Source organism: Hordeum vulgare, chromosome 4H (genome assembly GCF_904849725.1).
Source record: "Hordeum vulgare subsp. vulgare chromosome 4H, MorexV3_pseudomolecules_assembly, whole genome shotgun sequence".
Lineage (NCBI taxonomy): Eukaryota > Viridiplantae > Streptophyta > Magnoliopsida > Poales > Poaceae > Hordeum > Hordeum vulgare.
The window spans coordinates 511,565,385-511,637,473 of NC_058521.1; the positions used below are offsets into that span (position 1 = coordinate 511,565,385).

Below are 72,089 nucleotides of genomic sequence, written 5' to 3' on the forward strand. Positions count from 1 at the left end.
TGATTCCACCCAAACCTTCCCAATACGTATCCCCTCTTAATAGTATGGCGTTCCTACGACTCAAAAACCACCAAAGAGAATCATAGAAGACACCGTGCTTCTATTCCATGGAGGGTGTCGAATCGTCTTGTGCCATTGTCATGGATTATCTGAAATGCTCAATGCACATGATTAGTCCATTAAGGTACTGTCATCAATCACCAAAATTACTTAGGCATAAATATGCCCTAACAATTCCATACCGTGATGTTAGCGTTGTAGTGTAGTTTGACCGGCGGTGGTTCTCGAAGGGTGATTCCTCATTCACCACTTCCGATAACGACTTTGTCGTACAACCCATCAAGCTGGACCAGTGAGCGTGATTCCTCCCTGGCCACCTTGACGGTTACATCGTTCGGAATCCATCGAGGGTGATACCTCGGATCACTCTGATGTTACAACCACACAGTTACTTGACCGTACTACTCGGAACATTGATGAATAATGTTTGGCAGGTGGATTCCCGTGTGAATGTGACGAGGCATGGCAGGGCATCTTGGTCATTGCCACACATCCTCTAGGTTAATTTAAATGCTAATGGATTTGGGTATTTGGTGTGAGTTGGTCGGGAGTCCTTTTCGCACTAACCTTCACGTGGGAGAAGTTATGGGTACTTGACGTCATGGTATCAGCCGAATCTCTTCGGACATCAGCAATGGAGCGGCCCGCGCCCGAGTGGTCTGGATTATCACCTTCTTATATAAGAGGTGTCGGACTGACCTCGGCCACCCAGCATCGTGTAGGAGTGCAAAGGGTGATGGTCCCATGACCCCTACGTGCTTAGGATTTAGACCGGCGGGCTGGCCTCTCTTTTGAGCTTAGGTAAGGCTGCAACATGTTGATGTTCTGAGGCCGGGCATGACCCAGGAAAGTGTGTCCGGCCAGAGTTTATCAAGCGTGTTGGGTACTGTGGTGCACCCTGCAGGGAAGAAATGAACTATTTGAATAGCCGTGCCTACGGTTATAGGACGATTTGGAGTTGTCCCCCGATTTTATACAACTACAATTGTTACTTAACTGGAATGTTTGCCCCGAGATTTCTTCCTTGCAGGGAGTCAAGGGCGGTTCTCCGGGCGTGACTTTAATTAATATTGCTGCAACAATATGACAATTAATTGTGTTACCTTCCTCTACTCTCATCTATTGCTACAAGACCCCTGAATATGCTAGGCTTCAGTAGGACTAGTCCCCTCTCTCTATTCTCGCATTGATGCAGTCAGTCCACATAAAAATCCATTCCTTTGATATTAATGCATAACTTAGCATAGTTCTGATGTCATGCTTGCGAGTACTTTGGATGAGTACTCACCGTTGCTTTGCTCCCCCTTTTCCCCTAGATACGCTGTTGCGACCAGATGATGGAGCCCGGGAGATGGCGTTTCCCGCCGACGATGACTGCTACCCCTATGGTGCCTACTACTACGTGGAGGTCGCTGACGGCCAGGAGTAGTTAGGAGGTTCCCAGGCAGGAGACCTCACCTCGTTCGATCGTTGTACCTTTGTGCTAGCCTTCTCTAAGGCACCTCATGTTTTATGTCTGTACTCAGATATTTGTTGCTTCTGCTGACTCGTGTGTTTATCGAGCTTCTGTATTCTAGCCCTCGAGGCCCCTGGCTTGTAATATGAAGCTTGTACGTTTTATTGGTTTCTAGATTTGTGTTGTGATATCTTCCCGTGAGTCTTTGAGTTTGGTCGTACGCATTTGCATGTATAATTAGCATACGGTCAAATCGAGGGCGTCACAATCTTGCTCGCCTTCTCTGATATCAAATTTCGTTGTCGATCCTAGCAAATCTTTCCTACTTATAAAGTTAGAATTGGTGGTGAGTTCACATTTGAGACCACACAAATAAACAAATGTACTTATATCCACATGTGAGACTAGCAGCTTTTCAAAAGATAGAATAAACAAATGTTACTTTTATGAGACCTATTCCAAATAAACAAATAGACTACTACCCTAATATGAAAATAACACTCTTATAGAAACACAGATTATAAATGCATACGACTTCAGTTCAAAATCATGACCTTTATATTAAGGGTTTTTTATTTATGTGCCCCTGGTTCGTTAGCTCTACTCATTCATCTCCATGCTCTTAACTTTTGCTCACTTTTCCCCACTCCTTTGCTCGAAACCCTCAGAACTAGTGACAGCGAACGTTGTCGTCGGGTCAATGCTTTGATTGTTAACTCTGACGAGTGGGGCCACACTGGACTGTGTCGCCCGTTGGACCTGACAATTGGGGCCACGTCGAACGATGTCGCTATTCGCTCGTTGGGTCGTGGTTAGATTAATGGGTCGTGCGCACGCCGTAACAACATGAGCCTGCTATGCATGCACGTAGCTAGCCTGCCTCCATGCGCTGATGCCCGCCGCCACGATGCGCTGACCTCCCCTCTTTCTGCACACGAGCCGCCATGTACGCTGACAGACCTCTTTCTGCATGCTAGCCGCCACGGACACAGGGACGGTCGCTGCTGGGCCCTGCGTGCACCGTAATGACATGAGCCTGCTATGCATGCACATAGCTAGCCTGCCTCCATGCGTTGATGCCCGCCGCCACGATGTGCTGACCTCCCCTCTTTCTGCACGCGAGCCGCCACGTACGCTGACCGGACTCTTTCTGCATGCTAGCCGCCACGGACGCATGGACGGTCGTTGCTGCTGGTTCGTCTCATGTCACACGCTTGTCTCCCCGATCCACTCGCATCTATTCAATGTGGCAATTAAAGCTATGCATGCGCGACATGAACCGCCTGCTTGCCTGCCAGCATGCGTCGATGCGCCCCGCCATGGATGCAGCCTTCCTGTGAACAGCCACGGGACGCAGAATGTGTCACCTCCTCGATCGATTCACAGTTCACACCGTCTCAACCTTTGACCACCGCAGCATCAATTCAGCATGGCAATTAAACTCTAGGGCATACCGATCGACGTGTGCCGCCATGATACCGAAGCTTGATGTGCATGCCATGTGATCGAGCTAGGCTGCCTGCATGCGCGCCATCATGGACGGAGCGACAGTCGCTGCCACTGGTTCCTCTCTTCTTGCACGCGTTTCCACCTTCCAAGTGCCACAGACCAAGGCTAGGGTGCAGTGCTACATTTAGGTATTTTAGGGTTTAGGGCTTTGAAGCATCAACAAAAAGCATGAAATATATTTTTTGAAGCATCAACAAACATAGCTCAGAGAGCATAATAACAAAAGCATACATGCTGAAGCATCAACAAACATAGCTCAGAGAGCATAATAACGAAAGCATACAATATAGGGAAGCCTACGATATATATCCTATGTATTGCCTAGTGCACTATGTGTCTTCGTACTCGGAGATGGCTTGATCCGCCTGCGCTGGAGCCTGGTCCTCCTGGGCCACCACCTGTGCCTCCTCCTGCGCCGCACGTGCTGCCTGCATCTTCTGCTGACGAAGACGTCGGGCCTGCGCAGCTGCTTCCAAGCGGATGGAGTTGAGGATCACCACTTGGTCGGGCCACAGATAGTAGACCGGCGGCGCCTCCACCTCCGGCTCCTGCGGCAGCGCCTCCACCTCCGGCTCCTGCGGCACCGCCTCCTCCTCCGGCGATGCCTCCACTTCTGGATCCTCCTCCGGCGCCTCCTCCTCCGGCTCCTCGAAATCCTCTAGAGGTAGCCTCGCTTTCCTCCGGATTTGGGCCCGTCGAAGGAGGTAGAGACATTCTTCGATCGTATAGTACTGGCGGCGTGGCGGCATGGATGATGGGCTGGGAGAGGGGAGTGCTCGGGTCCCGGCGAGAAAACATTGCAGGCGAAGAGCTATGGCTGGGGGAGGGGAGTGTCCGTCCGTCTTAAATAGCCATTGTAACCTAAACCCTAAACCGCCCCGTTTTCACACCCACCGCGACATCAGGAGTGTACATGCGTGGGAAACTGTGGTTGGTTTGATGAGTGGACTGTGATCGGGGTCAAATGTGAAAGAGACAGCACGTTCACACACGATGCAAAAAAAGATGCAAAAAACGATGCGAAAAAAGGATGCAAAAAAACGATGCAAAATCGATGCAAAAAACGACGCAAAAACGATGCAAAAAACGATGCAAAAAATGATGCGGAGTCGGTGGTGGGCGAGCAGCCGAGCACAACCAACGGGATCGCCTCTCGCGAATCGCCCCACGATCCAACGATGCGGAGCCGTCCTTGTGATCCAACGGCCCAGAGCCTGCACGCAGCCTCCCCACCGAATTCCTTCTAGAAGACCACATCCGAGGGCTGTCGCTTGGCGCGAGGGTGTGATCGGACGGCTAACGTTGGGAGCTAGGGTTAGGCGAAACCCCGCGGGGTTTAGAGGGGTTTTGAGTTGGTCAACGAGGTTATGAAAGCTTTGACTGAGCATAACTAATTTTAAAAAAATTGAAAAAATATGAAACCTTCGTCGTTCATTGTTTTATAAGACACACTAACGAGGAAAAATACTAAACTTGGTCTATGGTCATTTTCATGAAAAAAAAACCTAGCTGGCACGATCGAGGTCAAATGAGCACCATTAATTTAAAAAAAATCAAAAAAATATGAAACATGCGCACAATGTTGTCTTATGTGACATTTTACCAACCAAAAATCATAAACTTGGTCTACGGTCATTTTCATGAGAAATATTTCACACATATGAGCTATCACCTACAAGATTTCATAGAGTTTAAGGAGATGAGGTAGGATTACCTTCTGTTTTTCAAAAATTTAAAAAAATCAAAAAAACACCAAAGCTTTATTTCAAATTGAATAAGAAGGATCTGAACTTAGTTTTACATTTTCATATTTTATACGTGTTTTTAATAGTTTTTATATTAAAGCATATTTTTCAAAAGAAAATGTAAAAATATGAAGATTAATTCAAAAAATAGTGAGACTTCGAATCTACACTATATAGATTGAATAGGTGTTAATAAAAAACATTTGGCTCATTTAGAGTAGGTCCAGAAAAAACTTGATTACAAATGGGGTTGTTTACCCTAGCATGGGAGCTCATTTGGAGCACATTTCTCAAATTGAAATTTCTTTGACATCCTCTAAATCACCTCAAATTTTGCACACATGATCTCCTATACAAACATAGATAATTACCCTAGATAGTTTGCCAAGGTTTTTTTTGCAGCATGTCTAATCAGTGAAGCAACACTGAAACAACATGTGTGATCATTGCAACACCTAAACTCATAGCTCACAACATCTAAACAGAAGTAACCATACACCACAAGCAAATTTAAGGACACAACATCTATGGTCATTTTCATGAGAAAACATTCTCACATATGAGCTATCACCTACAAGATTTCATAGAGTTCAAGGAGATGAGGTAGGGTTACCTTCTGTTTTTGAAAAATTTAAAAAAATCAAAAAAATCACGAAAGCTTTATTTCAAAGTGAATAAGAAAGATTTGAACTTAGTTTTACATTTTCATATTTTAAACGTGTTTTTAATAGTTTTTATATTAAAGCATATTTTTCAAAATAAAATGTAAAAACATTAAGATTAATTCAAAAAATAGTGAGACTTCGAATCTACACTATATAGATTGAATATGTGTTAATAAAAAACATTTGGCTCATTTAGAGTAGGTCCAAAAAAACTTGATTACAAATGGAGCTGTTTACCCTAGCCTGGGAGCTTATTTGGAGCACATTTCTGAAATTGAAATTTCTTTGACATCCTCTAAATCACCTCAAATTTTGCACACATGATCTCCTATACAAACATAGATAGTTTGCCAAGGTTTTAGTGCATCACATCACATCAAGTCATGTACAAATTTTGCACACATGATCTCCTGCACAAATTTAAGGACAAACAAATATAGATAGCATAATACATTACTACCATAGATTGAGTGCATCACATCATAAACAGCCACATTAAAAAGATAAAGATAAAACATGTTGCCACATTCAGTTCATCACATCATCACATCACACCGGAGTCAGTGCCTTCGCGAGGGCAGCATGCTGTCCCCTGATCATGTAGTCCTCCCCGCGAATCGCTACATCCTCTGCATGAGACACAAGGTGATCGAAGCGGCCATCCTTTGGATTTGGCTTGGTGGTGTAGTAGGGGCAGCGCCACTTCTTTATCTTGCTGTTGTAAAAGGAAGCAACTCCCTTGGCCTTGATTTTCTCCACCTCCTTCGCTGTGAAGGACGCGAAGTTGCCCTTGTACACATCTTCTCCAGAATCATACTGCACACTGATACGTCTCCGTCGTATCTACTTTTCCGAACTCTTTTGCCCTTGTTTTGGACTCTAATTTGCATGATTTGAATGGAACTAACCCGGACTGATGATGTTTTCAGCAGAATTGCCATGGTGTTGTTTTTGTGTAGAAATAAAAGTTCTCGGAATGTCCTGAAAATTTACGGAGATTTTTCTGGAATAAAAGAAAAATATCTGCGCAAAGATCCACCGAAGGGGGCGTGCCAGTGGGCCACAAGCTCACAGGCCGCGACCACCCCCCTAGGTCGTGCCGTGCAAGCTTATGGGGCCCACGTGGAACCACAGCCCCCAAACTCAGCTCTATTTATTCTGTCTCGCCTGGAAAAAAATCAAAGAGAAGGTTTCATCGCGTTTTGCGATACGGAGGCGCCGCCACATCCTGTTCTTCATCTGGAGGGCAGATTTAGAGTACGTATCGGGCTCCGGAGAGGGGAAATCGTCGCCATCATCGTCATCAACCTTTCTCCATTGACAATTCCATGATGCTCTTCACCGTTCGTGAGTAATCTCATGGTAGGCTTGCTGGACGGTGATGAGTTGGATGAGATCTATCATGTAATCGAGTTAGTTCTTGACGGGGATTAATCCCTAGCATCCACTATGTTCTAGATTGATGTTGCTACTACTTGGCTATGCTTAATGCTTGTCACTAGGGCCCGAGTACCATGATTTCAGATCTGAACCTATTATGTTGTCGCCAATATATGTGTGTTTTAGATCCTATCTTGCAAGTTCTAGTCACCTACTATGTGTTATGACCCGGCAACCCCGGAGTGGCAATAGCCGAAACCACTCCCGGAGATGACCATAGTATGAGGAGTTCACGTAATCACCGCGTGTTAATGCGTTGGTCCGGTTCTTTATTAAAAGGAGAACCTTAATATCCCGTAGTTTCCATTAGGACCCCGCTGCCACGGGAGGGATGGACAATAGATGTCATGCAAGTTCTTTTCCCTAAGCACGTATGACACATAAGGAATACATGCCTACATTAGATTGACGAACGGGAGCTAGTTACTTATCTCTTCGTGTTATAGCTGTTACATGATGAATCACATCCGTCATACTCATCCATCACCGATCCACTTCCTACGAGTATTTTACTACTGGTCCTTGCTATGTTACTTTGTCTTGGCTTGTCCCTTGCTACAAAAGGGATTGGGCCACTTTGCTGCTACTGTTGCTACTGCTGTCACTTTGCTGCTACTGCTGTTCCTTGCTACTTCGATGTTACTTGTCGCAAGACTTTCCTGGAGCCGTAGCCGGGGAAGCATTCTTCTCAAGAATAATCCCCCGTCAACGTGCTATTTACTGGCGCCATTGATACAACAGTTAGGAATAGTCTGCCTTGTCAACAGATCGTTTCTCGCACCGTTGCTATCATACTACTTTGCTACTGATACTTTGCTTGCAGAAACTAATCTTTCAGGTGTGGTTGAACCTGACGAATTCAGCTGCTAATACTTGAGAATATTCTTTCTCTTCCCTTGTGTGAACCAACAAATTCGGGTTGAATACTCTACCCTCAAAAACTGCTGCGATCCCATACGCTTGTGGGACATCAAGGCTTTTTCTGGCGTCGTTGCCCGGGAGGCACAACTATATTCTCTGAGTCACTTGGGATTGACGTCTGCTGATCACTATGAGGAATCCGAAAGATCCAAGAACTAAAATCCTGCCTTCCACTACGAGGAGAGGTAAGGAACTGCCATCTAGCTCTGCACTTGATTCACCTTCAGTTTTGAGTAAGTTTGCGACTTCGCCTCCTGCTAGAAATCTTGATATGTCACCTATGCTTGATGATGCTACTTCTGCTGCCCATGATGCTTATGATGATGCTATGCTTGATACTATCCCTGATGATGCTATGCTTGATACTATGTATGATGATGCTATGCTTGATACTATGCCTGCTATGCCTGATACTGCTTTGCCACTTGGTGCATTCCTTGATGCACAACTTGCTAGAGCTGCTGCTAGATGTGATGATACTACTGAAACTACTGATACTATTGAAGTAGAACCTGCTACTATGCCTGAATTGCCTGTTATGCCTGATACGCGCTATGTTATGGAGGGAGAGATAGCTGAGGATTTTCTTGCGTGTAAGGATAGCTATCATGTTGAGAAACTACTGTGCAAGTGGAAAGAAAAATCTCTGAACGCTAGGATGAAATACGATCCGAAGTTTGCTACTTCGCCTATCTTTGTGGCCGATAAGGATTATGAATTCTCTGTTGACCCTGAGTTAATCACTCTGGTCGATTATGATCCTTTTCACGGTTATGAGTCTGAAACGGTTGTAGCCCATCTTACCAAACTGCACGATATAGCCACCCTATTCACTAGTGAGGAAAAGATCCGCCACTACTATATGATTAAGCTATTTTCTTTCTCGCTAAAGGATGATGCTAAGACTTGGTTCACTTCTCTTGCTCCTGGATGTGTGCATAGCCCCTAGGATATGGTCTACTACTTCTCTGGAAAATATTTCCCTGTCCATAAGAAGCAAGCTGCCTTGCAGAAAATATACAACTTTGCTCAAGCTGAAGAAGAGAGTCTAGTACAAGCTTGGGGGAGGCTCATCCAGCTACTGAATGCTTTGCCTCATCACCCTCTTGAGAAGAACGAAATACTTGATATCTTCTATAATGGACTTACCGATGCTTCTAAAGACCACCTAGATAATTGTGTCGGTAGTGTTTTAGGAAACGAACCATAGAACAAGCTGATATTCTATTGAATAACATCCTGTGCAATGAGAATGCTTGGACTATTCCCGAACCACCTCCTAAGCCAACTCCAAAGAGAAGAGGTATTCTATTCCTCAGTCCTAAAGATATGCAAGAAGCCAAGAAATCTATGCGAGAGAAAGGCATTAAATCTGAAGATGTCAAAAATCTACCACCTATCGAAGAGATCCATGGTCTCGATAACCCGATACAGGTAGTGGAAGTAAATTCTCTGCGTAGGTTTGATGAGAGTGATATTCCTTTTGATAAACATGCTAGCTTATGCATGGATGAATTTGATAGCTTCGTTGCCAAACAACAAAGTTTCAATGATTATGTTAGCAGACAATTGGAACAGAATGCTCGTATGCTTAGTCATTTAAGTGCTTGTGCGGACAGAAATGTCAATGATCTTAAGCTTCTGAGTAAACATGCCTCTATGGTTACTACTCAAGTAGAACAAGTACTTAAAGCTCAGAATGACTTGCTCAATGAGTTGAATAACAATTCCGTCAGGGTCGTTACTAGAGGCGGTAGAATGACCCAGGAACCTGTGTATCCTGAGGGTCATCCGAAGAGAGTTGAACAAGATTCTCAAGGAGTTAGCACTGATGCACCTAGTCATCCTAAGAAGAAGAAAGATGATAGGAACCTGCATGCTAGCAACCCAGTTGCTGCTACACCTGAGAGTCCAAACGATGCCTCTGTCTCTGATGCTGAAACACAATCTGGTGATGAACATGAGCCTAATGATGATATCAATAGTGATATTCATGTTGATGCTCAACCTAGCAATGATAAGGATGTGGAGATTGACCCTGTTGATCTTGATAACCCAGAGCCTAAGAATAAGAGATATGATAAGAATGATTTCGCTGCTAGGAAGCACGGTAAATAAAGGGAACCATGGGTTCAGAAACCTATGCCCTTTCCTCCCAAACCATCCAAGTAAAAGGATGATGAGGATTTTGAGCGCGCTTCGTTGAAATGATCACACCTGTCTTTCTGCAGATGCGTTTGACAGATATGCTCAAAATATCTCTGTATGCTAAGTACATGAAATATATTATGACTAATAAGAGGAGGATACCTGATCTTGAGATCTCCGCCATGCTTGATAATTACACTTTCAAGGGTGGAACTCCTAAGAAACTAGATGATCCCGGTGTGCCCACTATACCTTGCTCCATTAAAGGCAACTACGTTAGAACTGCGTTGTGCGACCTTGGAGCCGGTGTTAGTGTTATGCCTTTCTCTCTCTCTATCGTAGACTTGAACTGGATAAGTTGACACCCACTAAAATCTCTCTGCAAATGGCCGACAAATCAACTGCCTTCCCTATCGGCATTTGCGAGGATGTGCCTGTTGTGGTTGCTAACACCACTATCTTAACAGACTTTGTTATCTTGGATATTCCCGAGGACGATGCCATGGCTGTCATCCTCGGAAGACCCTTTTTAAACACTGCACGGGTTGTTATAGATTGCAACAAAGGCAATGTCACTTTCCATGTCAACGGTAATGAGCATATGGTGCACTTTCCGAAGAAACAATATCGAGTACATTGCATCAATGCTATCGAAAAGACTTCATCGATTCTTATTGGTAGCTTTGAATGCCCTATTCCTCGTGTCAAGATGAAGTTTGATTTGCTTGTTGGGGAGATACACATACCCATTGAGGTGACCTAGTGACTATTCAAAAATTCTCCGTTCTCTTTTGCGATTCGAAAAGGTTTCTCAAAGAGGCTTGATCAACCTCACTAATGGATTTCATTCGATGACCATGAGATGGATGAATCGAGGAGTCACAACATCTGTTCCAAGCTTTCACCTTCCGTTGCCTAGAAGAAAAATGATAGATTTAGTTTAGTTTTCCCTGTTTTCTGTTTTAGCGTCCGGTAGAAAAGTACCCCAAAAATAAAAGTTCTCCGAACGTCCTAAAAATCAAGTATGATTTTTTCTGGAATTTTTGAAAAATACTGGGACAAAGAGTTTGTCTCGGGACCACACTAGTGGGCCACAAGCCCTAGGGGCGCGGGCACCCCCCTGGCCACGCCACCCAGGCTTGTGGGGCCCATAGGCATCCCCTCCACTCATTCTTGCTCTCATCCGCTTCTCCTACCTCCAGAAAAAATCATTTCGCAGCTCAAACCCGTGTTCTTGCTCCTCTTGCTAGGATTTTCGATCTCTTTGCTCAAATCACCGTTCTCCGAACTGTTTTGGGGAAATTACTCCTTGGTAAGTGACTCCTCCATTGGTCCAATTAGTTTTTGCTCTAGTGCCTTATACTCTGCGTATTTTTGCTGCCTTGGTGACCATGTTCTTGAGCTTTGCATGCTAATTCTAGCTGGTCCCAAGTAGTTTTGATGTGTAATATGGCCTCTAGGCACTTGTTGGAGTAGTTGCTATGAGTTTTGTTGGGCCTTATCCATTTTTCCTTAGAATCACTAAAAATTTCAGAAATTTTCAGAGATAGAAAAGGGAAAAGATGAGTAGGTTCTTAAGAGGATCTTCAAGCCATGACCCCAAGGATGATGGGAGTGAGAAGAAGCCCAAGTATCCAGTCCCTCGAGTCGCAGAAGTTCGAGCGTGCGAATGGCCAAGCGGCGTGTTATTACGTGTCGCTGGAATTTATGAGTACTTTTATCACTTGGTGGAGAACGCAGGCCTTATCGCCCTCGTTGAAGATAAGAGTCCGCAATACCTCCTCCTCACTAATATCTTCGTACAAAGCTTTAACTTCTATCCGAGGAAGAATCCTCCTATGGTTGAGTTTAAACTTTATGATATCCCCCAGCGCATGTCCCTCCAGGATTTTTGCAATGTTTGCAAATTGCCTTTTGTTGGGGATATTCATGAACCATGTCCACGGGACTTGGAAGCTTTCATTGGTACTATTGCTATAGGAGAGGAGAGAGGAGTGTCTTGCGCCAGAGCTGCTAGCATTCATTTTCCCGTGCTTCGGTACTTCTCATTATTTGTGGGAAAATGTTTGATTGGCCGTGGGAAAGCTGGGTCACTTGGTTCCCCAGATCTTGCGGTCTTGCACGAAGCCCTTTATAACGATAAAACTTATAGCTTGGGCGCTATAGTAGCTCAACGGTTGAACCTGAACCGTTCTAAAGGTGTTGTCTATGGAAGTATCTATGCTACCCGTCTTTCCAGACACTTTCACATACCTATTAGACTGGACGAGGAAGAAGAGATTCTTCTTCCCGAGAGATATCTAGATTACGATAGCATGGTTCGCCATGCCTTTCTTGATAGAGATATAAATAGAAGGATGATTTATAACCTGGTATTTAGTCAGGGTGCTCGTGAGACTATTACTTTGCCTGCTCCTTCTTTGTTCAATCTTCATGCAGGCAGGTACACTATTATGCCCTCGGACATCTACGCATATTGGGGTCTGGGCCAACCACAGGTGCCCGTGCCCGAGCCACCAGTCGAGTACCAGACGCCAGTTTATCAGTGGGAGCCAGAGGAGCTCACACAGCAGTGGCATCCTCAGTCCACTCCGGAGTACCCCGGAGCTGGTTATTTCCCTCCTTGGGTGTAGACCAAGTTAGGCCAAAAGCCTAAGCTTGGGGGAGTACGTGTTCTCATCGACTTTACATTCTTGCTTAAGCTTTCACCTTGTTAGCCGGTGTTCACACTTTGCCACTGTATCAGTTTATTTTCTTTTTCTCATTTTCTTTTCGTGTGTCTCTCTAGTTTGAGAAAACCCCAAAAGGATTTTCTTTTCTTCTTTTGCTTGTTGGGAGCTTTCCCATGTAAATAGTTTTCTTTTTCTTTGGGTCAAGGTAGAAGATATTGGTTACAATGTTTAGTGGCTCTTGCATGCATACCTGTTTAGCTTTCAAAGAGCCATATTACTTTGTCTTCTCCTTTGTGTTTGCCTGCAGATTCCAGCGTAGTCCAATGCACGAGCACGCTTATTATTGTTCACATCGTTCGGTCATGCAAGTGAAAGGCAATAATGACGATATATGATGAAGTGACTGAGCCTGGAAAAGCTGGTATGAACTCGATCTATTTTGTTTTTGTAAATATGACTAGCTCATCATGCCTGATTCAGCTTTGTTGTGAGAGAAACATGTTTGCAATGACAACTTAGAGATCATAGTTGCTTATGCCATGCTTATTTATCTAGGAGCTTATAATGGTTTGTCTTGGTTGCCAACATGAATGTTGAGATGACTATGATGTAGTATGATAGGATGGTATCCTCCTTTGAATGTTTCAAGTGGCTTGACTTGGCGCATGTTCACGCATGTAGTTGAAAAAAAATCAACATAGCCTCTATGATGTTCATGTTCATGGTGATTTATGTCCTACTCATGCTTGCACTCAATGTTAGTTAATCTCAATGCATTTTGATGATTTTTGTCGCTCTCTAGTTGGTCGCTTCCCAGTCTTTTGCTAGCCTTCACTTGTACTAAGCGGGAATACTGCTTGTGCATCCACCTCCATAAACCCAAAGTTGTGCCATATGATTCCACCATACCTACCTATGTGTGGTATCTACCTGCCGTTCCAAGTAAATTTGCATGTGCCACTCTCTAAACCTTCAAGAAATAATCTGTTTTGCATGCCCGAACCGCTCATGTGGTGACAGTGGGCTATTGGTATCTTCCATGCTAGGTGTGTTATCCTCGATATGTGTTTATTCACTATCATTCACGAAAAAGGGGCCGGTAATTGGAATTCCCAGTTCCATGCTCAAATCGAAAAGATAATTGCAAACAAAACTCCTCCAGGATTGATGTTGGTATGGACGGTACCTGAGGATTCGGCTAGCTGTGGAGTGTGATTGATTGGTTGTGGGGGAGTCAAAACTTTGCTTTTCTGTTTGGGAACCGCCTATAGCATGTGTAGCGTGGAAGATGTTGAGAACTCTTAGTCATTGCATTGACAATGAAAGCATGCCACCCAAAATTATTATCTCTGTTTTCAAAGCTTGAGCTCTGGCACCTGTGCAAATCAATGCTTCCCTCTGCGATTTATGTTCCTGTTGAGTCATCCTCCTCTTACAAAAGCACCAATTAGAGAGCACCTCTGTCATTTTTATGCTTTGCTTTTAACTGTGTTGAGTATGACTGTGACTGGATCTTCATTGCCTTGAATTACAATGTTTAGTCAGCCCTTGTTCTTTGAAGGTGCTCTGCATTTATATTTTGCGGTCTCAGAAAGAGCTAGCGAGATACCATCTATTCGTACTGCTTCATGTTGTTTTGATTGAAGTGTTGACGTTTGAGGCTTATTATTATTTGCTCGCTAGTTGATTATGCCATTGATATGAGTTTACCGTGAGACCTAGATGACATTTGCTTATGTGGTTTGATTGTGATCTTGCTGAAATTCTGGTTGTGAGTTAGACATAGTTGCAATAACAAGATCAAACAGAGTCCGTCAAAGTTTTTCTTTTGTCTCTTTCAGTTTGTCAACTGAATTGCTTGAGGACAATCAAGGCTTTAAGCTTGGGGGAGTTGATACATCTCTGTCGTATCTACTTTTCCGAACTCTTTTGCCCTTGTTTTGGACTCTAATTTGCATGATTTGAATGGAACTAACCCGGACTGACGTTGTTTTTAGCAGAATTGCCATGGTGTTGTTTTTATGCAGAAATAAAAGTTCTCTGAATGTCCTAAAAATTTACGAAGATTTTTTCTGGAATAAAAGAAAAATACATGCGCAAAGATCCACCGGAGGGGTCGTGCCAGTGGGCCACAAGCCCACAGGTCGTGGCCACCCCCCTAGGTCGCGTCGTGCAGGCTTGTGGGGCCCACATGGCACCACCGCCCCCAAACTCAGCTCTATTTATTCCGTCTCGCTTGGAAAAAATCAGAGAGAAGGTTTCATCGCGTTTTGCGATACGAAGGCGCCGGCACATCCTGTTCTTCATCTGGAGGGCAGCTCTGGAGTCCGTTTCGGGCTCCGGAGAGGGGAAATCGTCGCCATCGTCATCATCAACCTTTCTCCGTCGACAATTCCATGATGCTCTTCACCGTTCGTGAGTAATCTCATCGTAGGCTTGTTGGACGGTGATGAGTTGGATGAGATCTATCATGTAATCGAGTTAGTTCTTGACGGGGATTGATCCCTAGTATCCACTATGTTCTAGATTGATGTTGCTGCTACTTGGCTATGCTTAATGCTTGTCACTACGGCCCGAGTGCCATGATTTCAGATCTAAACCTAAGATGTTGTCGCCAATATATGTGTGTTTTAGATCCTATCTTGCAAGTTGTAGTCACCTACTATGTGTTATGACCCGGCAACCCCGGAGTGACAATAGCCGGAACCACTCCCGGAGATGACCATAGTATGAGGAGTTCATGTATTCACCACGTGTTAATGCGTTGGTCCAGTTCTTTATTAAAAGGAGAACCTTAATATCCCGTAGTTTCCATTAGGACCCCGCTGCCACGGGAGGGATGGACAATAGATGTCATGCAAGTTCTTTTCCCTAAGCACGTATGACTACATACGGAATACATGCCTACATTAGATTGATGAACGGGAGCTAGTTACTTATCTCTCTGTGTTATAGCTGTTACATGATGAATCACATCCGTCATACTCATCCATCACCGATCCACTACCTATGAGTCTTTTATTACTGGTCCTTGCTACGTTACTTTGTCTTGGCTTGTCCCTTGCTACAAAAGGGATTGGGCCACTTTGGTGCTACTGTTGTCACTTTGCTGCTACTGTTGTTCCTTGCTACTTCGTTGTTGCTTGTCGCAAGACTTTTCTGGAGCTGTAGCCGGGGAAGCATTCTTCTCAAGAATAATCCCCGTCAACGTGCTATTTACTGGCGCCATTGATAGAAAAGTTAGAAATAGTCTGCCTTGTCAACAAATCGTTTCTGGCACAGTTGCTATCATACTACTTTGCTACTGATACTTTGCTTGCAGACACTAATCTTTCAGGTGTGGTTGAACCTCACGAATTCAGCTGCTAATATTCGAGAATATTCTTTCACTTCCCTTGTGTGAACCAACAAATTTGGGTTGAATATTGTACCCTCGAAAACTGTTGCGATCCCATACGCTTGTGGGACATCACACACATGAATGAATTCCATTAATACATTATAGATTCATATACACCATGTCGAATGAATTAAATGAACAATCTAAATTTCAAGTAGGCTTACCTCATATTCTTCGTCGTCGCTATACTCTGGATCGTACGGGTCGAACCCAGTTAAGGCCAGCTTCCTCTTTTTCCCCCATCCATCATCCTCCTGAATATACAATTACATCCATCACTAGTAAATACAGAAGCCAATTGAAAATTTAGAGATGCACACATGACACATTGATCATAGGGCTAATATACTATCATCATATTTGCATTTTTCATTGTCATGAACACACATTGAACAACAGAGCTAATATAACTACATATTGTGTACAAATTTATATACTAATGAATCAAATAACTTCTTAATCAATGGATTCCATTTGGGCATATGACATTCAAAACCCCAATATGCGTAGCATTCAAAAACAAATCTAACAGGGACCCAATCTAATAAGCACACATGTCTGTAGCATTAAAAAACCCAATTTGTGTAGCATTAAAAACAAATCTAATAAGCATACATATGTGTAGCATTGAAGCACACAGATCCCTATCTCTCATACAGATCTATCTAGCATTTTTGCAATGAAAAAACCCCATCCCCCCATATAGAAAACCCTGGCCCATCCGTCAAACCAACTACTCTAACCATTTGTACTACCGTCTAAATCACAATCTAACCAATGCAACTAACTCTACAAGCTAATATCCTAAATATTGCAACTAACAAGCAAGTGCAAATACCTCCTGCTCCTTGCCAGGTTGCGCATCGGGGGTATCGGGATGGACTGGGCCGCTCGACACCATCACCTTCTGCTCCGGCAGCACTGAGGCGGAGACCGCCACCTCCTTCTCCACATCCACAGCGGTTGCGAGTTTCCCCGCACCGCCGTGGACGCCACCAACATCCTTCACTTCATCCGCGGTCACCGCGCCCTGCAACTCCAGTACATCTCCGACCACTGCGCTGGCGTCGCCATGGGCTTCCGCCATCGGATAGATGGAGGTGAGGAACAGGATGCGGTGGGGGACAGCGAGACGGTGCGGTGGAGGCAGTGGAGGAGAGAGAGATGATGTCGGTTGGGGATAGGAAGACAATGCGGCAGGGAGGGGATTTGGGGGAAATGGTAGGGGAGATGCGCTGGGAGGTGGTTCCCCCTCTTTATACGATGGGACGTTTCAGGCATGTCCCATCGACACGTGCTACCCCACGACCGCGGTCAGTTGCATGCGCGCACGTATATGAATACCACTGTACGGTCAACATACGAAACCACTATACGGGTAAACGGTCAAAGGTGGACTCGGCCCTACGCGGCCCCACTCGTCAGTGTTAACAGTCAAAGCACTGACCCAATGGCAATGTCCGTTGTAACCTCTTCTGAGGGTTTCGAGCAAGGGAATGGGGAAAAGTGAGCAAAAGTTAAGAGCGTGGGGATGAATGAGTAGAACTAACGAATGAGGGGTACAGAAATAAAAATCCCTTATATTAATTTCTCTGCGCAACCAATTCTCCCAGATTTATAGCACAACACAAGAGAGTGAACTCATTTTTTTAGCTTGAGGAGGAGAGAGTGAACACATTGAAATTTCAACTTGGTTGTAGACGTTGTCGTCTTACCAAATCCACGATCTTGTGCATTCAAATTAATACCGACCATTCACCTATGTTTTAAAACTTAAAATGTTATCTCACTGTAAATCTTGCAATGGACATACGCTTAAAAATCATCAATGACATGACCTTTAATTATATTTACGCTCTCTTTTTAAATATAAACCATCCAATGGTCGTACAACATCATCATCTTTTGATATCTCTTAAGGCAGGAGTATCTCATCATCTTTTTTATGGTTCCATAGCAACACACGTGCATTGTGCTAGTAGAGACAACGATTGCAGCGAAAAATGTTGTCATCGTCACCGACGGTTGTAGCTCACCGTTGCAGGTCACCGCATTTTGCGTCTAAATGAATGGATGCAGCAAAAATTGTTGCCCGACTTATTAAAGTTCTACTACTGTTGCAGCAAAAACGTCATTGTCATCGTTGCGGGGTCGCACCTTAGTCTTGAACGTACGTAACAAAAACTAAAAGGGTTGTAGCAAAAAGTGATATCGGTTGTATCAAAAATGGGACCTCGATTGTGCATTGGTGTAAAACATGATGCTAGTGAAAGCTGTATGCGATGTCATTTGTAGCAAATTCCGACGCTGGTTGAAGCATGTAGCAAAAACTGCGACGTCAATTTTTGCTTAGAGAAGTGTTGCCCGATCCTCGCCGTACTGCACTCACCATGCTCGTTGTCTCATGGCCGGTCGCAGCCTCCCCCTGACACCGGTTGCAGTCATTCATGAACCATGCATCACTATGAACCGTGTCTTATTTTAGAAAGAAAGAGAGATGTATTTAGAGGAAGTAGATATGTGTAAGGGAGGACGACTGAAAGCAGATAAGGTAGGCTGCAAGGGACGTGGGGCCATCAAAATGCGTGGTTTCTAAGCGAGGGACGCGCGACGTGAGATATACGATGTTGATGATTGAACGATGCGCGCTAGACCGGCTGAGCGTTCCGCCTGTCGTAGGAAAATGTTTCCCATTATTATTTTTTCCGTTGCACCGCACACACATGTTTCCTAGTAACAATAAAGCATGGATTATTTCTGGTCGTCTGTCAATAAAATTATTTCTAAAGTTACAAAATATTACCCACTAATAAAAAAACTTTCACAGAAAGAAATCCCTGACTGGTCCGGCCCATTAAGACCCTTCTATACAGCCCTATGCACGCTAGGAGATTACCCAATGTCCCCGTTAGGACCGGCCCATGTACTAGCGATCCGTTTTTAAATTTCGATTTAAATTTCTGTTTTTTTTCTTCAAATTATCACACTTAAATTTTGAAATTAATAAAATTTAGAAAATAAATAAATGATAATTTAATATGTATTTTTTAATAATTTGCAAATCATTCTAGATTTAACAAATGTGTATGATCTTTAAAAAATATTCCTAAATTTTAAAACAAATATTTGGGAAATAAAAAATATCCATGGTTATTTGAAAAAGTTAGTGTATTAAAAATGTAATTTGAAAAACTTATTTTATTCAAAAAATGTTCATGAATTAAAGCGATATCCTAAAATTTCAAAATGCTCATCAATTTCAAAATTTTCATAGAATATCAGCGATTCAAAAAAGATCATACATTTTTCAAATTCTCATCATTTTCTAATTTTTTACACCAATTTCTAAAATGTTCATCAATTCTAGAAATATTTTCCGAATCAAAAGAAATATTACCAACAATGTTCACATTTTGAAAATATATTTGTAAATAGTATTGAATGGTCATGAATTAAAAAATATTCATGATTTTATAAAATGTTCGTGAATAGATATCAGGATTTCTAATATGTTAATGAGTTTTAAAAAAATCCATGATTTTGAAAAATTGTTCATGATTTTACGAACATGAGAGTGATCGTGTATATCGATGATGCAGTAAAATATGGTCATTGTCATTAAGGATTATGATTTTTTTAATTTCATTGCAATGCATGAGTTGTTTTGCTAGTATATCAAACATGAGGACGGACGGGCAGAAGAAATAGCTATTTGATTAGTAGGTATAAATATAAATTTAATGTACATTTAGAAAAGTTCATTGTATATTAACAGAATTTTCTTGATCAATTAATACTATTCACTATGTATTTTAAAAAATAAAAACCTAACAAACAAAAATATACCAGAAAAGCCCTAAAGAATCGAAAAGAAAAAACAAATAAAAGGTAATCAAAAACTAACAACAGAAAAAACTGAAGCCGATGAAGGAATAGATGATCGAAAAAAACAAATAAAAGGTAATCAAAAACTAACAACAGAAAAAACTGAAGCCGATGAAGGAATAGATGATCGCTTTCCAAACTAGGCCAACCCACCTGCGGGCTACTCACGAAGACGAACATCAACACAGTTTTCGAAATCACAAGAGTACACATTTCAATGATTACACTCACCTTCACAAGTTGCGACAAGTGGTGCACTGCATGCATGCTACTTGTCGCAACCTAAAAGTTTTTTCATAGATCCGTATTTTCAAAATGTATTATCTTTTAAATCGTGCGTATAAATCTTAAACCGTTTTCACCGTTATCTTTCTTGTATCGAGATCTTCAAAACTAGATCCCGTTTTTATAGGTTTTGATAAACTTTTTTTTATAAAAAAACATGAACGAAAAACCCGTGCCTCACGCGATAGAAAAAAGCAAAAAATGTGTGTTTTCCTTTCCGAGAGGCATAAGTCATGCCTCTCGCGGAAGCAAAATCGTGTCTCTCGTGAAAAAAAAAATACAGAAAACGCGTTTTTCCCTTTAAGGAGTGTGCCTCTCACGAAGGCAAAAATGTGCCTTTCCCGGAAGCAAAAGCGTGCCTCTTGCGGGAAAAAAATAGAAAACGCGTTTTTTCCTTTCGGGAGTGCCTCTCGCAAAGGCAAAACCGTGCTTTTCTCAGACGCAAAATCGTACCTCTCGCAAAAAGAAATTAAAAACACGTTTTTTTTCCATCCCAGGAGGCACGGACGTGCCTCTCCCGAACACAAAACCGTGGTTTTCGCGGAAGCAAAATCATGCCTCTCGCAAAAAAACAGAAAATCATTTTTTTCCTTTGCGAGAGGCACGGCCGTGGCTCTCACGAAGGCAAAACCATGCCTCTCGCGGAAACAAAACCGTACCACTCACAAAAAAACAGAAAACATGCCTTTCGCGGAAACAAAATCGTACCACTCACAAAAAAACAGAAAACATGTTTTTTCACGTAAAAAACAGAAAACTCGGTTTTTCACGAAAAAAATTGATTTTGTTTTCGTCCAAAAGCTACGAAAGACCGGTAAAAAACCGAAACACCAAAAAAATCCTGAAAAAATCACTCAAAAAAGGCAAAAATGCGTGCAAACAAATGAAAAAACAAAATCTAAAGGAAACGCTCATAACGCTACATGTGGCGGCGACTGAAAATGCGCCAAATAACGACGTGTGGAAGTGATCGTTGAAACACTTGTCACAGAGTGCTCGCTAATTAGTTGCTCTTCACAGTTTTTCCGTATTATTATTATTATTATTATTATTATTTACTGAGAAGGTTTTCCGGTATTTTTACTTGTTCTGTCGAGATATTCTGCTATCTTCTTAGTTATGTCATATTAGTTCTTATGTGATTTATCTTTGATTTTTATAATATGTATGAGACACATATTAGCGGGTTTTCCTATTTGACGCTTATGCGTCCGTTCACAAACGGGCACCTATAGTGCATCCCTTCACTGGTACAAGATGGGCCGGTACATACATCATCTATTTTATTCGCTAAAATAGTTTAAAAAAGGGGCGAAGTGGGAATTCGAAACCTCGAACGGATCCTTCGACGCGAGCGACATACACCACTACGCCATTGACAACTATATGTGAGAAACATGTTTTCCTTTTCTTATTTCTCCCTCTGATTGCGGGAATCCTTCAATTTTGGGAAGATTCTGAAAACTTCCCAAACCATTTTTGCGTGATTCTCTGTTCATTTACGGTGCTATTTTATTCGTTGTTTTTCATTTTATATTTTTTAACGCATGATTTTTCCAAAATTTGTATTTTTACTCAAACTTTATGATTTTACTTATTAAAAAAATAGATGAACTATTCTCACCTGTGGTCAACTCTTTTATAATTTGATGAACTTTTTCTAAAATTTGATGAACTTTTTTCAAAATTCTGTGATCTTTTTCAAATTTGACGAACTTTTTGCAAAAATCGATGAACTTTTTGAAAATTTGATGACAGTATTCAAATTTTCATGAACTTTTCAAAATTTGATGAACTTTTTCAAAATTTGATGAACTTTTCTAAAATTCAGTGATTTTTTTTCAAAATAGCTGAACTTTTTTCAAATTTGATGAACTTTTAAAAAACATTGAATTTATTTATAGTTCAATGATTTTTTTATAAATTCCGTGAACATTTTCTAAAATAGAATGAATTTTTTCAAATTTCATGAACTTTTTCTAAAATCGAATGAACACTTTTCTAATTCACTGAACTTTTTCAAAATTGGTGATTCTTTTTCAAATTCGATGAACTTTTATCAAAAATGTTGGTTTTTTGCAACTTAAATGAATTTCTTTTCCAAACTCACGCACTTTTTCCTATTTTGTGTTTTTTTGCAAATTCATAAACTCTTTGAAAGTTTGTGAACTTTTTCAAAACAAAATGAACTTCCTTTGAATATGCCATTTTCTTTTGCATGTTGTTGAACTTAATTTGAAATCCGTGAACATGATATCAATAATTGAAAAATCAAAACATTATAGTGTAGTGTTCAATAAATATCGCGTGTATGTTTCTGTTATTATAAGCTCCAAGCTGTGAAAAGCGTTTAGAATTATGTTGGTCAAGTGGTAAGCCTCTCGATATTGAAGTCCGAAGGTGTGAGATCTAATCCTAGTCGAGTGCCAATTTTTGCGGATGTTTTCTCCTCTTACAGCGCGGTCGTAGGCCGGCCTACCCAGAAGCTACTACAAGCGCCGGTTACGTTCCGCGGCGCTGAAGGCGTGCAATAGGAGGTCCTCATATTAGCATGCAAAAAAAAAGGTGTGTCTACACTAGTTCTAAGGTCCACGAAGGTCCATGGCCCACGAAGGCCTGCAGCTACGATGGATAAGGACATATAAGGGTCTTAAGGATGACCTAACTTCTTCCCTCACAGCCACCGCCTTCAAGAAAATTTCCTCCATCGAAGCGGGGCGCATGCGCATCCAGTAGCGACGACGGAAGTTCGATCGAGAAGATGGCAGAAAACCATGCAGCGGTGAAGGAAGAATCGACGGTCGATCAATCGAAGAAAGCCAAGAAGTCACTTATCGAAACTGGTATCATGCTTTCAATTGGTATTATTTTTATGATAATCAGCTTCTTTGTACCGGGATATCCAAACAGCAACAGATCATGTGCTGGCAGAACGCGATTTTTGCTTTTGGTGCGACTATCTTGTTTGTCCGTATGCATTTGATGGAGTTCCGTTGGCCCCAAAAGCCATCACCAATTTCTCAAATCTGAACCAGTATTAACGGAAGCCGCTTGTATGTAAACCAATTTTCGTTTTGACAGCAACTAGTGCTGCCCAATAATGTAATCTGTGTTGTTGTCTCGTCAATCTTATTCTGAAATGAATGTTGTTCGCTTAATGTTTTTAGATTTGTACTTCATCTCTCTTTTTTCCTTGGCGATTAAGAGTCGAATTCCCAACAACAGCGTTGATGCAGTTTCTACATATAAGAACTAACTGTATATATGCCCGTATGTTGTAACGAACAAAAAAATTTGACAAATCCTACTTCACGTGGCACTATGCTCCACTTATATTCATGTATGACAAATGTTGAAATCAGATTACCCTCATCTCTGTAAGGTGCATATGCGGTGTGTTGTTTACAGGTTGAATTATCCTTATTTGGATTACTAGCACAAGGGTCTGTGTGTTGCAACGGGACATACAAAGTTTAGTCCTAGTGGTTTGATATTTTGTAAAAGCAAGAAATGTCATGTGTTACAGAGAATACAAAACAAATAAGCGTGTATTTGGAAACCTGAAAAATAACTTACCAATCAAACAACTTCTATTATCTGGTGGCACAAAATGAATGGTGTCAGAGTCGGCGCCATTGAACTACCCGCTCCATTGAATGCTTAACTTCAGCCAACTCCATTCTAGGAATAGACGATTTGTAGTTTTTGACTCCTACTTCAATATGTCCGCCCAAAAGGAGTTTGTTGGGCCTCTACTTTGAGTAAGAACCATATAGTCCTACTGCAAACACATAAAAAATGATAGTAGAAGTAATGCAGAATAATATTCATAGTTTAATATACAAAAGGATTTTTTTTTTAAATATCAATATAACAAACATGGAATAGGTTTATAAGTTCTAGGTGCTCACAAAGTTGCTATCTAGCTCAGAAAGTCATTTTACTTTTGAGAGTGTCATTGATTTAATCTCTATTTTCTCAAGTATATTACAATTCCTTGTTGTCACCAACTGCAGAATGGTAAATGTGAATAAAAGGCTGTAGTAAGATTTAAGGGAGAAGGACTTCAGGGAATTTTAACCCCCATTCTCAAATGATACGATGTTATCGTTATTCTTGGCGTACTTCACAAAATGATCACACTTCAGGTGAAGAAGATCTGACAGCATGGAGTTCAAAAACTGGTGAAAGATGTCGTTATGTCGGTTTATGCTTGGCCAGTGTCACAAGACAATAATGCTGAGATACTACCTACGAAAATACCTATACTTCGTTGTGTCCATAACAATAATGACTTGATGCTACACAGGGTTAGTGTTCTTCTGGCATTATAAACCGAAGGCGAAATTGCAACAACTAAAGAAAAGGACTGAAGATATGAGAAGCTTACGAGCTTGGGGACGTGCTTGAGGAGCTCAAACGTGGCGAGCATGGTCATGGGAACCCTGATGCCACCATCTTGATCCTCCAGCAACCTAGGGATGAGGCCTCTCGCGAAGGATTCATAACTCTACCAAAACTTGAAAAACCATGAATGGATGCTCGTGTCCGCTGCCAAACTTGAAAGATTAAATAAACCATGTAATCATGATCTTGGCTGGGCTCTTGAGATCACATAGACCATGTTAGCATTAGGTACAGTAGAGTTAAAGGAAAATGAAACAAGGTGGCACATCATGCTCAATCAATTTTTTGATTTCCCCCTCGAATAAGATACAACCTGCATAGAAGTCAAATCAATAAATTTTACTCTTGTTGTGAAGTCCAAAAACAAACCTCACATCTACTGAATAGCAAAAAAACAGAAATTTATTTTATTACTCATGGTTACTAATTAAAACTGCAGGAGAAAGGATTTAGCGACAACCAAATATGCACGGAAATTGTAGCCTAAGTCGGCGTGACCTATCGAAGTCTCCTGTGATTTTGTAATGCATGAAAATCATGCGGCGATTGCGGCCAGATCAATCTCATGATTAGTATAATATCATAACACTTGGAACTTGCGAACATTTCAAGAACAAAGGAGAATGAAATCATGGTGTGGAACAATTTCTTTTGGTAGTGCATGTCGTAGATTTTTACTCGTTCCCGCTGCCATTCTACTGACAATTCCACGAGGCAAATCTATGCCTTCTTTCATAGCAATAAACTCTAGAACCTTGACCATCAAATAGAAGATACTTTTTCATCAAATTATCCATCACTGTAATGAGAAAATAACCAATCATAAAGTAATAAACAAGCCGAATCTGGCTGTACCTCATCAAATGAAGGTGGGTGAAGTGTGGCAACCTTGCATAGATATTTCACAGCGGCAAGGCTAGAGGAATCAACGAAGTCAGAAGCCTCTATGTATAATATGTAGGCATGTCGTCTTAGTTCATGAGCCTCTTATCTACTTTCCACCAATTTTTTGCAAGCACACTTATCTTATTACTTGACAATCCTCGCTTCTTTCAAGATTTGATCAGAAAATTGACCCTAGCGGTAACTCTGAAGTTCATGAGTATGCTAGAATACTAAAAGCTATGGCTGAAAGCTCGAGTTCAATTCTATTGTAAACACACTGGAAGAAGAACATTGTTGGGGAACGTTGCATGGGAAACAAAAAAATTCCTACGCACACGAAGACCTATCATGGTGATGTCCATCTACGAGTGGAGATTTGGATCTACGTACCCTTGTAGATCGCACAGCAGGAAGCGTTAAGAAACGTGGTTGATGTAGTGGAACGTCTTCACGTCCCTCGAACCGTCCCGCGATCCGTTCCGATCTAGTGCCGAACGGACGGCACCTCCGCGTTCAGCACACGTACAGCTCGACGATGATATCGGCCTTCTTGATCCAGCAAGCAAGACGGAGAAGTAGATGAGTTCTGTGGCAGCGTGACGGTGCTTCGGTGGTGGTGATGATCTACTCCTGCAGGGCTCCGCCCGAGCTTCGCAGAAATCTGATCTAGAGGTAAAACTATGTGGTCTAGGGTTGAGTTGCACGTGGCAAAAGTTGTCTCAAATCAGCCCTAAAACACCACTATATATAGGAGGGAGGGGATGGGCTTGCCTTGATGGACAAGGCCCTCAAGGGTGCGTCGGCGCTAGGAGGAGGAGGACTCCTCCTCCAATTCGGTTTGGCAAGGAGGAGTCCTCCTCTTCCTTCCCACCTCCCAAATTCCCTTTTCTTTTTCTTTTCTTTTTGGTATTTCTTTAAGTGGCGCCATGGGCCCCTTGGGCTGACTTCACCAGCCCACTAGGGACTTGTGGCACCACCCTATGGCCTTGGGCTCACTCCCGTGTGGGTGGGCCCCTCCCGGTGAACTCCTGGAACCCATTCGTCATTCCCGGTACACTGCCAGAATTGTCTGAAACTTACCGGTAACCAAATGAAACCATCCTATATATCAATCTTCGTTTCTGGACCATTCCGGAAACCCTCATGACGTCTGTGATCTCATCCGGGACTCCAGACAATATTCAGTAACCACACATATAACTCAACTATACTGAAACATCATCGAACCTTAAGTGTGCAGACCCTGCGGGTTCGGGAACTATGTAGACATGCCCCGAGGCACTCCTCAGTCAATATCCAATTACGGGACCTGGATGCCCATATTGGATCCTACATATTCTCTGAAGATCTTATCGATTGAACTTCAATGTCAAGGATTCATATAATCCCGTATGTGAAAGTGCAGTCATGCCCTTAATCATGTTTTGGTGTTGCTGACAACACACATATAGATAATTAATCACTAACCCTTTTTAAGCTATTGTGAATGATCGTGTATTGATAAGGACAGGCTCATGTGCTAACAAGGACAAGATCAAGATAAGCATTCCTGAGCACTACATGCTTGATCCTTGTGGATGTTCACATAGTGGACAAATGAAGATAAATATATAAGCTAGGCTTTCCACATTGTGTATGGGAGAGCTACTTGAAGACTTCATCATGTCTTGCTTTCAACATTGAGCCAAGAAGGAACAACAACATCAAGCTCAAGTGAAAGGGCTAACTCAAGGTATCAGTTACTTTGATGTTAGCGGTGCGGAGTGATGATCAGCGAATAAAAGTACACACTCAAGTATGGATCATCGGTATCCCTTTTACAATTCTTGAGTCTTTAGGGATCCCGCACTATTAAGAGGGGATCACAGGTTTTTGTGATGAACTTGCTCAAACTAGATATTCACTATCCTACTCAATACCACATATTCTCTACTCTGCTCCTATCTCAAAACAGGTCTATTGCCTCGGACTTCCGGCTTCCTCCGAACGTCCGAGGGCCGGATGACTGACAGGCTTCGGAAATCCGGATCCCTCCACCAGAAGAAATTGAGCTCTATAACTCGGACTTCCGGCTCCCTCCGGACGTCCGAGGGCCGGACGACCGGCAGGCTTTGGAAATCCGGAGCCCTTCACCAGAAGAACGTGAGCTCTATAACTCGGATTTCCGGCTCCCTCCGGACGTCCGCCCCCTTCCGAAAATCCGGAACCTCCCACCAGAAGAAGTTGAGTCGAATAACTCGGATTTCCGGCCTTCTCCGGACGTCCGGTCGCTGTTCAATTCATAGTGTTTCCAGTCATATCTACAGCCCTCGGACGTCCGACCCGTGTCGGACGTCTGCTTTTACCTACGTCCTATATAGCAGTCATCTTGTCATTTTATCTTTGTTTTACTTTCGAGCTTCAGGACCTTGTAGATTTATGACTATTTGTTACCTTTTTAATAAAGATGGTTGTATGCATCGATTGATGCAGAGGTCGGGGGCTAAGTTCCTCCTTTTTAAAAAAAAAACAGTTAGTTTGCCATGGGAACACACTTCCAAAAACATTTCATGGCAAGCACTTTTTGCCACGCCATTTGCCATGTCTTTTTTTGTAATTTGTTTTCCCTCCATTTTTCAGAAGAAAAAAAACTTTATTTGTAATATATATATATATATATATATATATATATATATTCCTATCGCTATGGCCTTTTTAAAAAAAAAATATTTGGGCCGGCTGTATTCGTGCTTGTTGGGCCAGTAAAAATAGATCACGGGAGAAGGAGGAACCGCTCGGTGTGTGGACTCCTTGCTAGCCCGAACAATCCAGTTCGTTTTGACCAATGGTTTCGTCCGGTCGTTTCGTTCGGTCTAGGGGGGCGTGTTCCCAGAGCGAACGTTCGGGCATTATCGGGTCCAAAAAGTAACCCTCATGCAGGAATCGCTGTGCCGTTGGAGATGCTCCGATTGACCTTTCACGCACAAAGACACGAGAGTTAGCGGGAGACAGGGGGGGGCTACAGCAGCACCATCGAGGATAAACGGCTAACAGCTAGCAAACAAAACGGCTACCGGAAAAAGATACGCCCCGGGCCAAAGGTCCAACTCACCGTCGCCCACGCCAAGGCAAAGCAGCAGTCGTCACTCACCCGCTCATCCCGTCGGGCCAGGCCAGGCCATCCCTAGTGATCAATGCAAGCGGAAAAGAGGCGCGCGCCCCCGCGAGAAAGCGACCCGATCGGCGGCGTCGGCCAGAGCGCCCGCCCATCCTGTCCATGGCGCTGGGCTGGGCTGGGCTGGGCTCGCCAGCCTGCCCCAGCCCCGGGATCGATCGATGGTCCAAAAGTAAGTGGAGGAGGGGTCAGGATTACCCGCTCGCTGCATGGACTCGCACCTTTTTTCCCCCACAGCCGTTTGTAGCCACTGCATTCACTCGATCTACCGCTGACGGACAGGCTCACATTCAATCGTCATTAATCTTTGCACTGTTGAGTGTCGTACTGCGAGTACTGGTACCCTCTCCGTGGTTCGCCGTGCAAGAGTAGAAGCTCTCACACAATGTGAGTAGAGTTTAGAGTTAGAGTAGAGTAGGAGTAGTACTGTGCGTACACGGTGAAAGTGCTCAGAAAGAGACGCAGGAGAGAGAGGCGATGCGAGCACAGGAGAAAAGGTGGTTGCCTGACCGTCTCGCTACCGTTTCAGGCCGCTACGTACTCACTCCCACACGACGGCGTCAGGGCGAGAAAGCTACAGAACCTACCGGCGTAGAGTACGTCGGGGGTCCCCCTCTGTCGGCCGTCTCATCCAGTCCGCCCCCTAAATTTCCGGCGCCTGCGGTCGACAGCGGCGTGGCCAAATTCACAATTTTGACCCTTTTGCTAATGTGGCCCGCTTGTGAAATTATTTCGGATCTGATTTTTCTTTACCGTCATTCGTTGTGGCGGTAAGCATACACACCTTATCGTTATTCTCTGGGACGGTGGAGTCCGGATCAGCGCAGATGACACCGTTTGATCTCGTTGACGTGGATAAATGGCTACCCGTCACACACAAAAATGATGGCAGGGTGTGGGCTGACGGTAGAATGTTGAGACGGTTAATTTCGTCACAGCAAATGACGGTAAGGTGTGTATGTCTATCGTGGCAAACGGGTCAAATCAGGCTAAACTATGTCAAAAGCATCAAAACAGCGAAATCGGCCACAGGGCCTCGCACAATGAATCGGTTGCAGCGCTCCCAGGAGTAATAAATCCCGACGAGACATTTCCAGGACACCGGCGCCGCAGCCGCCTGCACCTCCCGCCGGGCATTTCTAGGATACCTTGCCGGCCGTCGCGTCGTTCGGACCCCGAATGCGTCCGATCATCTGGCACGCGATCATGCATGGACCAGCTTCCCTCACCCACGAATACGATGGTTTCGCCACTCCGATGCTACAATACGTCGAATGTCTGTCGACCAGCCTGTTGCTAGACGTGCCGTTTGTAGTCTTGTTCATGCTCCCTGACAGCAGTATGGACCGCCCGAGGCCTCGAGCCGCACTCAAGGAGAAACGGGAAGCTCGTGCGGGCATTCAACCAACGGTAGTACAACAATAATCCCTGGATTCCGCTGGGATCAAGCAAAAAGCTGTGGGTACGGTTTTGATCTGTCAAGTAATGGCCGGCAGTAAAGAGAATGGTTGAGTGAGATATGGGGTTGGGAGTAGTAATTCAGCAGCACTAGCGCGGCAATCAAAGCCTCGATGATATGATACTCCTATATACGTACGTATCAGAACAAGGCCTCGATGATATGATATATACGTACGTATCAGAATACGGATCCTGTTTAATTGCAGCGGACGCGATGATTAATTAAACGGCGCGGCCTACTCGCTCGGAACTGTGAGGTGCAACTCCCGATAAAACGCCGTATGGAAAGCTAGCTTCCTTTGCAATCCATCGCCGGCCTAGTCGCGCGCGAGAGAGAGAGTCAGAGAGACGAGGCGAGAGAAGAAGCAGTGAGTGAGCTGCAGCCAGCCAGCCAGCACGATATAGTAGAGCGGAGCGGAGCGGAGCGGAGGGGGGTGAAGGAAGGAACAGCAGAGGAGAGAGCTCCAATGGCGTGTCACTTCCTCTTGGCCGTCCTCCTGGCGTCGTCTTCTTGGGTTGCTGCGTCCTCCGGCGCCGCCGCGGACGATGTCATGGTGCCCCGCCCGACGACGGCGGCGGCGCTCACCTTCCGGGAGGGCTACACCCAGCTGTTCGGGGACTCCAACCTGAGGCTCCACGGCGACGGCAAGCGAGTCCACATCTCCCTCGACGAGAGGACAGGTACCCACCATGCCGTGCTTCATCGATCGATCCTCACGTTCTTGTCGCCGCCTTCCGTTCCTCATGGCGCGGCGCCTGCCTCTGTTGGTTTGGTGTATCCAGGCTCCGGGTTCGCGTCGCAGGGCGCGTACTTCCACGGCTTCTTCAGCGCCAGCATCAAGCTGCCCTCCGACTACGCCGCCGGCGTCGTCGTCGCCTTCTACGTGAGTACCCCTGCAGGCCTGCACTGCACCGCGCTTCTTGCAAACGAAACGAACCGACATAATAACGCACTGCTAACAGACTTTGGCATTGCGATCGTTGGATTTTCCGGCAGATGTCCAACGGCGACGTGTACGAGAAGACGCACGACGAGCTGGACTTCGAGTTCCTGGGGAACGTCAGGGGGAAGGAGTGGAGGGTGCAGACCAACGTGTACGGCGACGGCAGCACGGCGGTCGGCCGGGAGGAGAGGTACGGCCTCTGGTTCGACCCCACCCACGACTTCCACCGCTACGCCATCCTCTGGACCAACCGCACCATCGTGTAAGCTAGCCCCTGCTCTCCCTCCCATCTCATCCCCGCCAATCTTACTTACTTGCTCCGTTGCTTGTCATCGATCGGCACCACACTGCATTGCGTGCACGGTTTGCATTTCGCTGCAAGGTCTGATCGGACTGAACTTTGAACAGTAAACTAGTACGGAGTAGTTCAGAACTTCAGACCAGGAGCCTCAAGTGATGGCTTCCGGCACAATGTAGAGTGGTTTTAGCTGCAACAGCCGTAGCCAATTACTTCACCTGGCATTCGATTAGCTCGGATTGCTCCAGGGCTATCACTATACAGGATCAGTGTTGCTTGAACGGCGTTTCTGAATCATTATTACAACCCGTAGGCTGAATTCTGTGGATAATCCTTGTGGATGCCTGCACCACAAGTGTCGCTGTGTTACTTGTGTACTCTGTATATACAAGTTCCAAGCACACATGTGGTACCTGCCAGCAAATTAGTGATCCTTAAAGTACATACCAATATCTTCAGTGCTTGCAGAACACAGTACCATCTCCGTGTCCTTTGATAAAACAAAATAGTGTCAGTACCTGACCTGCGCTCTTTGTCATGGTAGTTCAGCTTAGCAATGTTGCATGTGCTACAACAATGTAGCAAGATAACCTCTGCTGCTAGTATTAGCTTCAGGTAGGAGTACTTTCTGTTGTTTGTTGCTTCTTTCCCTTTCCTTCTCTCCCTTTCTTTTTTCACCCTCATGACATGATTGAGAGAAATTGGCTCCTCTTCTTTACAGCTTACAGATTCCTCATGCCGTTGCCGCTTTAATAATTTCAAGTACCGAGGGCCCGAAATCGAGTAGATGGCCTTGCCGCAACGGGCATGCAGCAGATAGCGCTGCCCCCGCTAGCATGCTTCAAGATTGCTCCCTTGAAAGAAGAAACGTGTCGACATCAAGATCGTTTCTTCTTCCACCTGATCGAGTTCAGACCACGGATCCATGAGCATGACTCACAGTCTTACTCACAGAGTCTCACACAGCTACTCACGCAGCCACACTGCATGTTGGTGTGGGTGAGTAAAGTTGGCATGAGAAATGGGGGGCGTCCGCTTTTACAGTTTCCATCCACTGAAACTGAGCATCGCATTCATTCATCACAGCATGTGCATGCATGGCCATGGCTGCGCCTGAACCTGATCCTTCCACCAGGATCCCCGTGCCGCTGCCTTTTCCTCATGTAACTGCGTCGCGCACCTGCTTTCGACCCTACCCTGCAAGTCCTGTGTGATCACTCGCACGCAGGCCAACTTTCGAATTGATGGGGAAGAAAGCTACCACCACCTCCTCCACTTTTCACCGTGCGTTTTCGCATGAGGCAGCCCGGCCTGTTCAGGTTCACCGTTCACATGCCCAAAGTCCCAACTCGCCCAAGTTTTCTCTGCAAATATCTTCGCATAAATGCTTGCTACCTACCTCTACTTTTCACCAAGTGTTTTCACATGAGCTAACCCGGTCTGTTCAGGTTCAGCGTTCGCATGCTCAAGTTTTTACTGCAAACATGTCCACATGAAATGCTTCAAACTGTGACTAACACGACTCTGGAGTCATGCAATCATGGGGTCTTGCATCGCGCTGATTTGGCGGTGCATTCGCCGTTTTTGTGCGTGCAGGTTCTACGTGGACGGTACGCCGATCAGGGAGGTGGTGAGGAGCGAGGCGATGGGGGCGCAGTTCCCGTCCAAGCCCATGTCGCTCTACGCCACCATCTGGGACGGCTCCAGCTGGGCCACCTCGGGGGGCCGCTACAAGGTGGAGTACAAGTACGCGCCCTACGTCGCCGAGTTCACCGACCTCGAGCTCCGCGGCTGCGCCTCCCATGATCGAGCCCAGCCGGCGTCGTGCGAGCCGGAGGGAATGCCGGCCAGGCAGCGGGCGGCGATGGAGAGGGTCCGGGCGCGGCACATGACGTACGGGTACTGCTACGACCGCGCGCGGTACCCTGCGCCGCTGCCCGAGTGCAGGGTGGGCGCCGAGGCGGCCATGTACCTCCCCTCGGGCGAGGCCAGGTCGTCGGACCGGCGCAGGCACGGCAAGCGCCACCGTCGTGCCGACTCCGCTCTCTGATCTGATGAGAGTTGCTGACTGTAGTCCGTTTGTGCGCCGAGTCATGTGTAACGCCAGGTTGCCGCGAGTCCTCCTGGTCGCGTGCACCGCCTTTGCACATCAGCCGGTGCTCCCTGTCTGTCCTTTTGATTGATTGTAGCTTCATCGTTGTGTAGTTGGTTCATCATTTCAGCACTGCATACATCCTTCTTGGTGGCGCCGCTGCCGCTCTTGGCGATGCTATCTAGGACAAGAGGGGACTACTCGTCGGACCGGAGAATTAAAGTTTCGTCAACCAGTTGGTTGGCAGCGAAGAGACGGCCAGCCAACCCTTCACCACGCATCCCAGCACCTGAGAGAGCCAACGATGGGGACCCGTAGTCACCAGAACGATTGAAAGAGTCCAGCAACTAGGAGCATGAAACATCAGACAGACAAGCTAGGACCGTCATACAACCATCAGCGGAGCTTGCAACTCGAGAAGAATCAACGAAATATGCACATGCAACCAACAAGTAACACCAGCATGACAAGAACAGAACAAGCACCGGATAAAACATTTTGAACATCTTAGCCCATACTCCCATAATTGTAGCAAGCAGGTGATAGATTAAAGCAGCATGATATATCCAGTTTTGCTACAGAGCGGCTACAAAATTTAAGACGGCTTTCATTCTCAAGACAATTCCATGGCATCAAGGGCACTTGTACTCGTGTCATTTGTCAAGGATAAGAGAGTTGCCCGCAATCATGACCTGGAAAAATGAAGTTTCCTCGTCTCATGTTTTTCTTCTCTATGTACTATACCTCCCTTCTATTTAGAGGCACTTGGCTCAACCTTGCTGAGCCCACCATTCTTCATCCCACCGTTCTGCTGCTGCTCACCCACAGAATTAGAGCTCCCATTGCACTCTGGTTTTGCCTCGATTGTATCAGCCCTTTTTGTTGTTCCTGAGCTCTTTGGAGAAGCACTACCATTAGCCACATAAGCTGCTGAACCTCTTGGAGAGTTCGGTTCCACATGAGCATGGGAAGCTTGTATCATCTGATGGGGCAGCTGGTGTCCTGATCCAGGAGGAAGGAAGACACCTGTGCCTGGAACAGGGAATCGAGGTGGGGCAGGCCTTGGGGCGGCTTCTGGCATCCAAGCTGCCGTTGCATTTGGCAAGGGAACAGCTGCTGGGAAAGGTATGGCTGCGGCAGCAACAGGAGCAGGTGCTACAAAGAGTGGCTGCATTCCATCCGATGGAGGGATGTGATGAGGTCCAATTGTTGGTGCTGGAAGTACGCTGCTGGTTGGGGTGTATCCAAAGTGCTGCGGACTTGGGGAATGTGGCCTCACGTTAGCTGGCCTTGATGGTGGACCCCAGGGCATAGCAGGAGGTGTTAACGGGGCAGTAGGCCGTGAAGCACTTTCCAATGGTGCAAGTTTTCTTGCCACAGACTTCCCGAAAGTTAGAAGGATTCGCTGCTTCCGTGTAGCAGGAATAGCTCGCTTGGCTACATCAGCACTTCTCCCTTGCAACACTACAAGAGACCTGAAATTGAGAGGAGGAGAAAATTGGTTAGAAAGCGTAGTCAACAGGGTTTACCTATTAAATTTACTACATGGTCAACATTACTTGCACTGAATTATAAATGGAGCAAGTTATTCCAATGAAAATACGAACGAACAACTGAAGATAACTGGCAGTGACCAACCAATAATTTACCCTGTCATCTATTACGAAGGACAATTTTAATTTAATTATGATCAATATTATGTCTATTGTTCCTAGTTGAGAAATTCAAAACGTGGAGACTGTATTTGCACAGCTCAGACATGTGTTTACATACCAACTAAAATACATGACATGGTCACGCATATGTCCGATACCAAAGACGTAACTTAGAAAAAATTGGAGAGTGAAGAAAGGTCGACTAAAAGTAAGGCAAGCCAACAGTTCAAGCCTCTTAGGAGTACCATCAATGTGACATGAAAATTACAGGTGAAAGGCTTACCCTGTAGAGAGAGAGAGCTTCAAAGGGCCTCTGTTATCACCTCGTTCTCCAAAGATAACTCGGCCAAACACCATATCACACTCTGTGAGGCAGAGGGTACAAAGTGGTCTACCATACCAAGATGGAGGTTGCTGGGGATGAGAATATTCCTCCTGGTAAAAAAATTCATTTGGTCATCATTAGAATGCACTTTCGGAGAAGGAAGTCTTACAGCATGAACAAGTTACCTCACAGTAGAAGTCGACAACACAATAGTCTGGCTTAGAAGGTACAATTCCCTGCCGAAAGAAGCGATCAAACAGATCATGCAGCATCCCAGGAACAGGCTCCACCCTTGTCTCTGAACTCACATTTAAAATAAAGAAAGAAGTCATCAGAATATGAGAATAATCATATGAGATTCTGTGGTAAAAGTTTGACATACCTCTTTGATTTTCATCCTCAAGAGGGCCTTCAATGATAGGAATTCCCAGCTGAATAATTACGCTTCCATGACCCTTCAGTGGTCTTTTACCAACAATAACAGTCTGGCCCACTTTTTGCACCAAGCAAAATTAACAGTGAAGTCCAATAAAATAGTTAAATCACAGTACCCCAGAAATTAGATAAAGACAGACCAGGACATTATCTGTTTATACACAAATGAAGAACATAAACTAGAGGCAAATGGCCAACTAGCCCCCAGGGTAACTGACTATGCTAAGTTGTGACATTTCCCTAGGTGTTCAACTAGGCAATACTCTGACACTATTACAATCAAAATTCAATGTGGCAAAAGCGCACACGGTTACACTAACACGCTACACACAATCACACAGGAGATGCACATAGGCACATAAACAAATAACTTTAGAGGCCACATGATTACCTTCAAACCCTCCTCGACGAGAAGAAGCTTTTGTTTCATTAACTAAAGAAACAATCTTGTTTATCTCAGTCACATTTACCAAGCCTTCATAGACCTTGAGCCCTTCAACAGTATTAACCTAAAGAATCATAGATCATATTTCATCATGGCATGTTTTGTATAGGATAATGGAACTCGATATAAGTTCAAGATTCCAAGGAAACTGCATGAAAGAAAACTGAAGTGCAAATCTTGAAATTCTGAATTGCAGGGCTAACATACCGGCTTGCCATCAATGATTTCACTGGTTGTATATTCTACAGGAGTTGGAACCAATTTGCTGCTTCCTTCAGCAACAGTTTGCTGGCTAGAATTTGTCTCCCCTTCTACAGAATTTATAGAAGAAGAAATATGGCTCAGAGAGGGTAATTTGCAATCCTTATAAAAACATTAAATTGCACCCCTTTAAGGTTGACTAGACAATCAGATTTCAGAAACATAGAAACAAAACAAAAAGCGACATAGTTAGCAACAAATGCACAACAATGGCTGTAGCAAGATTTGATAGCATATTTACATCAACATACTGTGTATCAGAAAGTTTAGTTGTCCATCCTAAGGACACTAAATTTCAAATAAACAACAAGGAGAATCACAAAGTTCAGGATTGTCCATATTTCAACAAATTGACAACCAAAAAAAAAAGCAGAATATCAATTGACAACTAAAAAACTGAAAATGTAGCTCTGTGGTGTTAGAATAGAAGTGAAGAAACAAGCCTTAATATGGAGCACGACGGCAGAACCCTAACACAAACTTCTTTGGTTCAAATACTATCTAATGTGTCAAATAGCTTGTGAACAAAAGTTCACAAAATTAAGTTAAACAGTGTGCAAAAGCATATCCACCGGATAACTAAAGACAGCATGATAGAACAAGATGGCTTTACAGAAACAAAGTCGCACAATGTGTGCGTCTGGCGAGGGGGGGGGGGGGGGTACCATTAGTAACAGGAGAATTCAACCGTAGACCTTTAGCATCAGCAACGTTCTCCGCTTCCTTCAGTCCCTTCCCTTCTTTGTTATGAAATTCACGTCCTAGAAGCATCAAGAGTACATGAGAAACTATTTTGAACTAATGAACTAATTGGACATGATTTTTCAATAGTAGCTGCAAACTTGAAATACAGTTGTTAATCATGTCATAATAACAATATCAGTGAGAACAGAAAATACAAACTTATTCCACCTACATAAATCGTTGGTGGAAGACATAGAAGGATAGTATGATCACCAAAGCCAGTATATAGTACTCCCTCCGTTCCATATTTACTTTGTACGGAATCAGCGACACTTGATGTGGAACAGAGGGAGTTTGTGCGAAAAGCAGTCATTTTGTTATGATATAATTGAAAATTGAGTTGTACTCCCTCCGTTCGTTCCTAAATATAAGTCACTTTAGAGATCCCACTACGGACTACATACAAAGCAAAATGAGTGAATCTATGCTCTAAAATATGTTTATATACATCCATATGTAGTTTGTAGTGGAATCTCAAGAAAGACTTATATTTAGGAACAGAGGGAGTAGTATATTATACAAACAAGACAGGTGTAATATCTGTCATATACTCCGTCCGCTCCTAAATATAAGTCTTTTTAGAAATTCTACTATGGACTACATACAGATCGAAATGGGTGAATCGACATCCATATGTAGTCCGTATTGAAAACTCTTAAAAGACTTATATTTAGGAACGGAGGGAGTATATCTCTATGCCCCCAGATTCTAGCCCGAATAAAGTAAGTAGTGTAGAATGAAGATTCTCTTTTTTTATCTCATTTAATAACGAAAAGAAATATGACATTAATCTTTTATAATTAATGCAGCATTTCTAGCCCGCACAGCTAATATAATACTAGCAAACTGCTTCATTTGTCATAGCATTGGTAAAGCACAGGTCATCGACTTTTATTATATACTCCGTAATAAATATCTCAAAACTAATGATAGACCACGGCGTGACGAGTTAGCAACAGCACCTCCAACGTCAGCCAGAATCCCAACATGGAGCGAGAGAGGACTGCTGCATAGCATAATCGGATGGCTTGGGCGGGGATCATGCTCTAGGACGTTGCACCGAAGCTTGGGCGGGAATCATTGGTAAAGCAGTGCTAATCGACTTTTATTTCATAATAAAAAGCCCAAAACTAATGATAGACTACGGCATGACAAGTTAGCATGACACCAGCAACGCCTCCCATGCCAGCCAGGATCCTAACTCGGAGCGGAAGCGTAACTGCTGCATGGCATAATCGGACGGCTTGGGCAGGAATCATGCCCTAGGACGTTGCGCCATATCTTTTGCCGTATGAAATAACCATCTCATGGATCCATTCAGCTACTGACCAAACAGAACAACTGTATGGTCAGAAGGAAAATGTTTCGGCGTGAAGCCAACTCAAAGTTATCTTACATGTGCCTACCCTACACATATCTTAACACAGAAAAGCAATTTTTGGATAACTTTATCAGTAGCTTAGGACCTGCGCAATTAGGAATATTTGTCTAGAGCTACACAAGACAAAACGCAAAAGCTTACGCTTTTGGGACCTGAATACTTATTGTGAAACAAGAAAGCAAAAAATAAATACAGACAGGAGTAAATGCGTGGCATAATCAGACAGCTTGGGCAGGAATCATGCCCTAGGACGCAGCAGTGAAAGTCCGTGGCATATCTTTTGCCGTAACTAGATTCATGCAGCTATTGAACAAACAGAAACGCTGAAGGCTTAAAAGGAAAATGTTTCAGCGTGAAGCAACCCAAATTGATCTTACACGTACCTACCCTACACATAGATAACTTTGAAGCTATATTTGGGCAACTTTATCCAATAGCTTAGGACCTCCCCAATTAGAAATTTGTATATAGAGCTACACAAGACAGAACGCAAAAGGCTTGCCCTTTTAGGACCTGAATACTTATTGTATACTATGAAAGTAAAAAATTTACAAAGAGGAATAACTGCACTCCCCTTTAACTATCGGCACAGGAATTTTGACGGGCAGACACCTCACCTGGAGGGAAGAGAAAGATAACTAACTCTATTCATACCCGAGATCACACCGCTCGCTCTTCATTCAATTAGCAAGCAGGTGTGTCGGCACCAGAAACCCATTTCATGAATCGAACCATTTTAGGACCCAACAACACAAAATCTCTACTGGTAAAAGGCAAACAACAGACGACACTAGCAGTTGTACCAAACAAACAGAGAACCGAAGAGAAGGCGTCTCACCGTCCTTATCGGATCCAGCAGGCGGGACGCTGCCGGCACCTCGCGGCGGATCGTAGCGATGGTGCGCGGCGTGGCGATGGTGGGGGTGGGGGTGGGAGGGCGCGAAGGCCGGGCGTCGAGGCGGCGGCGGCGGCGGGGCCGGGGAGACGACGGGGCCGTGCTGCTGCGGGGGCGGCAGGCGGCGGCGCCATCCCGACTGCTGCAGCGCGTATGCGACGTCGGCGACTGGGAAGAACTGCTGCATGTGGATGACGGGCGCCCAGTGGTGGCGGCGCTGCTGCACGGCGGCGAAGACGTGGTCGTACTCGCCCGGGTCGCCGACGGCGCGGAGGTGGACGACGAGGAGGTCGATGATGGCGTTGGCGGCGGCGAACTCGCCCCGCAACCAGGAGATGAAGCCGTCGCGCTCGTCCATGAGCCAACCGGCGGGCTCGGCGGCCCCGTGCACGGGCGCGGCGCCGTTGGCGGGGGTGGGGATGACGGCCGCGGAGGCCATGGCCGTGCGTGCCTCAGTGGGGGCCGAGGGTCATAGACGGGCAATGCGCGCGGGAGATCTAGGGTTTTGGCGCGTTTCTACCCCCGGCTCCAATGGTTTATTTCCCCTCCCCGGCCCGGTGGCAGCCGCTGCGGTGCGATGCGACGAGGGAGAGAGGCGAGCCTAGCGGCAGTGTCTGCCAGTGTGGAGAGGGGCGGAGGAGGCCGCGCGATATGTGAAGCGGGGGCGGATCTGGGGGAGCGGAGATTCCCGAAATGCCAGGGGGAGCGGTGGACGGCCCGCCGGGCTGCGAAACCTACCCATCGGACGGCCCCCGATGGGCCCGGACCCACCTGTCGGCCTCTGGAAATCGCCTGTGCGGTGCGGCTGCCGCGTGGGCCCGATGCTGCGGGCTTTGAGATTCGGGATTTGACCGGTCGCAGTGAAAAGCGGAACGGAAACACGCGGTGCGGTTAGGACCGTTTGGCCAGGTGGTGGGAGTAATAACGGCGCTGCTGCTACTGATTTTCATTCGCGGCCCGCTGGTAAGTGGGTGTCTGTTGCGCGGGCCCACGGCTTAATGCGGGTTGTTGACGGATGGGGCCGGTGGCACGCCGCGGGACGGGACGGGACGGCGTACCTCTCTCTCTCGTCTCGTCTCGTGGGTAGGCGCTCGCGCTTTACGCTACCGCGGCGTCGGCGGCCCACCCGTCATGGAGGACGAAACCGCTCACGTCGGGCCCCGCGTCGCTTCCTCCCTCCGGCACGGCTCGTTCAAAGAGTAGAGTTAGTTCGTTCGGTTGGGTTCGGTTCAGCTGGAGAAAATCCCGTGTTGACTGGGCGTTCGCGATCGTAGGAATACCACCAGGACGTTGGCTCCCACGGCGACGCCGTACTGTACTGCTGTCCAACCCCTCCGTGACCGTGACCGGCACGGCACGGCGCGGGTAAAGGAGATTTGTTAACGCTGATTGCGCGTGGGGCCGCGGGCCGTCCGGTTTGGTGAGCGGGCGATCCTAGGCCCGCCCGCGCGGGCGCCGTGTGCTTCTCGTAAAAACGGTTTGATTTTCTTTGACGCCGCATGGCCGTGTTGTGTTGTGTTGTGTTGGAGTAGTGCGGAGAGAAGACGAGCGCGAGGGGGATCGGCGGCGAGGGTGGCCGCACCGAGACGTGTTGACCACCAGATTACGTTATTGCTGCGGAAAGCGTGGGGTTCCTTGCAGGACAAACTAGGGACCTTGTGTTGTTGAGGAAGATGCAAGGAATGGTCTTCGGTCCGTGTCGAACGGGAGCTGAGCTCAGTAGTGGTGCGAGTCAGGCGTGTGACCGCGTGGTGCGTGCTGCCGTGTGGAAAATGGGCTGCGTACCAGGTGCCTGTTAACAGTGGTCTTTGTTACCGGCCTTACTCGTTCGGTAACGGTGATTTACGGTCCATTCAGCATTGTTTGACACGGACGGCGTTCCGTAATTATGAAAAAATCCCCCTTTGTCCAAACGCCTGCAACCAACGCCTCTCTCCTATCGGCTGAAACCGACGAATCTTTCTTATACACATTAAATAAACATAGGTTGCAGAGTAATCGTCGCGTCTTTCCGGCATGTATAAATTCCAAATTCATACACATTAATAAACATAGATTTTATTTTTCACACGTTATTAACACTTGCCTACCAAAGAGAGCGAAAAGAACAGGGACACGGAGAGGGAGAAGCCGACGAACTCGCCGCCGATGAGATGTCACCCCTCACTTCCTTCTTCCTCTTCCTCATCAGCGAGGACAGTCGCCGGAGCCGCCTCCTTGCCTGTCGTCGCCGTGTTGCCGCTGGTGGTGTCTCCCGGGCCGGTTATCGTGCCCCTGGACATGCTGCGGGTGGCCAGCGCGTCACAGAGAACGCCACCTAGGGCGCTCCCGTCGGCCTTGGCGTAGTTGTGCATGCCCTCGTCGGCCTGGACCCACTGCTGCTCCCGGCCTTGTCATGTCGATGATGTACGTGGACGCGGTCGCCGCGCCCGCAACCGAAGACCCGTCTCCACCTCCTCCTCCGCTGGCGCACTGGGGGTCGCTGCGCACGCTCACGTCCGCTGCTGAGACGGCAGCGGGCTCGAGCAGTCGCGCAGAGTGGAGCTTCGGTCGCCTCTTCGAACGGGTCGTCGTTGTCTTCAAACATCGCCCCGGATGGGCCTTGGTTTCTGCACCGTGTTGTTGTAGGGAGGTCCTCGCGACCCCATCGGCGTCGTTTCTCCATCAGACGAGGCAAGGCTCCTCTGTGCTGCGTCGGTGACGCGAGGTGGGGATGCGTTGGCTGCCTCGCTGACGCCGTCGACCTCTACTCCCGTCGTTGCGTTAAGTGGAGGTGGGCATCGAGTGGATAGATCGGGTCGGGTCTCTGGCCCTTTGTTGGGAACATTGCATGGGAAACAAAAAATTTCCTACGCACACGCAAGACCTATCATGGTGATGATCATCTACGAGAGGGGAGATCGGATCCACATACCCTTGTAGATCGCTAAGCGGGAAGCGTTAAGAAACGCGATTGATGTAGTCAAACGTCTTCGCGATCCGAATCGCAAGCGTCCCACGAACTTCGTCCGATCTAGTACCGAACGGACGACACCTCCGCGTTCAGCACACGTACAGCTCGATGACGATCTCCGCCTTCTTGATCCAGCAAGAGAGACGAAGAGGTAGCTAAATTCTCCGGCAGCACAATGGTGTGGCGGTGGAGCTACTCCAGCAGGGCTTCGTTGTGTCCTACCGAACTAGCTACGGGGTGTCACGAAGTGGTGGAGGGAGAGAGGGTTGCACTATGGCTTGGGTGCCAAAAGCCTCTCCCACCTCCACTATATAAAGGTGGGAGGGAGGGGTGACCTAGGGGAAAATCCCTAGGGTTCGACCGGCGCAAGAGGAGAGGGAGGAGTCCTCCTCCAATACAACTTGGAAGGTGGAGTCCTCCTTCCCCAATTCGGTTTGCCCACCTCTCCTTTCCTTTTCTCCTTCTTCGGCCAAAGTGGTCCTTCTTTGGGCTGGCCATCAGCCCGCTAAGGGCTGGTGCGCCACCCTTGGGCCTCTTTGGTTCTCTCCCGGGTGGGTGGCCCCTTTCGGTGGAACTCCGGAACCCATTTGTCACTCCCGGTACTTTACCAGTAATGCCCGAAAATCTTTCGAAAGCCAAATGGATACTTCCTGTATATCAATCTTCGTCTCCGGACCATTCCGGAAACCCTCGCGACGTCCGGGATCTCATCCGGGACTCCAAACAACCTACGGTTACCAACATCAATAATTCAACTATACCAAAACGTCAGTGAACCTTAAGTGTGCAGACCCTACGGGTTCGAGAACTATGTAGACATGACCGAGACACTCTCTCGTAAATATCCAATAGCGGGACTTGGATGCCCATATTGGATCCTACATATTATATGAAGATCTTATCGGTTGAACGTCTATGTCAAGGATTCACTTAATCTCGTATATCATTCCCTTTGTCATTCGGTATGTTACTTGCCCGACATTCGATCGTCGGTATCTCCATACCTATTTCAATCTCGTTACCGGCAAGTCTCTTTATTCGTTTCATAATACAAGATCTCGTTGCTAACTCTTTAGTCACATTGCTTGCAAGGCTTGTTTGTGATGTTGTATTACCGAGTGGGCCCCGGGATACCTCTCCGTCATACGGAGTGAAAAATCCCAGTCTTGAACCATGCTAACTCAACGGACACCTTCGGAGATACCTGTAGAGCACCTTTATAGTCACCTAGTTACGTTTGATACACACAACGCATTCCTCCGATGTGAGTGAGTTACATGATCTCATGGTCATAGGAATGTATACTTGACATGCACAAAACAATAACCATATTTGATCAACGAGCTAGTCAAGTAGAGGCTCACTAGGAACACAAGTCGTTACTCCTGGCGGGATCTAGACTGGCCCCACATATCGAGCATGCTTAACCTGGGAGTTCTGTTCGAATGGGCTGCCGGAAAAGAAGGAATTCCTTATTGATATGAGTAGTCTATCATCCCTAACAAGCCAGGCTATCACATACACCACCTGTAACGCCCCGGACACACCCGCCGGCGGTCGTTACTCCTAGCGGGATCTAGACTGGCCCCACATATCAATACTAGTCTTTTCTGCGCACTTTGTCCTCACTCATGCGCACCCGGGATCAACTTCCCGGTCGGTCACCCATCCTAGAACTACTCCAAGCCAAGCACGCTTAACGTGCTTAACCTGGGAGTTCTGTTTGAATGGGCTCCCGGAAAAAAAGGAATTCCTTATTGATATGAGTAGTCTATCATCCCTAATAAGCCAAGCTATCACATACACCACCACTCATCAACTTCCCGGTCGGTCACCCATCCTAGAACTACTCAAAGCCAAGAACGCTTAACGTGCTTAACCTGGGAGTTCTGTTTGAATGGGCTCCCGGAAAAAAAGGAATTCCTTATTGATATGAGTAGTCTATCATCCCTAATAAGTCAGGCTATCACATACACCACCACTCACAGGAACCGACGAGGTCCAGTACATGTACCATGCCGTGTGCCATGACGGGTCACAAACGTCATGAACAACATGACCGCACACCTGTCCGCAAACATCCGTGTAACCGCGAGCTCGTGGCGGGATCTAGACTGGCCCCACATATCAATACTAGTCTTTTCTGCACACTTTGTCCTCACTCATGCGCACCCGGGATCAACTTCCTGGTCGGTCACCCATCTTAGAACTACTCCAAGCCAAGCACGCTTAACCTGGGAGTTTTGTTTGAATGAGCTCCCGGAAAAGAAGGAATTCCTTATTGATATGAGTAGTCTATCATCCCTAATAAGCCAGGCTATCACACCACCACTCAAAGGAACCGACGTCCTCGTTGGGCCACAAGAGTGTTCCCTCTTGGCATAAACGTATGTGCTTCCAGTTGAGTACATGTGCCATGTCGTGTGCCACGACGGGTCACAAACATCATGAACAACATGACCTCACACGTGTCTGCAAACATTTGTGTAACCACGAGGGTAGGCTCTGATACCAACTTGTAACACCATGGACATACCCGCCGGCGGTCGTTACTCCTGGCGGGATCTAGACTGGCCCCACATATCAATACTAGTCTTTTCTGCGCACTTTGTCCTCACTCATGCGTACTCGGGATCAACTTCCTAGTCAGCCACCCATCCTAGAACTACTCCAAGCCGAGCATGCTTAACCTGAGAGTTTTGTTCGAATAGGCTCCCGGAAAAGAAGGAATTCCTCATTGATATGAGTAGTCTATCATCCCTAATAAGCCAGACTATCACAGATACCTATATGAGGAGAATAAGGAGTGACAAGAACCTAAGATTGTGGCTGCCAAAGGTGTTGGGGCACGTTGCATGGGAAACAAAAAATTTCCTACGCACACGAAGACCTATCATGGTGATGTCCATCTACGAGAGGAGATTTGGATCTATGTACCCTTGTAGATTGCACAACAGAAAGCGTTAAGAAACACGGTTGATGTAGTGGAACGTCTTCACGTCCCTCGAACCGTCCCACGAACCGTTCCGATCTAGCGCCGAACGGACGACACCTCCGCGTTCAGCACACATACATCTCGACGATGATCTCGGCCTTCTTGATCCAGCAAGCAAGACGGAGAAGTAGATGAGTTCTCCGGTAGCGTGATGGCGCTCCGGTGGTGGTGATGATCTACTCCTGCAGGGCTCCGCCCGAGCTCCGCAGAAATCCGATCTAGAGGTAAAACTACGTGGTATAGGTTTGAGTTGCACGTGGCAAAGTTGTCTCAAATTAGCCCTAAACCACCAATATATATAGGAGGGAGGGGGAGGGCTAGCCTTGAGGCACAAGGCCTCAAGGGTGCGCCGGCCAAGGAAGGAAGAGGACTCCTCCTCCAATTCGGTTTAGGAAGGAGGAGTCCTCCCCTTCCTTCCCACCTCCCTCTTTCCCTTTTTCTTTTATTTTCCTTTGGTATTTTCTTATGTGGCGCCATGGGCCCCTTGGGCTGACTCCACCAGCACACCAAGGACTTGTGGCGCCATCCTAGTGCCTTGAGCTCACTCCCGGGTGGGTGGGCCCCTCCCGGTGAACTCTCGGAACCCATTCGTCACTCCCGGTACACTGCCGGAATTGTCCGAAACTTTCCAGTGACCAAATGAAACCATCCTATATATCAATCTTCGTTTCCGGACCATTCCGAAAACCCTCATGACGTTCGTGATCTCATCCGGGACTCCGAACAACATTCGGTAACCACATATATAACTCAACTATACTAAAACATCGACGAACCTTAAATGTGCAGACCCTGCGGGTTCGAGAACTATGTAGACATGCCCCGAGGCACTCCTCGGTCAATATCCAATAGCGGGACCTGGATGCCCATATTGGATCCTACATATTCTCTGAAGATCTTATCGGTTGAACCTCAGTGTCAAGGATTCATATAATCCCGTATGTCATTCCCTTTGTCCTTTGGCATGTTACTTGCCCGAGATTCGATCGTCGGTATCCGCATACCTATTTCAATCTCGTTACCGGCAAGTCTCTTTACTCGTTCCGTAATACAAGATCCTGTGACTTACACTTAGTCACATTGCTTGCAAGGCTTGTGTGTGATTTTGTATTACCGAGTGGGCCCCAAGATACCTCTCCGTCACACGGAGTGACAAATCCCAGTCTTGATCCATACTAACTCAACGGACACCTTCGGAGATACCTGTAGAACACCTTTATAGTCACCCAGTTACGTTGCGGCATTTGATGCACACAAGGCATTCCTCCGGTGCCAATGAGTTATATGATCTCATGGTCATAGGAATAAATACTTGACACGCAGAAAACAATAGCAATAAAATGACACGATCAATATGCTACATCCATAGTTTGGGTCTAGTCCATCACATGATTCTCCTAATGATGTGATCTAGTTATCAAGCAACAACACTTGCACATAGTCAGAAAACCTTGACTATCCTTGATCAACTGACTAGCCAACTAGAGGCTTGCTAGGGACATTGTTTTGTCTATGTATCCACACATGTATCTATTTTTCGTTCAATACAATTATAGCATGGATAATAAACGATTATCTTTAAACAGGAAATATAATAATAACTATTTATCATTTCCTGTAGGGCATATTTCCAACAAAAGGCACCCCAAGGTAATATCCAAGGAAGACTCAAGCCTTTAAGCTTGGGGATGCCTTCTGGGGCATCCCCTCTTTCGTCTTCAACACTCTCGGTATAACTTACTTAGAGCTATATTTTTATTCGTCGCATAATATGTGCTTTTCTTGGTGCGTCATTTTATTTTGTTAGCATTTGCTTTCTGTTATTTATAATCATTTTTTCAATACTAAGTACCAAGAATTGCCTTGAGGATGATTGAATTGCATGTTTGATGTGTGATGTTCAAAAGCAGAAACTTTTCCTATAGTGTTCGAATTTATTTATTTTACTGGAACATGGTATGTTTTAAAAAAAAATACACAGTACAATCACAAATTATTTATCATGTCCTAAATTTCCATATTTTTGGAGATAGAGAGGTACACTTTTAAATCAATTTCGACAAACTATTATGTTTGGACAGATTGTTGTCATAGTTTTGTTATCTACTTATCCTAGAGTCTTCATGGCTTATATTGGTATATATAAGTTGTGGAAATGATACTATACATTACCTAATGTTTGAAAATTATTATGCAACTTGTCTAGGCAGTAGATGAAGTGTTGATTTATTCTTATGTGTACTAATCTATGTCACAAGTTCTTTTCAAGTTTTGTGTGGATAAAGATTTTGAGAGTTAGGTGAAACCGGGATCTGATAGGAATTAAGAGGACACAAAATCTCAAGCTTGGGGGTGCCCAAGGCTCCCCAAATCAATATTAAAAGAAGTCTCAAGCATCTAAGTTGGGGATACTACGCATCCCACTTCTCTTCAACAACTATGGGCTATCCTATGTTGATCCTAAGTTTTTATACATTCAAATGACATGTGCTATTCTTGGAGTATATTTTTGTTTTGTTCGATGTTTGAAATAAATCTCAGATCTGAAAATCTTAATTGTTTGACTACTCTTTGTTCTTCACTTATATCTTTTGGGAGTAGTTTGATGTTTACTTGTGTGCTTCACTTATATCCTAAGAGTAAATTGTGAATGCCTCGAAAATCATAAATCTGAAATTATCAATGTTCTTTATCTTTAGTAGTAGTTTCACAATTGGTTCAGAAAGAAAAATCTATTGAAGTTTGACAATCACAATATTGGTCATACAAGCAATTCATTAATGATTCATATAAGGAAGAGGATTTTCACATACAAATATATTATCTTGAACATATTTTAAGATTGTGAATATACATTAATTATTTTCAACCATGATCAAATTAGTTGAAGTTGGACAAGGAAGACAATGTAATGAGCTATGTTTGGGTATATTTGCATAGAAGTTATATTGTTATGGATCCTTCAACATGCTGCTTGTTTAGAACCTTTTGTTAGCCAAAACTTCATACTAAGTAGATATACTACTTGTGCATCCAAATCCTTGAGCCAATTTTCCTCCATGAGAGTCCACCATATCTACATACATATGATATTTCACTGCCATTCCAAGTAAATTTGCATGTGCCACCTCTAAAACCTTCAAATAAACATCTGTTTTGTGTGCCCATATCACTCATAGAGCGACCGGGGCAAGCAGTATCTTCCATGCTAAGCGGGTTATTCTCATGATGAGTGTTTATTCACTTGTCATTGCATGAGAGAGGCTGGTAAAAGGGATGCCCGGTCCTACATAATAAAACATAAATAAACAAGAACCCCCTAGAAAGTTGATTATTTGGAGGGCACTCGTGGATACGGCTAGCCATGGAATGTGTTTGAATGGTTGAGGGGGAGTAAAATTTCTATTCTGTTTGGGAACCACCAATAATGTGATTAGCATGAAAGGTATTGAAATCCCTTGTCGTAACATCGACAGGAAATGCACTGTTTGCACCATGACATTTTAATTGATTGCTACTCTATCATGGTGAGTTCTATGAGAAATAGTTGCTCGCTATAATGCTAGAAAAGTGATTGAAATTGTCATTGATCAAAATTATACACTATGCTAGTATCCACACTTCATAAATTACTTCTTTTATCATTTACATACTTGAGGACGAGTAGGAACTAAGCTTGGGGATGATGATACGTCTCAAACCTATCGATAATATATGAAGAATCCATGCCATATTTACCCATGTTTGCAATACTTTTGTATAGCTTTTATGCACCTTTATATGATTTAATGGAACTGATTGGGAGTGATGTTGTTTTCAGCAGAATTATGATGGTGTTGTTATTGTGCAGAAAATAAAAGTTCTCAAAATCGCCTGAAACTTCTTGACGATTTTTCTAGAAGGAAAGAGGCGGAGGAAGCTTCGAGGGAGTGCTTGAAGACCCACACGGGACCCACAAGGCAAGACTGCGCGCCCTGATGCCTTGTGGGCTCTCTCTGGCACTTCTCCGTGTGATGCCAATGCTGAAAAATCTTATATATTGTGAAACCCCCAGAATTTAACCTAGAAATTCCGCTCCGCCACCGCGAGAATCTGTTCTGAAGCGTTCTCATCTCGAGCCTTGTTCTGGCACCTTGTCGTAGGGGGAAGTCATCACCAGAGGCCATCTTCATCATCCCAATGGTCTCAATGACGATGAGGGAATAGTTAACCCTTGGGGATGAGCGTATGTACCAATAGCTATGTGTTTGATCTTTCCCTCTCATGTTCTTGAGATGTCACGCTCTTCATGTATCACGAGCTTCGTTGATATAGTTGGATCATATGGTGTTCTCAATTGCTATCTTGATGTGATGAATTGAGTCTTTACCTCTCAGGTTTTGTTATGTTGGATTGGATTTGAGAATACTTGATATATGTCTTGCATGTGGATTCCTGTGGTGATAATGTGGTGTTCTATTAATTCACTTGATATATGTTTTGGTATTTGCTACGTCGACAGAAACCTTCTGTCGTCTCTTGAGCTTGCGTTGGTTTTTCCCTTGAAGAGGAAAGGGTGATGCAACACAGGAGCAGTAAGTATTTCCCTCAGTTTGAGAACCAAGGTATCAATCCAGTAGGAGAATCTCGTCAAGTCCAGAGTACGTGCACAAACACAAAGAGCTTGCACCCAACGCTATAAAGGGGTTGTCAATCCCTTCAAGATTGATTGCAAAGTGAGATCTGAAGGCGGAAAGTGCAACGAAGTAAAAGAGTAAGGCTGAAAATATGGTGTGAAGTAGACCCGGGGGCCATAGTGTTCACTAAAGGCTTATCTCAAAATAGCAAATAATACGGTGGGTGAACAAATTACTGTCCAGTAATTGATAGAACCGCGCAAAGTCATGACGATATCTAAGGCAATGATCATACATACAGGCATCACGTCCGAGACAAGTAGACCGATACTTTCTGCATCTACTACTATTACTCCACACATCGACCGCTATCCAGCATGCATCTAGTGTATTGAGTTCATGACAAACAGAGTAACGCCTTAAGCAAGATGACATGATGTAGAGGGATAAACTCAAACCAATGATGAAAACCCCATCTTTTTACCCTTGATGGCAACAACACGATGCGTGCCTCGCTACCCCTTCTATCACTGGGTGAGGTCACCGCACGGTATGAACCCAAAACCAAGCAGTTCTCCCATTGCAAGAATCATAGATCAAGTTGGCCAAACAAAACCCACAACTTGAAGAGAATTACAAGGATATGAAATCATGCATATAAGAGATCAGAAGAAACTCAAATAAGATTCATAGATAATCTGATCATAAATCCACAATTCATCGGATCTCGACAAACACACTGCAAAGAAGATTACATCGGATAGATCTCCATGAAGATCATGGAGAACTTTGTATTGAAGATACAAGAGAGAGAAGAAGCCATCTAGCTACTAGCTATGGACCCGTAGGTCTATGGTGAACTACTCACGCATCGTCGGAGAGGTCATGGTGTTGATGAAGAAGCCCTCCGTATCCGAACCCTCTGGTAGGGCACCAGAACGTGCCCCAGATGGGATCTTGCGGAGACAGAAGCTTGCGGCGGTGGAAAAGTACTTTCGATGACCTCCTGATTTTTTCTGGAATTTTTGGGAATATATAGGCGAAAGACCTAGGGCAGAGGTGGCCCAGGGAGCCCACAAGCCTGGGAGGCGCGGGCCCCCTTGGCCGCGGCTATGGGGCTTGTGGGGTCCCTGGTGGCCCCCTGCCTTGGTTCTCAAGTTCCCCGATCTTCTTCTCTTTCAGAAAAAATCTTTTTGGAAGTTTCGTTCCGTTTGGACTGAGTTAATAAGTTAGTCCCAAAAAAGATATAGAAGGCATACAAAACATCCAAAGTTTGACAAGATAATATCATGAAACCATCAAAAATTATAGATACGTTGGAGACGTATCAAGCATCCCCAAGCTTAACTCCTGCTCGTCCTCGAGTAGGGAAATGATAAATACTGAATTTTTGATGTGGAATGCTACCTAGCATAGTTTTCCTTTGTAACTTCTTTCATGTGACATGAATGTTCAGATCCGTAAGATTCAAAACAATAGTTTGCTATTGACATGAAAACAATAATCCGTCAAGCAAACTAGCAATGTAATCATGAACTTTCAAAATAACAAGGCCAAAGAAAGTTATCCCTACAAAATCATATAGTCTGGCTATGCTCCATCATCCTCACACAACTAATTTAAATCATGCACAACCCCGGTATTGGCCAAGTAATTGTTTTCGCACTCTTACTTTCTCAAACTTTTTATAACTATCACGCAATACATGAGCATGAGCCATGGATATAGCACTGTAGGTGGGATAGAGTGTGGTGGTAGTTGTGAGACAAAAAATGAGGAGATGGTCACATCGACTCGGCATATCAAAGGGCTATGGAGATGCCCATTAATAGATATCAATGTGAATGAGTAGGTATTGCCATACAAAGGATGCACTAGAGCTATAAGTATGTGAAAGCTCAAAAGGAGAACTAGTGGGTGCGCATCCAACTTGCTTGCTCACGAAGACCTAGGGAAATTTGAGGAAGCCCATCATTGGAATATACAAGCCAAGTTATATAATAAAGATTCCCACTAGCATATGGTGGTGACGAAACGAGAGGCTCTCAAATCATGAAGAACATGGTGCTATTATGAAGCACAAGTGTGGAAAAAGATAGCGGCATTGTCCCTTCTCTCTTTTTCTCTCTCTCTTTTTTATTTGGGCTCTTTGGCCTCTTTTTTTTATGTGGGCAACTTTGGCCTCTTTTTTTACCTCACATGGGACAATGCTCTAATAATGATGATCATCACACTTTTATTTACTCATAGCTCAAAGCTCAGAACGATGATGACTCTATAGGAAATGCCTCCGGCAGTGTACCGGTATGTGCAACGATCTAGTTTGGCGTATGACGTTGAAACATCTCGCTAGCTATCTTACGATCATGCAATGGCAATATGAGAGTGACGGCACAAGTCATGAGACGGAACGATGGGAGTTGCATGGCAATATATCTCGGAATGGCTATGAAAATGCCATAGTAGGTAGGTATGGTGGCTGTTTTGAGGAAGTCATATGGTGGGTTTGTGCACTCGCGAAAACTGCGCGGTACTAGAGAGGCTAGAAATGGTGGAAGGTGAAAGTGCATCTATACCATGGACTCACATTAGTCATGAAGAACTCACATACTTATTGCAAAAGTTTTTATTAGTAATCGAAACAAAGTGCTAAACGCATACTCCTAGGGGAAGGGTTGGTAGGTGTAAACCATCGCGCGATCCCGACCGCAACACAAAGGATGACAGTCAATAGATCAATTATGCTCCGACTTCCTAACATAGGGGTTCACCATATGTGCATGTTACGGGAATTACTAACTTCAACACAAGTACTTCTAGATTCACAACACCCTACTAACATAACTCTTAATATTACCAAATCCACGTCTCAAAACTAATTGAGAGGAATCAAACATTTCTTTCTACTCAATGCACATGAAGATGGAGGTTTTTGTATCCTCTTTGGGTACCTATCAACTTTGGGACTACTTTCATAGCATAAGCCAACTACCAAGTCACGCACCGCCGTGCTCTAAAAGATCTAAGTGAAGCACATAGAGCAAAATGGTCTACCTCAAAAGATATAAGTGAAGCACGATGAGCATTCTAGCAAAATCATGATGAGTGCATGTCTATCTCAAAAGGTGTGCAACAAGGATGATTGTGACGCAACAAAAAGAAAAGACTCCTACGATACAAGACGCTCCAAGCAAAACACATATCATGTGGTGAATAAAAATATAGCTCCAAGTAATGTTACCGATGGATTGAAGACGAAAGAGGGGATGCCTTCCCGGGGCATCCCCAAGCTTAGGCTTTTTCCTGTCCTTGAATTTGGCTTGGGATGCCTTGGGCATCCCCAAGCTTGAGCTCTTTCCACTCCTTATCTCTTTATCCATGAGAACATCACCCAAAACTTGAAAACTTCACAACACAAAACTTAAACAGAAACTCGTCATCACATTAGCACAAGAAAACAAACTACCACCTCTTTAGATACTATAGAAATCTTTAATTTCTATTTATATTGGTGTTAGATTACTGCATTATCACTTTTCCATGGCTAGTACCCCCCGATACTATCCATAGTTTCATCAAAACAAGCAACCAACTCAACAAAAACAGAATCTGTCAAAAACAGACCAATCTGTAGCAATCTGTATACTTCGTATACTTATGGTACCTCAAAAATTCTGGAAAATTACAACTACCTGGGAAAAAGGCATATAAACCAGCAGCAAAAAGAATCAACTCAAAATCTATTTCCGAATAAAAATAAAAAATGATCTCTTGAGCGAAAAGTTCCTGTCTTTTTCCACCAGGATCAAACAACCATTACCAAGACTAGTCATAAAGGTTTTGCTTGGCTCAAACACAAAAAGAAACACAAAAGGCACAATCAGAACAGAATTATGATGGTGTGGACGCAACAAAACAGAAAGAAAAAGAAATAAATTCATTGGGCTGCCTCCCAACAAGCGCTATTGTTTAACGCCCTTAGCTAGGCATAAGGCGATAGAATCACGTATCGTCGTCTTTGGTGCTCAAACCATAAGTAGCGCTCATCATGGATTCATAAGGCAATCTTATTTTCTTTCTAGGAAAGTGCTCCATGCCCTTCTTTAAAGGAAACTGAAATCTAATATTCACTTCCTTCATATCGATGATAGCACCGATAGTCCTTAGGAAAGGTCTACCAAGAATGATAGGGCGTGTAGGATTGTAATCAATGTCAAGCACAATGAAATCCATGGGTACATAGTTCCTATTTGCAATAATAAGAACATCATTGATCCTTCCCATGGGTTTCTTGACAGTAGAATCCGCAAGATGCAAATTAAGAGAACACTCTTCAATCTCATTAAAACCCAGAACATCACATAAAGACTTTGGAATCGCGGAAACACTAGCACCCAAATCACACAAAGCATTGCATTCATAGTTTTTGATTTTGATTTTGATAGTATGTTCCCACTCATCATGAAGCTCTCTAGGGATAGAGACTTCCAATTCAAGTTTCTCTTCAAGAGATTTTATCATAGCTTCGACGATATGATCGGTAAAGGCCTTGTTTTGGCTATAAGCGTGTGGAGAGTTTAGCATGGATTACATCAAGGAAATGCATTCAATCAAGGAGCAACTATCATAATTGAATTCCTTGAAATCCAAAGTAGTAATTTCATTACCACTCAAAGTTTTAATATATTCCACTCCACTTTTAATGCTTTTAGCATCAAGATAGGTGGACTCCGAATCATTTGGGCATTTTTCAACCAAAGTGGATTCATATCCACCCCCATCATCATTAGGTTTGGCACAAGAAAACAAAGATTCAATGGGAGTCACACCAAGCACTTTAAGATCTTCGTGATTCTTATCACGAGAACACGCCTTTTTAAGCCATTCATGTCTAGCACAAATTTGGGCGGTTCTTTCTTTGCTCTCACTCATGGAACACGCATAGCTTTCAAAGTTTCATCCATATTGATCTTGGGAGGAGCACATCTAACTTTCAAAGCATCAATATCACTAGATATTCTATCAACGCTCTTAGCCAAATCGTCAATTTTGAGTAGTTTTTCCTCTATGGACGCATTGAAAATCTTTTGCGAGTTGATAAACTCTTTGATATTACTCTCTAGATCAGAGTGTAATCTATTGTAATTTCCATTATTATTGTTGTAGGAATTGGCAAAGTTATTAGAGGGGTTACTAGGAAAAGGCCTAGGAACATAGTTTCCTCTAAAAGCATTGTTGTTGCCAAAATTATTCCTACCAACAAAATTAACGTCCAAGCTAGCGTTACTATTCTCAATCAAGGAAGACAAGGGCATATCATTAGGATCTAAAGGAGCACTTCTACTAGCAACCAAATTCATTAACTCATCCATCTTAGCACTCAACGAGTTAATTTCTTCTATAGCGTGTACCTTCTTACTAGTAGGTGACCTTTCAGTGTGCCACTGAGAGTAGTTCATCATGATATTGTCTAGGAGTTTTGTGGCTTCTCCCAACGTGATTTCCATGAACGTTCCACCCCAGGCGGAGTACAAGATATTTCTAGAAGCAAAATTCAAGCCAGCGTAGAAGATTTGTATAATCATCCAAACACTCAAGCCATGAGCGGGACGATTTCTAATCATCAATTTCATTCTCTCCCAAGATTGTGCAACATGTTCATGATCAAGTTGCTTAAAATTCATGAGATCATTACGGAGAGAGATAATCTTAGCCGGCGGAAAATACTTGGATACATAAGCATCTTTGCACTTACCCCAAGAATCAATACTATTTTTGGGCAAAGACGAAAACCAAGTTTTTGCTCAATCTCGCAACGAGAAAGGAAAAAGCTTCAATTTAATCACATCATTATCCACATCTTTATTCTATTTCATATCGCAAAGCTCTATGAAGGTATTAAGATGGGATGCGGCATCTTCACTAGGAAGGCCAGAAAATTGCTCTTTCATAACAAGATTCAGCAAAGCGACATTGATTTCGTATGACTCCGCACTAGTGGCGGGAGCAATCGGAGTACTAATAAAATCATTATTATTAGTATTCGAGAAGTCACAAAGTTTGGTGTTTTCAGTCATGGTGACTTCAGCAAGCAAGCAAGCACACAAGCGAACAAAGAGCAAGCGAGAGAAAAGGGCGAACGAAAAAGGCAAACGAAAAAGAGGAAAACGAAGAAAAGGGCAAATCTTTTTGTATTTTTTTTGTTTTTCAGAAGTGGGGGAGAGGAAAACGAGAGGCAAAAAAGTAAATGCAAGAGATGAGTTTGCGACACTTACTTGGATGAGTTCTGACTTGATCCTCCCCGGCAACGGCGCCAGAAATCCTTCTGCTACGTTGACAGAAACCTTCTGTCGTCTCTTGAGCTTGCGTTGGTTTTTCCCTTGAAGAGGAAAGGGTGATGCAGCACAGGAGGAGTAAGTATTTCCCTCAGTTTGAGAACCAAGGTATCAATCGAGTAGGAGAATCTCGTCAAGTCCAGAGTACCCGCACAAACACAAAGAGCTTGCACCCAACGCTATAAAGGGGTTGTCAATCCCGTCAAGACTGATTGCAAAGTGAGATCTAAAGGCGGAAAGTGCAACGAAGTAAAAGAGTAAGGCTCAAAATATGGTGTGAAGTAGACCCGGGGGCCATAGCGTTCACTAGAGGCTTCTCTCAAAATAGCAAATAATATGGTGGGTGAAAAAATTATTGTCGAGTAATTGATAGAACCGCGCAAAGTCATGACGATATCTAAGGCAATGATCATACATATAGGCATCACGTCCGAGACAAGTAGACCGATACTTTCTGCATCTACTACTATTACTCCACACATCAACCTCTATCGAGCATGCATCTAGTGTATTGAGTTCATGACGAACAGAGTAACGCCTTAAGCAAGATGACATGATGTAGATGGATAAACTCAAACCAATGATGAAAACCCCATCTTTTTACCCTTGATGGCAACAACATGATGCGTGCCTCGCTACCCCTTCTATCACTGGGAGGGGTCACCGCACGGTATGAACCCAAAACCAAGCACTTCTCCAATTGCAAGAATCATAGATCAAGTTGGCCAAACAAAACCCACAACTCGAAGAGAATTACAAGGATATGAAATCATGCATATAAGAGATCAGAAGAAACTCAAATAAGATTCATAGATAATCTGATCATAAATCCACAATTCATTGGATCTCGACAAACACACTGCAAAGAAGATTACATAGGATAGATCTCCATGAAGATCATGGAGAACTTTGTATTGAAGATCCAAGGGAGAGAAGAAGCCATCTAGCTACTAGCTATGGACCCACAGGTCTATGGTGAACTACTCATGCATTATCGGAGAGGTCATGGTGTTGATGAAGAAGCCCTCCGTATCAGAATCCCCCCTCCGGCAGGGCACCAGAACGTGCCCCAGATGGGATCTTGCGGAGACAGAAGCTTGCGGCGACGAAAAAGTACTTTCGGTGATCTACTAATTTTTTCGTGGAATTTTTGGGAATATATAGGCGAAAGACCTAGGGCAGAGGTAGCCCAGGGAGCCCACAAGCCTGGGAGGCGCGCCCCCTGGCCGCGTCTAGGGGGCTTGTGGGGTTCCTGGTGGCCCCCTGCCTTGGTTCTCAAGTTCCCCGATCTTCTTCTGTTTCGGAAAAAATCTTTTTGGAAGTTTTGTTCCGTTCGGACTCTGTTTAAAATCCTCCTCTGAAAAGGGTCAAAAACACAGAAAAAAACAGGAACTGGCACTTGGCACTGAGTTAATAAGTTAGTCCCAAAAATATATAAAAGGCATACAAAACATCCAAAGTTTGACAAGATAGTAGCATGAAACCATAAAAAATTATAGATACGTTGGAGACGTATCAGTAATCAACTTGCAGATTCCCGTGGTGACAACTGGGTGATCTATGAATATGGGTTGATACATGCTCTTGTCCTTCTTTCTTCGATAGAAATCGTGGGTTACTCTTTGAAGTTTGATAACCCACAAGTATTGGGGATCGCAACAGTTTTCGAGGGTAGAGTATTCAACCCAAAATTTTTGATTTGACACAAGGGGAAGCCAAAGAATATTCTCGAGTATTAGCAGTTGAGTTGTCAATTCAACCACACCTGAAAGACTTAGTATCTGTAGCAAAGTATCAGTAGCAAAGTGGTGTGATAGCAACAGTAGCAATGGTAACAGTAGGAGCAGTGACAGCAGTAGCGGTAACAGTAGCAACAGTGGCAGCAGTAGCGACAGAGTAACAGTAGCAGCAGAGACAGCAATAGCGGCAAAGTAACGTAGCAAGGACGAGTAGGAAAAACTCGTAGGCATTGGATCGGTGATGGATAATTATGCCGGATGACATTCATCATGCAACGGTTATAACATGGGGAGATATGTAACTAGCTCCAGTTCGTCAATGTAATGTAGGCATGCATTCCATATGTAGTCATGCGTGCTTAGGGAAAATAACTTGCATGACATCTATTGTCCATCCCTCCCGTGGCAGCGGGGTCCTAATGGAAACTACGGGATATTAAGGTTCTACTTTTAATAGAGAACCGGAACAAAGTATTAGCACTTAGTGAATACATGAACTCCTCATACTATGGTCATCTCCGAGAGTGGTTCCGGCTATTGTCACTCCGGGGTTGCCGGGTCATAACACATAGTAGGTGACTACAACTTGCAAGATAGGATCAAGAACACACATATATTGACGAGAACATAATAGGTTCAGATCTGAAATCATGGCACTCGGGCCCTAGTGACAAGCATTAAGCATGGCAAAGTAGTAGCAACATCAATCTCAGAACATAGTGGATACTAGGGATCAATCCCCATCAAAACTAACTCGATTACATGATAGATCTCATCCAACCCATCACCGTCCAGCAAGCCTACGATGAGATTACTCACGAACAGTGAAGAGCATCATGGAATTGGCGATGAAGGAAGGTTGGTGATGACGATGGCGACGATCTCCCCTCTCCGGAGCCCAGAACGGACTCCAGATCCGCCCTCCAGAGGAAGAACAGGTGGTGGCGGCGCCTCCGTATTTTAAAACACGATGAACTCTTCTCCTTGATTTTTTTCCGGACGAAAGGGACTAAATAGAGCTGGAGTTGGAGGCGGCGGAGCTCCGAGGGCCCCACAAGCCTGCTAGGCGCGGCCAGGGGGGTCGCGCGTGGTGGGTGATACGTCCATTTTGCATCATGCTTTCATGTTGATATTTATCGCTTTATAGGCTGTTATATTACTTTGTGGTACCATATTTATGCCTTTTCTCTCTTATTTTGCAAGGTTTATTTGAAGAGGGAGAATTCAGGCAGCTGGAATTCTGGACTGGAAAATGAGCAAATCTGAGTCCTCTATTCTGCACAACTCCAAATGCCCTAAAAATTTACGTGGAATTTTTTGGGAATATATAAAAAATATTGGGTGAAAGAAATACCACAGGGGAGCTACCAGGGCCACACAAGCCTGGTAGCCGCCACCCCCTAGTGGCGGCTACAGGGCTTGTGGGCTCCCTAACGACCCACTGGTCCCCCTCTTTTGCTATATGAAGGGTTTCGTTCCAGAAAAAATCAATTGGGAGCTTTTTCGTGGTTTCGTCGCCGCCACGAGGCGGAACTTGAGCAGATCCAATCTAGAGCTCCGGCAGGGGCGATCCTGCTGGGGAAACTTCCCTCCTGGAGGGGGAAATCATCGTCATCGTCATCACCAACACTCCTCTCGTCGGAGGGGAGGCATCTTTATCAACATCTTCATCAGCACCATCTGCTCTCCAATCCCTAGTTCATCTCTTGTAACCAATCTCCGTCTCGCGACTCTGATTGGTACTTGTAAGGTTGCTAGTAGTTTTGATTACTCTTTGTAGTTGATGCTAGTTGGATTACTTGGTGGAAGAGTTTATGTTCAGATCCTAGATGCTATTCATTACACCTCTGATCATGATTATTATTGTGCTTTGTGAGTAGTTACTTTTGTTCCTGAGGACATGGGATAAATCATGTTAATAATAGTCATGTGAATTTAGTATTCGTTCGGTATTTTGATATTCTGTATGTTGTCTTTTCCTCTAGTGGTGTTATGTGACCGTCGACTACATAACACTTCACCATAATTGGGCCTAGAGGAAGGCATTGAGGAGTAGTAAGTAGATGATGGGTTGCTGGAGTGACAGATGCTAAAACCCCAGTCTATGCGTTGCTTCGTAAGGGGCTGATTTGGATCCACTAGTTTAATGCTATGGTTAGACGTTGTCTTAATTCTTCTTTCGTAGTTGCGGATGCTTGTGAGAGGGGTTAATCATAAGTGGGATGCTTGTCCAAGTAAGGGCAGTACCCAAGCGCCGGTCCACCCACATATCAAACTATCAAAGTAACGAACGTGAATCACATGAACATGATGAAACTAGCATGATAGAAATTCCCGTGTGTCCTCGGGAGCGTTTTTCCTCCTATTAGACTTTGTTCAGGCTTGTCCCTTGCTACAAAAGAGATTGGACCACTTTCTGCACCATTGCTACTACTTGTTACTTGTTACTTTTCACTTGCTACGTTTCACCTCGCTACATCATCACTTGTTACCGCTACTTTCAGTGCTTGCAGTTATTACCTTGCTGAAAACCGTTTATCACAGCCTTCCGCTCCTCGTTGAGTTCGACACTCTTACTTATCGAAAGGACTACGACTGATCCCCTATACTTGTGGGTCATCAAGACTCTTTTCTGGTGCCGTTGCCGGGGAGTGAAGTTCCTTTGGTAAGTGGAAATTGGTAAGGAAACATTTATATATTATGCTGAAATTTATTGTCACTTGTCACTATGGAAACTGTTCCTTTGACGAGTTTGTTCGGGCTATCTTCACCACGAACGGAAGCACGAGGAGTTTTTCCTCAACCTGAGGTACCTACTAAAAATATCTTTCATGAAATTCCTTCGGGTATGCTTGAGAAACTGCTGGCTAATCCTTTTACAGGAGATGGATCTTCACATACAGACTTGCATCTGATCTATGTAGATGAAGTTTGTGGTTTATTTAAGCTTGAAGGTTTGCCCAAGGATGAGGTAAAGAAGAAAGTCTTTCCTTTATATTTGAAGGATAAGGCGTTGACATGGTATAGGCTATGTGATGATACTGGATCATGGGACTACAATCGGTTGAAATTGGAATTTCATCAAAAGTTCTATCCTATGCATTTAGTACATCGTGATCGAAATTATATTTATAACTTTTGGCCTTGTGACAGGGAAAGCATAGCTCAAGCTTGGGGGAGGCTTAAATCAATGCTATATTCTTACCCCAATCATGAGCTCTCGAGAGAAATTATCACTCAAAACTTTTATGCTCGGCTTTCTCATGAAGATCGTACCATGCTTGACACTTCTTGCACCGGTTCTTTTATGAAGAAGGGTATTGACCACAAGTGGAATTTATTGGAAAGAATCAAATGTAACTTTTAAGATTGGGAGCTGGAAGAAGGTAAGGAGTCAGGTATGAATTTCCAGTTTGATTGCGTTAAATCTTTTGTTGAGACAAACACTTCTAGAGATTTTAGCGATAAGTATGGACTTGACCCTCAGATAGTAGCTTCTCTATGTGAATCTTTTGCTGCTCATGTTGATCTTCCCAAAGAGAAGTGGTTTAAGTATCATCCTCCTGTAGAAAGCAACATAGTCAAAACCAATCTAGTTGAGGAGAAAGTCATTGCTTTTAGTGATCCTGTTGTTCCTTGTGCCTACGCTGAGAAACCACCATACCCTGCTAGGATAAATGATTATTCTAAAGCTCCATCTGTGATACGTAGGGGTTACATTAGACCACTTGCACCCCCTGAGGAGATTAGAGTTGAACCTAATGTTGCTATTATCAAAGATCTCTTAGCCGAAGACATAGATGGGCATGTTATCAAATTTTGTGAGGACTCCGCTAGAATTGCTAAACCTCACGCGAAAGACAAATACAGACCTGTAGTTGGCCCGCCCGTTGTTTTTGTCAAGATAGGAGATCACTGTTACCATGGTTTATGTGATATGGGTGCTAGTGTTAGTGCAATACCCCGTTCCCTATATGATGAAATCAAAGATGAGATTGCACCTGCTGAGTTAGAACCCATTGATGTCACTATTACGCTAGCTAATGGAGACACTATGTGCCCTTTGGGAATTGTGAGAGACGTAGAGGTCCTGTGTGGTAAGACGAAGTATCCTACTGATTTCCTCGTCCTTGGTACTGCGCAAGATAGCTTTTGTCCCATCATATTCGGTAGACCCTTTCTCAACACTGTCAATGCTCACATTGATTGCATTAAGCAGACTGTTACAGTTAGTTTCGAGGGTGTGTCTCATGAATTTAACTTCTCCAAGTTTGGAAGACAACCCCATGAAAAAGAGTCATCTGGTAGGGATGAAATCATTGCTCTTGCCTCTATTGTCGTACCTCCTACGGATCCTTTAGAGCAATATCTGCTTGAGCATGAAAATGATATGCATATGGATGAAAGAGATGAGATAGATAAAATTGTCTTTGAACAATATCCTATTCTCAAGAATAATCTGCCTGTTGAACTGCTTGGGGATCCTCCCCCACCGAAGGGTGATCCTGTGTTTGAGCTTAAACAGTTGCCTGATACTCTTAAGTATGCCTATCTTGATGAGAAGGAGATATATCCTGTTATTATTAGTGCTAGCCTCTTAGAGCATGAAGAAAAGAAGTTAATAAAAACTCTGAGGAAGCACCGTGCTGCTATTGTTTATACTCTTGATGATCTTAAGGGTATTAGTCCCACTTTATGTCAACACAAGATTAAAACTGATCCTGACTTCAAACCAGTTGCTGATCATCAAAGGAGATTAAATCCTAAGATGAAAAAGGTCGTTAGAAAATAAATAATAAAGCTTCTGGAAGCAGGAATCATTTATCCAGTTGCTCATAGTGATTGGGTAAGTCCAGTACATTGCGTACCTAAGAAGGGAGGTATCACCGTCATTCCTAATGATAAGAATGAATTAATCCCACAAAGGATTATTACTGGCTATAGGATGGTGATAGACTTTCGGAAACAGAACAAGGCAACCATGAAAGACCATTATCCATTGCCGTTTATCGACCAAATGCTAGAAAGGCTATCCAAACACACACACTTCTGCTTTCTAGACGGTTATTCAGGTTTCTCGCAAATACCTGTTGCACAATCTGATCAGGAGAAAACCACTTTCACCTGCCCCTTCGGTACCTTTGCTTATAGACGTATGCCTTTTGGCTTATGCAATGCACGTGCCACCTTTCAAAGATGTATGATGGCTATATTCTCTGACTTTTGTGAAAAGATTGTCGAGGTTTTCATGGATGACTTCTCCGTTTACGGGTCTTCCTTTGATGATTGCCTCAGCAACCTTGATCGAGTCTTACAGAGATGCAAACATACCAACCTCGTCTTGAATTGGGAGAAGTGCCACTTTATGGTTAATGAAGGCATCGTCTTAGGACACAAAATCTCTGAAAGAGGCATTGAAGTTGATAAGGCTAAGGTTGATGCAATTGAGAAAATGCCTTGCCCCACAGATATCAGAGGTATACGAAGTTTCCTAGGTCATGCTGGTTTCTATAGAAGGTTTATTAAAGACTTCTCTAAGATTTCTAGGCCTCTTACCAACCTCTTGCAGAAGGATGTTCCTTTTGTTTTTGACGAGGATTGTGAGGAAGCTTTCGAAATACTTAAGAAGGCTTTGATAACTGCACCTATTGTTCAACCACCTGATTGGAACTTGCCCTTTGAAATCATGTGCGATGCTAGTGATTATGCTGTTGGTGCTGTTCTAGGACAAAGAGTTGACAAGAAGTTGAATGTCATTCACTACGCTAGTAAAACTCTAGACAGTGCCCAAAGAAACTATGCCACTACGGAAAATGAGTTTTTAGCAGTCGTGTTTGCATGTGAAAAGTTCAGATCTTATATAGTTGATTCCAGAGTCACTATTCACTCTGATCATGCTGCTATTAAGTACCTTACGGAGAAGAAGGACGCTAAGCCTAGGCTGATCAGATGGGTTCTCCTGCTACAGGAATTTGATTTGCACGTCGTTGACCGAAAGGGTGCTGATAACCCTGTAGCAGATAACTTGTCTAGGCTGTAGAATGTCCTTGATGACCCACGACCTATCGATGACAGCTTCCCTAATGAGCAATTAAATGTCATCCGCACTTCACATAGTGCAGTGTGGTATGCTGATTACGCAAATTATATCGTAGCCAAATACATACCACCCAGTTTCACCTATCAGCAAAAGAAGAAATTCTTCTTTGATTTGAGACACTACTTTTGGGATGATCCTCACCTTTATAAGGAAGGAGTAGATGGTGTTATTAGACGTTGTGTGCCTGAACATGAATAGGGACAAATCTTGCAGAAGTGTCATTCCGAAGCCTACAGAGGACACCATGCTGGAGATAGAACTGCTCATAAGGTATTGCAATCAGGTTTCTATTGGCCCACTCTCTTCAAGGATGCCAGTAAGTTTGTCTTGTCTTGTGACGAATGCCAAAGGATAGGGAACATCAGTAAACGTCAGGAAATGCCTATGAACTATTCACTTGTCATTGAACCGTTCGATGTCTGGGGCTTTGATTATATGGGACCCTTCCCGAGTTCCAATGGGTATACTCACATCTTAGTTGCTATGGATTACGTCACTAAGTGGGTAGAAGCTATCCCCACTAAAAATGCTGATCACCACACCTCTATTAAGATGCTTAAAGAAGTCATCTTCCCAAGATTTGGAGTCCCTAGATATCTGATGACTGATGGCGGTTCACACTTCATTCATGGTGTTTTCCGCAAGATGCTCGCTAAGTATGATGTCAACCATAGAGTTGCATCTCCTTACCATCCTCAGTCTAGTGGTCAAGTGGAGTTGAGTAATAGGGAGATCAAATTGATCCTACAAAAGACTGTCAATAGATCTCGAAAGAATTGGTCTAGAAAACTTGACGATGCACTATGGGCTTATAGGACTGCTTATAAGAATCCCATGGGCATGTCGCCATATAAAATGGTTTACGGTAAGGCCTGCCATTTACTTCTTGAGCTGGAACACAAAGCTTATTGGGCAATCAAAGAGCTCAACTTTGATTTCAAACTTGCCGGTGAGAAGCGGTTGTTTGATATCAGCTCATTAGATGAATGAAGGGCTCAGGCATATGAGAATGCCAAGTTGTTCAAGGAAAAGGTTAAGAGATGGCACGACAAAAGAATACAAAAACGAGAGTTCAATGCAGGTGACTATGCCTACTATACAATTCTCGTTTAAGATTCTTCGCTGGCAAGCTCCTCTCTAAATGGGAAGGTCCCTACGTTATCGAGGAAGTATATTGTTCCGGTGCCATCAAAATCAATAACACGGAAGGAAATTTTCCTAGAGTGTTAAATGGGCAAAGAATCAAGCATTATATTTCTGGTACTCCCATAAATGTTGAGACCAATATCATCAATGTCATAACTCCAGAGGAGTACATAAGGGATGTTTATCAGCCTGTTTCAGACCTTGAAAATGAAGAGGTATCTGTTTCGGTAAGTAATTGGACTCCGAAGCTTTTCCAATAGGAAATTTCCTCCGTTTTGGAATTTGTGGAAAATTAGAAAAATAAAAAGCAGTCCGGAGAGCGCACGAGGCGGCCACAAGCTTGGTAGCCGCCACCTACCCCCCTGGCGGCGCCTAGACGGCTTGTGGGCACCTCGTGTGCCTCCTGGACTCTGTTTTCTTGCGGAGCACTCCTTCTGGTCCAGAAAAAATCATTATATATACGCCCGAAGGTTTTGATCTCTGTATCGCGCAGTTTTCCTCTGTTTTCGTTTCGAGCCTGTTTCTGTGGCAGATCTAGGTCATCATGACTTCCCCAAACGCTCCTAAGGACAAGATCTTCGAGAAGGTCATCAATCGCTACCTCACGGAAGTGTTGAAACACCCTCAATCTATCAAGATGAGCGAGGGGATGTTGCACATCCGTGATGTTGAGGGGCCTAAGAAGACCGAAAGCGTGGAGACGAGGCTCGAAGCAATGGAGCAACAAGTCTTCAAGTGCCAAGGGATGGTGGAGCGTGGACTCAACGCCAACCACATGATGATCACGGAGTTCACCAGCAAGCACAAAATGGATGCCATTGACATTAGGAAGCACCTCTCCAGGCTCTATGACAGGGTTGATCAACTTCAGGGCCAGATCTATGACCTACATAACCAAAACTGTGAGTATGAGTATAGATTTAAATCAATAAGGTTGGCTGCAGATTTGAGGATTCCGGCGACTTGTTCATCCTGCCATGATGGAGCACCTATGCCTTGGAAGACGGAGGATCAAACCACTCTAACAACACCACCACCATCACCACCAAAGGAAGACAACTAAGCATTGGTATGGGAAATCCCCTTGGCTTTTGCCAAGCTTGGGGGAGTTGCCCTGGTATCGTATCACCTTTATATCTTTTGCTTTTACCTTTGTTTTAGTTCTTTCCTTTTCAGTTTTTATTTCTTCTCTTAGTGGAATAAGTCTTTAGTGTTTAGTTTGAGTCTTTTGCTTTTGTCTCTCCCCTGTTGTATTCGAGCTTGCGGTCTATATAATAGAGAGTATCTTAGTCAAGGGCTTTTCTTTGTGTCGTGATCAAAAGTATGAAAAGAACGATAGCATGAAAGATCATGAGATGATCTTATGGAAAGTGATAGCTTCACATATGACACGTATGATGATTGAAACTTGTTGAGAATAAATCAACATAGACCTCACTCATTGTTGCAATTAATAAGAAGTAATAAGGAAAGAGAGGTTCACATATAAATATATCATCTTAGACACTTTTTACAATTGTGAACACTCACCAAACTATTACATGCTTAGGAGTAGATGTTGGAAAAGGAAGACAACATAATGAATTGTGTTTGCTTGGTTCCAAACAATGTTATATGAGTAGAGATCCCTTAGCATGTGACGATCGCTTCCACCTCATATTAGCCAAAACTCCCGCACCAAGTAGAGATACTACTTGTGCATCCATAAACCTTCAACCCAATTTTGCCATGAGAGTCCACCATACCTACCTATGGATTGAATAAGATCCTTCAAGTAAGTTGTCATCGGTGCAAGCAATAAAAATTGCTCTCTAATATGTATGATCTATTAGTGTGTGGAAAATAAGCTTTGTACGAACCTTGATGAGGAAGACATAAAAGCGACAGACTGCATAATAAAGTTCTTTATCATAGGAGGCAATATAAAGTGACGTTCCTCCGCACTAAGAGGGGACGCATTCAAACCTCAAAAGCGCATGACAACCTTTGCTTCCCTCTGCGAAGGGCCTATCTTGTACGTTTACCTTTTGCCCTTGTAAGAGTCATGGTGATCTTCACCAATTCCCTATTTTTGCCTTTGTCTTGGCTATCGTCACATGCTTGTGAAAGATCTATATTCATATATCAACTTGGAGTTGAGTACTTATGCTTTATTATTATTGTTGACTTTACCCTTGAGGTAAATGGTTGGGAGGCAAAACTATAAGCCCCTATCTTCCTCTGTGTCCAGCTGAAACTTTGATACCATGAGTACCGCATGAGTTGTAGCAATTGTGGAAAATAAAAGAGATGATTGAGTATGTGGGTTTGCCTTACAAGATCTTATTTGACTCTTTCTGATGTTATGATAAATTGCAATTGCTTCAATGACTTTGGACTGTTGTTGGTTACTTCTCGGTAAGGTTTTTGTTTCATGCTTTGCTTTGTGCAGGAATTGTTACTTTCCCATAAGAATTTGTATGATGTATTGTTGTTCTATGTGTGATCATGATGCCCTCATGTCCGTATTATGTTTTATCGACACCTTCGTCCCTAAACATGTGGACATGTTTATGGAACTTGGTTTTCGCTTGAGGACAAGCGAGGTCTAAGCTTGGGGGAGTTGATACGTCCATTTTGCATCATGCTTTCATGTTGATATTTATTGCTTTATGGGCTGTTATATTACTTTGTGGTACCATATTTATGCCTTTTCTCTTGCAAGGTTTATTTGAAGAGGGAGAATTCAGGCAGCTGGAATTCTGGACTAGAAAAGGAGCAAATCTGAGTCCTCTATTCTGCACAACTCCAAATGCCCTGAAAATTTACGTGGAATTTTTTGGGAATATATAAAAAATACCGGGCGAAAGAAGTACCAGAGGGGAGCTACCAGGGCCCCACAAGCCTGGTAGCCTCCACCCCCTGGTGGCGGCTACAGGGCTTGTGGGCTCCCTGACGGCTCACTGCCCCCCTCTTTTGCTATATGAAGGGTTTCGTTCCAGAAAAAATCAATCAAGAGCTTTTTCGTGGTTTCATCGCCGTCAGGAGGCGGAACTTGAGCAGATCCAATCTAGAGCTCCGACAGGACGATCCTGCTGGGGAAACTTCCCCCCCGGAGGGGGAAATCATCGTCATCGTCATCACCAACACTCCTCTCGTCGAAGGGGAGGCATCTTCATCAACATCTTCATAAGCACCATCTCCTCTCCAATCCCTAGTTCATCTCTTGTAACCAATCTCCGTCTCGCGACTCTGATTGGTACTTGTAAGGTTGCTAGTAGTGTTGATTACTCTTTCTAGTTGATGCTAGTTGGATTACTTGGTGGAAGAGTTTATGTTCAGATCCTTGATGCTATTCATTACACCTCTGATCATGATTATGATTATGCTTTGTGAGTAGTTACTTTTGTTCCTGAGGACATGAGATAAGTCATGTTAATAATAGTCATGTGAATTTGGTATTCGTTCGATATTTTGATATGCTGTATGTTGTCTTTTCCTCTAGTGGTGTTATGTGAACGTCGAGTACGTAACACTTCACCATACTTGGGCCTAGAGGAAGGCATTGGGGAGTAGTAAGTAGATGATGGGTTGCTGGAGTGACAGAAGCTTAAACCCCAGTCTATGCGTTGCTTCGTAAGGGGCTGATTTGGATCCACTAGTTTAATGCTATGGCTAGATGTTGTCTTAATTCTTCTTTCGTAGTTGCGGATGCTTGCGAGAGGGGTTAATCATAAGTGGGATGCTTGTCCAAGTAAGGCAGTACCCAAGCGCCGGTCCACCCACATATCAAACTATCAAAGTAACGAACGTGAATCACATGAACATGATGAAACTAGCATGATAGAAATTCCCGTGTGTCCTCGGGAGCGTTTTTCCTCCTATTAGACTTTGTTCAGGCTTGTCCCTTGCTACAAAAGAGATTGGACCACTTTCTGCACCATTGCTACTACTTGTTACTTGTTACTTTTCACTTGCTACGTTTCACCTCGCTACATCATCACTTGTTACCGCTACTTTCAGTGCTTGCAGTTATTACCTTGCTGAAAACCGTTTATCACAGCCTTCCGCTCCTCGTTGAGTTCGACACTCTTACTTATCGAAAGGACTACGACTGATCCCCTATACTTGTGGGTCATCAGTGGGCTCGTGGGATCCTCGCTCCACTCCTCCGGTTGATTCTTGCGCCAGTATTTTTTATATATTCCACAAAAAATCCTCGTAAATTTCCAGGTCATTCCGAGAACTTTTATTTCTGCGCAAAAACAACACCATGGCAATTCTGCTGAAAACAACGTTAGTCCGGGTTAGTGTTGGAAATATGCCCTAGAGGCAATAATAAAATGGTTATTATCATATTTCCTTGTTCATGATAATCGTCTATTGTTCATGCTATAATTGTATTAACAGGAAATAGTAATACATGTGTGAATAAATAGATCACAATGTGTCCCTAGCAAGCCTCTAGTTGGCTAGCTCGTTAGTCAATAGATGATTATGGTTTCCTGATCATGGGCATTAGATGTCATTGATAACGGGATCACATCATTGGGAGAATGATGTGATGGACAAGACCCAATCCTAAGCATAGCACTAGATCGTATTGTTCGTATGCTAAAGCTTTTCTAATGTCAAGTGTCTTTTCCTTCGACCGTGAGATTGTGCAACTCCCGGATACCGTAGGAGTGCTTTGGGTGTATCAAACGTCACAACGTAATTGGGTGACTATAAAGGCGCACTACGGGTATCTCTGAAAGTGTCTGTTGGGTTGGTACGAATCGAGATCGGGATTTGTCACTCCGTGTGACGCAGAGGTATCTCTGGGCCCACTCGGCAGAACATCATCATGACCTCAATGTGACTAAGGAGTTAGTCAGACGATGACGTGCTATGGAACGAGTAAAGGGACTTACCGGTAACGAGATTGAACAAGGTATTGGTATACCGACGATCGAATCTCGGGCAAGTTCTATACCGACAGACAAAGGGAATTGTATACGGGATTGATTGAATCCTTGACATCGTGGTTCATCCGATGAGATCATCGTGGAGCAAGTAGGAGCCACCATGGGTATTCAGACCCCACTGATGGTTATTGGCCAGAGAGGTGTCTCGGTCATGTCTGCGTGTCTCCCGAACCCGTAGGGTCTACACACTTAAGGTTCGGTGACGCTAGGGTTATAGGGAATTGTTATACGAGGTTACTGAAAGTTGTTCGGAGTCTCGGATGAGATCCTGGACGTCACGAGGAGCTCCGCAATGGTCCGAAGGTAAAGATTGATATATAGGACGGATGGTTTCGGACACCGGAAGTGTTTCGGGCATCACCGGTAACGTACCGGGACCACCGGGACCACCGGAGGTGGCCCCGGGGGTCCACCGAAGGGGGGCAACGACCCCGGGAGGAAAGGTGGGCCAAGTGGGGGAGGGAACCAGCCCCTAGGTGGGCTGGTGCGCCTCCCCACTCAGCCCGATGCGCAGGGGAGAGAAAAAGGGGGGCAAACCCTAAGCCAGGTGGGCCTAAGGCCCACCAGGGGTGCGCCACACCCCTCCTCCCCCCTTGGCCGTCGCACCAACCCCCATCTAGGGCTGCCGCCCCCCCAGGAGGGGGAAACCCTCAAGGGGGTGCAACCCCTCCCTTCCCCTATATATATCGGGCACTTTTGGCCATTGGGAGATAGACTTTTCCCTCTCTCTCGGCGCAGCCCTACCCTTCTTCCTCCTCCTCTCTGCCGGTGCTTGGCGAAGCCCTGCCGGGAGACCTCGTCTCTCCATCGACACCATGCCGTCGTGCTGCTGGAGTTCTTCCCCAACCTCTACCTCCTCCTTGCTGGATCAAGGTGCGGGAGACGTCACCGGGCTGCACGTGTGTTGAACGCGGAGGTGCCGTAGTTCGGCACTAGATCGGAATCGCTGCGAGTACGACTCCATCAACCGTGTTCTAGCAACGCTTCCGCTTAGCGATCTTCAAAGGTATGAAGATGCTCTTACCCCTCTCTCGTTGCTGGTCTCTCCATAGGAAGATCTGAATATGCGTAGGAAAATTTTGAATTTATGCTACGTTACCCAACAGTGGCATCCGAGCCAGGTTTTCTATGCGTAGATTCTATGCACGAGTAGAACACAAAAGTTGTGGGCGATGATTTGTCAATTTGCTTGCCGCTACTACTCTTATTCTTTTCCGGCGGTATTGTGGGATGAAGCGGCCCGGACCGACTTTACACGTACGCTTACGTGAGACTGGTTCCACCGACAGACATGCACACCGTGCATAAAGGTGGCTAGCGGGTGTCTGTCTCTCCTACTCTAGTCGGATTGTATTTGATGAAAAGGGTCCTTATGAAGGGTAAATAGCTTTGGAATATCATTGTTGTGGCTGTCATGTAGGTAAGAAGGCGTTCTTGCTAGAAACCCAAATCAGCCACGTAAAACTTGCAACAACAATTAGAGGACGTCTAACTTGTTTTTGCAGGGTTTGACATGTGATGTGATATGGCCAAAGTTGTGATGTTGCATGTATGATGTATGAGATGATCATGTTATTCTAATAGGTTTCACGACTTGCATGTCGATGAGTATGACAACCGGCAGGAGCCATAGGAGTTGTCTTAATTTATTGTATGAGATGCAACGCCATGTGCTTACTACTTTTACTTCA

The 72,089-nt window shown here is 44.4% G+C and overlaps 2 protein-coding genes across 3 annotated transcripts; one reads left to right on the plus strand and one right to left on the minus strand.

The window, feature by feature from the left end:
• The first annotated feature begins 30,253 nt into the window (after positions 1 to 30,253).
• On the plus strand, positions 30,254 to 33,564 carry LOC123449199 (probable xyloglucan endotransglucosylase/hydrolase protein 28). 2 transcript variants are annotated; one of them, XM_045126327.1, is made up of 4 exons: positions 30,254 to 30,774; positions 30,877 to 30,977; positions 31,091 to 31,299; positions 32,932 to 33,564. In XM_045126327.1, the coding sequence occupies exons 1-4, from the start codon at positions 30,561 to 30,563 to the stop codon at positions 33,383 to 33,385; spliced, it is 978 nt and encodes a 325-aa protein (XP_044982262.1). In that variant the 5' UTR covers positions 30,254 to 30,560; the 3' UTR covers positions 33,386 to 33,564. The 2 variants fall into 2 exon arrangements, with proteins under 2 accessions (XP_044982262.1, XP_044982264.1); XM_045126329.1 differs by having other exon boundaries at positions 31,091 to 31,227.
• Positions 33,565 to 33,916: 352 nt separating this feature from the next.
• On the minus strand, positions 33,917 to 40,222 carry LOC123449198 (RNA demethylase ALKBH10B). The gene is made up of 8 exons (XM_045126326.1): positions 39,512 to 40,222; positions 37,214 to 37,309; positions 36,495 to 36,598; positions 36,234 to 36,351; positions 35,790 to 35,900; positions 35,593 to 35,705; positions 35,366 to 35,517; positions 33,917 to 34,902 (listed from the first exon to the last, which is right to left on the minus strand). Exons 1-8 carry the CDS (start codon positions 40,005 to 40,007, stop codon positions 34,179 to 34,181), a joined length of 1,914 nt encoding a protein of 637 aa, XP_044982261.1. The 5' UTR covers positions 40,008 to 40,222; the 3' UTR covers positions 33,917 to 34,178.
• Between the last annotated feature and the right edge of the window lie 31,867 nt (positions 40,223 to 72,089).

What these genes read in the sequence shown, in the direction of transcription:
- LOC123449199 (XM_045126327.1), top strand. Translation starts at nt 30,561, where the DNA reads ATGGCGTGTCACTTCCTCTTGGCCGTCCTCCTGGCGTCGTCTTCTTGG. An exon ending in GCGTCGTCGTCGCCTTCTAC is followed by an intron (nt 30,978 to 31,090) that starts GTGAGTACCCCT and finishes ATTTTCCGGCAG; the next exon opens with ATGTCCAACGGCGACGTGTA. An exon ending in TGGACCAACCGCACCATCGT is followed by an intron (nt 31,300 to 32,931) that starts GTAAGCTAGCCC and finishes TTGTGCGTGCAG; the next exon opens with GTTCTACGTGGACGGTACGC.
- LOC123449198 (XM_045126326.1), bottom strand. Translation starts at nt 40,007, where the DNA reads ATGGCCTCCGCGGCCGTCATCCCCACCCCCGCCAACGGCGCCGCGCCC. An exon ending in TGAGGATGAAAATCAAAGAG is followed by an intron (nt 35,706 to 35,789) that starts GTATGTCAAACT and finishes ATGTGAGTTCAG; the next exon opens with AGACAAGGGTGGAGCCTGTT. An exon ending in AAGCTCTCTCTCTCTACAGG is followed by an intron (nt 34,903 to 35,365) that starts GTAAGCCTTTCA and finishes TCTCAATTTCAG; the next exon opens with GTCTCTTGTAGTGTTGCAAG.